General features: G+C 42.1%; 2 protein-coding genes and 1 long non-coding RNA gene across 4 annotated transcripts in view; 1 reads left to right on the top strand and 2 right to left on the bottom strand.

The window, feature by feature from the left end:
• Positions 1 to 12,604: 12,604 nt before the first annotated feature.
• On the bottom strand, positions 12,605 to 61,035 carry LOC120316815. 2 transcript variants are annotated; one of them, XR_005559063.1, is made up of 5 exons: positions 60,743 to 61,035; positions 59,370 to 59,590; positions 55,567 to 55,616; positions 54,232 to 54,326; positions 12,605 to 12,749 (listed from the first exon to the last, which is right to left on the bottom strand). It is a non-coding gene; the product is annotated as an uncharacterized LOC120316815 (long non-coding RNA). The 2 variants fall into 2 exon arrangements; XR_005559064.1 differs by having other exon boundaries at positions 59,370 to 59,511; positions 60,743 to 61,030.
• Positions 61,036 to 61,188: 153 nt separating this feature from the next.
• On the top strand, positions 61,189 to 67,638 carry RASL11B (RAS like family 11 member B). The gene is made up of 4 exons (XM_039362874.1): positions 61,189 to 61,535; positions 63,245 to 63,301; positions 65,034 to 65,110; positions 66,016 to 67,638. The coding sequence occupies exons 1-4, from the start codon at positions 61,397 to 61,399 to the stop codon at positions 66,481 to 66,483; spliced, it is 741 nt and encodes a 246-aa protein (XP_039218808.1). The 5' UTR covers positions 61,189 to 61,396; the 3' UTR covers positions 66,484 to 67,638.
• A 1,861-nt stretch (positions 67,639 to 69,499) lies between these two features.
• Positions 69,500 to 72,089, bottom strand: part of SCFD2 (sec1 family domain containing 2) — a 160,624-nt gene continuing 158,034 nt past the window's right edge. The window contains exon 9 of the mRNA XM_039362873.1: positions 69,500 to 71,102. Coding sequence (XP_039218807.1) covers positions 71,010 to 71,102 — 93 coding nt within the window. The 3' untranslated portion in view covers positions 69,500 to 71,009. The remainder of the gene's footprint in view (positions 71,103 to 72,089) is intronic.

Genomic DNA, 72,089 nt, shown 5'->3' with positions numbered 1-72,089 from the left:
CAGTGGGACTGGAGATAAGTTTGCAATTTTAACATTTTTAAGCCAGTCACAGAGACAACAGCAGAGCGGCACTCATTTTTCCTTGTGTCAGACCTTGAAATTAGTTATCTATGCTTTTATTAGTTCAAAATCAGATTTACCACTTGAACTGGTTTTTTTAAAAAAAGTTTTTTTTAAAGATATAATTAGGCATTAAAGAATGTTTTTACTTTGCATTCTTGTTTCGAAAAAGAATCTCCAGAATGCTTTGCTTCATTGCCTTGAAAGAGAGAACTGCTATACAGTCTGTCAGGCCAGCCTGATATTTAATTAAAGAATGCTTTCATAGTTTTGTGAAAACCACACTCTTCCTTCGTGCTTGCTCTCCTTTTAAGTGGCAAATATCTACTGTGACAAGGCTCTTTGGAGCTGATTCAATAAGCTGAAGCCGATTCAATGAATCCTGAAAGAAGATAAGTCATGGCTTCTGTACCACAAACTATAAATATGCTGTCTCTTTTCTTTTGTTCCAAAATGACAGCCTTTGCTAATATTATTAGGGAAGCTGAATCAGAATTAGGTATGATTTTCTTCTATGCCATGGCGAAAATGCTGCTTACAATTGTTGAAAGAAAACTCTTCATCATGGTCCAAGCTGGGAATAAACAAAAGGGAGACTGCTTTAGAAAGAAAGTCGGAGTTTATTGAAGAGCAGAGCCAGTCATAAGTGTAGCTCTGGTAATGCTGACCACATGTAGCTGGGAGTGGTGGGTTTTTATACCTTCTGGGGCTTTTGAAGTTGATTCCTGTTCCTGTTTGAGGCTTTGTATGTCCTGTGTCACTCTTCTATATCAGCAACCAACTGAATACCCTTAAATTTAACAAACATCAAGATGGGATACCACCAATCTTCTTAAGGTCTTCCTGTCTTGAACCTCCTAGATCAGTGATGGCGAACCTTTTAGAGACCGAGTGCCCAAACTGCAACCCAAAACCCACTTATGCATCCTCGGGTGCCGGGTGGGTGTGGCTCATTGGGTGGGTGTGGCTCATTGGGTGGGCGTGGCTATTGGGTGGGCGTGGCTGTGGTGGTAATAGCAGACTGGGTAGAACTAAAAAGTTCAATCAATCAATTCCAACTTTGCACGATCTTTTTTTCCCTGCGAGAAGTTGAAATTGATTGAACCTTTTTTTTTTGTACACGGCGGCGGAGGCCTAAAGTGAAAAGGTTTTATAAAACACAGCTGAAGGCCTAGGACTGGGGCGACAGCGCACGTGCCTACAGAGAGGGCTCTGAGTGCCGCCTCTGGCACCCGTGCCATAGGTTCGCCACCACTGTCCTAGATCAAAACCTGTACAATTACCAACTGGTAACATCCTTAATTTAATTTTGAATAAAATCTGCTTTAGAGTCTATGGCAGGGGTCTTCAAACTTGGCCCTTTTATGACTTGTGGACTTCAACTCCCAGAATTCCTCAGCCAGCATGTCTGGCTGAGGAATTCTGGGAGTTGAAGTCCACAAGTCATAAAAGGGCCAAGTTTGGAGACCCCTGGTCTATGGGTCTTAAATTCCAATTTAGTCTCTTAAACCGTAGCACAAATGGTTCCTGTAGTCTGCAATATTTTCTGTGCTTCAGTTTGAGATGCAGACAGCACAGACTCATCCCCAATAGCCTGCGCCTGTCTTCAGTAGTGAAGGGACCCAGGGCAGAAAATACCCTGCAGCTAAGAAGGCTCCGTACCCATTTGCACCACTCAGGTGACCCCGAGGACACTGGTAACCCTCCAAAATGGTTTCAACGACTGTCTAAAGCAGCGGTTCTCAATCTGTGGGTTGGGACCCCATTTGGGGTTGAACGACCATTTTACGAGGGTCGCCAAACAACGCAGTCCGCCATTTTCCCCTTTTCTTTAGCTGTGCTACTCCCTTTTATTCTATTGGCTTTTGAAAGCCAATAGAATAGACTCTCTTGAATAGAGTCTAATTCTATTGGCTTTCAAAAGCCAATAGGAATTGTCCAGGCTGTCTCTGCCCTGCTGAGCCCGCCAAAAGTCCCATTCTGCAAACAGTGCTGCAAGTTGTCCGCAGCGAAGGCGAGCTGTCTGGAAGTTTCCACCCCTCCCTGCTGAGCAACTACTAAAAATGTAAGTAAAAGAGGGCCAGGGGTGGGAGGTGGGAGGCCGGCGGGTGCAGGGAGGGTTGCTGGTGCGCGTGGGGCCCGGTGGGTGTCTTATCTCCCTTGGGCTGGGCCAGCTGGTAGCCCAGCCGGTGGTCGGCCTGCTCCGTCTCTGCCGCTTGCCATCTACGCCTCGGCCGGCGCAGGGGGCGGCACCACACATGCGCGGTGCTCCCAGGCAGGGAAAGTCCTCGACTTATGACCGCTTGGGTAGTCCTCAACTTACAACCGGTTGGGTAGTCCTCGACTTACGACCGGTTGGGGGTCGTGGCATTAAAAAGGTTGAGAACCACTGGTCTAAAGGAGTGCAAATGACCAGCTGTCTGCAAGCAATATAAATCCTTCCATCTTCCACCATCCAGTCAGAACTGAAGAAGCTTCTTGGATGAGAAGTGAAACATCTTCAAGGAAAAACAAAGAAAGTACAGTTGCCTCTTGAAAAAGCATCTTTGGGATAACCACGACCTGGATGGACTGAGAATCTCCATAGACCCTTTAAGAGAGTGAGAATTTCTACAAGGGCTCGTGGATGCGGTAGCTACACCTGCTGAATTTCCCTTTTCTACATCATTGTTTAAACAGGCAGAAGAAGCTGCATGGATGAGAAGCGAAATGTCTTCAAGGAAAAACAAAGTCCGGTGGCCTTTTGAAAAAGCACTTTTGGAAGACAAGGGCTGTGTAAGGACCCACCCCACTTTGCATCTTAAGAAGACAGAACTCTTGGAATAATTCTTCCAACAGGAATCCTTTATTAAGAGAAAATGGCTGCAGGCGTTCTAGACAGGACTTGGGGTCCAAGCTCTCCAATTCAAGGTTTTAAGGGGTTCCCCAGTAGCCCCACCCAATCAACCCCCTCTTTCAGCGACAGTCTCAGGCATTACACTTCCGCCCCCTTTTCATTACTGCCCGGCTGGATGGAGACTTCAAAGAAACTACATGAAAGGAAACGGCCCCATTCTTATGGTTAGTTCTTTTGCAATACACACATTCAGTTCCTTAGAGGTATACTGAAGGAAGTGAGGGCCATAAAGCCCCTTTGTTCTCCCCCTTCTCTCCCTCTTATGGCAGAATCCAGAGAAGGCAGAATTGGGGTTTTCTATATTTGATAACTAAAGATGAAATATAATTGGATTCTGACAGGCTGTGTTGGTCAATCATTCTAAGAGACCTCTAGATTAAGCAGAGAAGTGAACCTGGTCACATATAACTAAGAATATATGATGGGTATCTATGCCTGGCTGAGAAATTCTGGGAGTTGAAGTCCACAAGTCATAAAAGGGCCAAGTTTGAAGACCCCTGCCATAAACTTTAAAGCAGATTTTGCTTCTGATTTTGCAAGCACATGGAAGGGCAGGACGAAAGCATGAATCTTCATATAATACAATGTGAAAGTCTTGAGCAAATCACCATGATGTAAAAAAGATGTTGAGACTCTAGAAAGAGTACAGAGAAGAGCAACAAAGATGATTAGGGGACTGGAGGCTAAAATATATAAGGAACGGCTGCTGGAATTGGGTATGTCTATTTAATGAAGAGAAGGACGAGGGGGGACATGATAGTAGTGTTCCAATATCTCAGGGGCTGCCACAAAGAAGAGGGAGTCAAGCTGTTTTCCAAAGCTCCTGAAGGCAGGACAAGAAAACAATGGATGGAAACTAATCAAGGAGAAAAGCAACCTAGAACTAAGGAGAAACTTCCTGACAGTTAGAACAATTAACCAGTGGAACAACCTGCCTCCAGAAGCGGTGAATGCTCCAACACTAGAAGTTTTTAAGAAGAGACTGGACAGCTATTTGTCCAAAATGGTATAGGGTTTTCTCCCTGAGCAGGGGATTGGATTAGATGACCTCCAAGGTCCCTTCCAACATCATCATCATCATCGTCATCATCATCATCATCATCATTATTTTTTTTTAATTTTTATTTTTTTAAAACATACAATCATTTATAAAAATACAATAAAATTTTAAAATAGAGAACCCCCCCCTTACCCTCCCTCCCACCCCCACCCCCCCTCCCTTCACTTCCCAGAGCAGAATACAGGGTTAAGAAAAAAAAAGAAAAAGAAAATTATAATAATTAAAAAAAAAAAAAAAAAAAAGAGAAAGAAAAAAAAATATCATAATTAACCTTTAACTCCATAACTTATAAAACAATTCTCTATAATATTTGATATTCATTCATAAAATAAATAAAACTTTTTAATTCCATATTTTTTCTGAATATAATCTATCCACCTTCCCCATACAGTAATATATCTTTCTTGTGTATGATCCTTTAAATAAGCAGAAATTTTTGCCATTTCTGCAAAACTAGATACTTTAAATATCCATTCTTCTAAAGTAGGCAAAGAATCTTTCTTCCAATATAGAACCTACTAGTAACCTTGCTGCAGTTAATAAATTCAACATCAAAGTAGTTTCTTTTTCATTTAAGTCAACAAAAATACCAAGTAAAAATAGTTGAGGAGTAAACTTTATCTTCTTTCTAAAAATCTTTTGAATGTTCCACCAAATCATAATCCAAAAAGCCTTTACTTTTTTACAATTCCACCAAATATGAAAGTATGTCGCATCATTATTGCCACATCTCCAACATTTGGGCTGTATGTTGGAATACATACAAGATAATTTTTTAGGATCTAAATGCCATCTATAAAACATTTTATAAAAATTTTCTCTCAAATTTTGAGCTTGTGTAAATTTAACATTTCTTATCCAAATTATCTCCCATAAATCCAATGAGATCGGCTCCTGTATATTCTGAGCCCATTTAATCATACAATCTTTAACCAATTCTGTTTCCGAATCTAACTCTAATAAAACATTATATATTCTTTTTATATGAGCCGGACCTTGGTTTTTAATCTGAATAACCAATTGTCTATCTTCTAGTGTTATTCCCTCTTTCTTGTCTACAGTCCATCTATCCATTATTTGTAAATATTGAAACCATGACTGTAGAATATTTTGCTGCCTTAATACATCTAGGGATTTCAAATGCCAATTCGAACCAGAACAAATTAACAATTCTTTATATGAAATTTTATCAAAATTTGTCCCCTTAGAGGTTCCCTCAATTGCATGTCTGGGAATCCCCCAGATAGGTATTTTATAATTTAATCTATAATAATACTTCTTCCAAACACGAAGTAAGGCATTCCTCAAAATATGTGATTTAAAAGTCCGATCAACTTTCTTATTAAAAATTAAATATGCATGCCAACCATATATTAAATCCCAACCTTCCAAAAAAAGAATATCCATATTTGTTAAATTAAGCCAATCACTTAACCAAGTTAGGGTGGCTGCATCATAATATAATTTCAAATTGGGTGCCTTAAGTCCCCCTCTTTCTCGAGCATCCTGTAATATCTTAAATTTAACCCTTGGTTTCTTCCCGGCCCATATAAAATTATTGATACCCTTTTGCCATTCCTCCAAATTTGCCTCTTTTTTAAGAATAGGTATCATCTGAAACAAAAAAAGAAACTTTGGTAGAACATTCATTTTTACAGCTGAAATTCTCCCCAACAATGACAATTGCAATTTTTTCCAATCTATTAAATCCTTTTGGACTTTTGCCCATAGTGGTTCATAATTGTTCTTGTACAATTTTCCATTTGAAGCAGTTAGATATACTCCCAAGTATTTAACCTTTTTTACCATCTGAAAACCTGTGGCTTTAATCAAACTTTCCCTTTCTTTAACTGACATATTCTTAGATAATATCTTAGTCTTATAATTATTAACTTTAAAACCAGAAACATTCCCATACTGTGTTATAAGTTCTAATAAACCATCAATCGCCTGATTCGGCTGTTCCAAAATTAAAACCAAATCATCCGCAAATGCCCGCAATTTATACTCATTCTTCCTTATCTTTACACCCTTAACTAACTTCGATTCCCGAATCTGAATCAATAAAATTTCCAATGTTAAAACAAATAACAATGGGGATAATGGACATCCTTGTCTTGTCCCTTTTTGAATATTGAAATTCTCAGTCAATCCCCCATTTACAACAATTTGTGCAGATTGCTGCTGATATATAGCTTTAAGTGCATGTAAAAAATTATCCCCAAAATTCATTTTCTCTACCAAAGAGATTATTATTATTATAAATGTCAAGAGAAAAGCCGAATGTCTGGCCTAAATTAGAGAAAAACATTTTGCCCTTTGCTGGGTTTCAGTCCAGTCTATTGATAGCCTTATGCCAATAGGTTTTAAATATTTTAAGCCAACAGAGTCCCATTTATTTATTTCTTTAATTGTGTTTCATTGCTTAGATTTGTGAGGCAGAAAACAAATTCAAGGTTTTTTTTTTTTTATTTCTGCAAGACTTTGGGGCACTTTACTTAAACTGCAGCATAATAGCCAAGCATGTCATTTATTTCAAGATCCTTATAGCTATGGAGTCTTTTCACTCAACTTAAGAAGTTGCAAAGTTGCTGTTCCTTGGATATAAATTCTGTGAATTTGGCTATAATCCAATTCTTAAATGATGGCCTAATTTAAATGACAAGACATAGAACAGTACATTGTGTGCCGTTTCATGCAAAAAGCTACAAAATGTTACTAATTTTAAATCGGCCACTATTTTCCAACGGAACAAAACATTGCAACGGCATGCATGGTTATTTACAGAAGTATTTATTATGCTGTCTAACTTCCTTAGGAGGACAAATTGACAAATGGTCTGAAAAAAAAAATCTGGCAGTTAGTTAGTATTTGTCCATTTAAATAGCAGAAAATTGGAATTATTTTGAAACTGTGACATAGGGGAACAGTAAAAAAAAAAAAATGAAATCCTCCCCTAATCTCACTATGGAATAGATGATACAACTAGTAGATGGATTCATAATTGGCTGAATGATTGCAGCCAGAGACATATTCATAAATGCATTCATATCCTTTTTTTGAAATAATGGAGGGCCAGAGAGATCCACTCTGGGCTTTGAGCCAGTCAACGTTTTATTGGTGACTTAGATGAAGAGGTGGAGGGAAAGTTGCAGATGAATCAAAACTAGGAACAGATGCTAACGTTTTAGAAGATATAAAAAAAATTCATAAAAAATATATATACAGGCTTGAACTGCTGAAATCCATTAAATTTAGTAGAGGAGAAATGTAAAAGGGCAGAAATAAAAGCACAAGTATCTGGCTTGACAGTAGGGCATGGGGAAAGGATCAAGTAGATCCCAAGTTGAACGTGACCCAACAATGTGATGTATGCTAAATCTAGGCAGATGTTATTTTGGGATATATTATCATAAGCTCGGAATCCAGATCAAGGAACGTGATGGTCAGACTCTACTCTGCCTTGGACAGGCCCTGCTTGGAACACAATGTCCAGTTCAGGGCTCCACAGTCGTAACGGGACATCCATAAACTGGAGCAAATTCAGAAGGGGCCCACCAAGATAGTGAAAGGATTGGAAACCAGATGTATAGGATGAAGAACAGTTACAGGCAGGGCTTTTTTTGTCATAAAACGCACAGAACGGAGTTCCGGCACCTTTTTTTGATGGAACCTTGTAGGGTAGGCAAGGCGGGTTGTATGACGTATGTCAGTTCCGGCACTTTTTTTTTTTTTTTTACAAAAAAAGCACTGGTTACAGCAGGGGTGTCAAATTCAATTTCAGTGAGGGCTGCATCAGCACTGCAGTTGCCCTCGGGGGACCGGGTGGGTGTGGCCAGGGTGGGTGTGGCCTACTGGGTGGACGTAGATGGAGTGGGTGTGGCCAGCTCTACATCGTTTGCGTCTAGGGTGCCTGTGGGGGCCTGGGCAGGAGTGGGAGAGATCTGAGGGTCTCTGGCGAAGGGGGTGGGACCGGGGCAAGTGCCAAGGCATGGTCCACTGGAGGAGCTTCACTGTTCCTCTCAGGCCATGCCCGACGCCATGCGGTTTCAGCAGGCAGCGGGGCACTCTCCTCACAGCACCAAGAGGCTGAACCAGGCGGCATGAATCCAAAAAGAAGTGCGATGACGCCCAGCCCCCAGCCTGCCTGGTTTCAGCAGGCAGCGTGGCGCTCTCCTCACAGCACCGAGAAATTGAGCCGGGCGGTGCAAAGCTCACCAGCTTTGCACCTTGCTGCCTGCTGAAACTGGGCAGGCTGGGGGCTAGGTAGCATTGCATTTCTCATCAGTTTTGTGCCACCTGGCTCAGCTCTTGGTGCTGTGAGGAGAACGCCCCGCTGCCTGGTGACACCTCCCTAGCATGCACCCAGAGGGCGGGGCTAACAGGCAGGGGCTGTTTCCTCGCTGTTTCCAGACGGCCTTGTGGAGCTAAGACTGAATTCGTTTCAGCATAGATGGCCACCTCAAAATTGTACATTGGCTCCTGGCCAGCCTGGGCCAGGGCCAAAGCAGCGGGGGCCGTTCCCTCACTCTTTCCAGGATGGCTTTGCGGGACACATGAAACCACTTCGCGGGCTGCATCCGGCCCCCGGGCCTTGTGTTTGACATATCTGGGTTACAGCAGTGGTTCTCAACCTGTGGGTCGGGACCCCATTTGGGGTCGAACGACCATTTCACGGGGGTCGCCAAACAACACAGTCCGTCATTTTTTCCCCTTTTTCCTTAGCTGTGCTACTCCCTTTTATTCTATTGGCTTTTGAAAGCCAATAGAATAGACTCTCTTGAATAGAGTCTAATTCTATTGGCTTTCAAAAGCCAATAGGAATTGTCCAGGCTGTCTCTGCCCTGCTGAGCCCGCCAAAAGTCCCATTCTGCAAACGGTGCTGCACCAGTTGAGTAGTCCTCGACTTACGACCGGTTGAGTAGTCCTCGACTTATGACCGGTTGGGGGTCGCGGCATTAAAAAGATTGAGAACCACTGGGTTACAGGATCTGAGTATGCTTAACTTGCAGAAGAGAAAAGCTCCCTGCAAGGTGTAGAAGGCATAGGGAAGGGCTATAGAGACGGGAAGAAGAGCAGCTAAGAAGACAATGATTAGATAAGAGAGACTTGAGCCTAGTTCAAGAAAATAATGCAGAACATTTCTCAGACCAGCCCCCTCCCTAGTTCACACAAAGATAAAGCGAGGAAGGGGGGGCGCATTCCAACTTGCAAGATTTTGTCTCTGTAGCTGTTATAATAAAAGTAACCCTTCTCCCTCTGGCACTGGTTTCTTAGTCTGGTCTACCTTGTTGGGGTAACAGAAATAGTTATGAAGAGCTGTCATAAGGAGAAGGGGAGGGTATTGGCTTCTGTCACTATGAAAAGCAACACCGGAACCCAGGAGCTGAAACTGCTGGGAACAGATTCAGATGAGATATTAAGAGGAATTTCTTGAGATCAGAGTTGTCAATCCATCAGTGCAAAAGGACAGAGGTCCCCAACCTTTTGGGCACCCAGGGACCAGTTCCGTGGAGAGAGGTTCTTCCACGGACCGGACCGTGCGTGGTTTTGTGTGCTGCTTGCATCCTGCGGATGGGGCTTTCCTTGTTTGTGCGAACCGGTTGCTGGCATGCCGCAGCCCGGTACTGATCCACGGACCGGGGGTTGGGGACCCCTGTAATAGGAGGCCTCATGAAAAAGGTTCACTAACCAGAGATCTTTTTGTTGGGTCTTTTAAACAGAAAATATAGTAAAGAAATATGGTACTTAATTTTACATATAATAACGGCGGCAAGAATAGCATATGCACAGTGCTGGAAAAATGAGAATATACCATCAGAGGAAGAAGTGATAAGAAAAATCCTGGACTGTGCTGAGATGGATAAATTAACAAAAGAGATAAAAGAAAAAGAAGACACAGAGTACTATATAACAGGAAACAAGTGGTATGACTGGTTGGAGACTAGAAATAATAGAGGAGAATAAATATGGAAAGGTCGAAAGTGAAAATATGTGTATAAGAATGTATAATAATAATAATAATATGAATTATTCTTATTAAGAAATAGAATATGAAGGAAGGAAAATGTAAATAAGAAACAACGGGGCAATAAGGACAAATATTCTAAAGAAGAATAAGGGGAGAAATGTAAATAATAAAAGATTACTGTTACGTAATTGCTGTTAAAAGGGGAGGGGGAGAAGTATATACTGTGTGTGTGTGTGTTATGTTTTGCTTTTTTTTGTTTTGTTTTATTTGTTAAAAATAATAAAAAAAAATTAAAAAAAGAAAAAGGTTCACTAGATGTCTTCAAAGGAAGGTTGGGTAAACATCTTCCCAAACTGCTAATTCCCACACTGAGCAGAGAATTAGACTTGCTTGGCCCCCTTCCAAATCTATCTTTCTATGATTCTTTTTTTATTTATTAGTTTATAGTATATAATACAAAAATGCAAAAGAAAATAATAGGAAAATAGGGGAGAAAAAAGGGAAGGGAAAATGTAGAAAAGAGGGGAAAAAGAAAGGAAAGGTGTTGACTTCAACTCCCCTTGGTGCAGTAGAATAAGATAATAACACCAAACATCCAACTTTTATTTTTACATAATAATATAAACTAGCCATTTCTATGACAACAATCAGTAAAACCCAAAGTCAAAGTTTCATTTTTTTCTCACCTCAAGCACAAAGTCCAGAAGTGGTTTCCAAGCAGAAACAAAAGTAACTGTGTTTTTTTTCTTTGATCAAAGGAGTCAATTTAGCCCTCTCTGCTAATTCCATCACCTTTTGCAACCATTCCTCCATTGGAGGAATCAAAATGTCCTTCCATTTTTATGCATAAAGTAAACTTTCTGCCATCAGCATATAACATCAAAGTTCCAATTTTTTCCCCCAAGTCTTTTTCCATTAAACCCAGAAGAAAAGTTTCTGCTTTTATCTTTATATTCCCTTTAAGAATCTTCTGTATTAAGAATCCTACTCCAATATTTCTTTGCTTATGTTTCCAGGATTCTACACATACCCCACGCTTACAAATCACAGAATTTTAGTTGCGATTGTACAGTAAAAAAAAGTGTGGTTATTGCTAGGATACTTATATAAGAAGTTTACAAGATTAGTTTGGAGTTTTTCTAATATGGAGATGTATAACCATTGTAAAATATATAAATAACGACGTGGAAAAATTCCATGTTTTATAATAAGACGTAGTCCTTGATTTATGATCACAACTGAGCCCAAAATGTTTGTGGCTAAATGAAATATTTGTTAAGTGAATTTTGACCCATGTTATGACTTTTCATGCCACAGTTGTTAAATAAATCACTGCAGCTGATAAGCTAGTACTTAAGTGAATCTGGCTTCCCCACTGACTTTGCTTCTCAGAAAGTCACAAAAGGGGATCACATGACTCTGAGACACTGCATCTGTCATAAATGTGAGTCAGTTGCCAAGCCTCTGAATTTTGATCATGTGACCATGGGCAGGGGTAGGGAACCTTGGTTCTTTTATGACTCGTGGACTTCAACTCCCAGAATTCCTCAGCCAGCATGGCTCAGCTTGGAAACCTTTCCCTTTCCCCTCAGCATGGCTGGCTCAGGAATTCTGGGAGTTGAAGTCCACGAGTCATAAAAGAGCCAAGGTTGCCTACCCCTGGACTAGGCCTAGGCCACTTTCTGACTTGTGGACTTCAACTCCCAGAATTCCTGAGCCAGCGTGGCTCAGCATGGAAATCTCTCCCTTTCCCCTCAGCATGGCTGGCTCAGGAATTCTGGGAGTTGAAGTCCACGAGTCATAAAAGAGCCAAGAGTATAGACCACGAGTCATAAAAGAGCCAAGATTTTTAAACATTTCTTTTCTTATATTTCTTCACTGATTGATTGTTTTCCCTGGTCTATACTTTACTTAACATAAAGTATATACCCCTGGTCTATACTTTACTTAACATATACTTTACTTAACATTTCTGATCAACAGAAATGCACCTGATCAAAGTTTTGCTCAATATATGCAGGGATTATTCATCAGTTTCATGAGGTTTTACCTGTGAAATCTAAGTAGGGGTCTATACCAATGGTAGGCAACCTTGGCTCTTTTATGACTTGTGGACTTCAACTCCCAGAATTCCTGAGTGAGCATGGCTGGTTCAGGACTTCTGGGTGTTGAAGTTCACGAGTCATAAAAGAGCCAAGGTTGCCTCCCCTGGTCTATACATTAACTTTGTAAGTAAGCAAGCAAGCAAGGAAATAATTAAATAGAATCATCATCATTATTATGCAGCCAGTTTGGTGTAATGGTTAAAGCACCATGCTAGAAACAAGGAGACCATGTCTTACTTTAGGCAGAAAGTTGGCTTGATGACCATGTGCCAGTTCTTCTCTCTCTCAGCAATGGCAAACCGCTTCTGATATCTTCCACATTGTGTGTGTGTGTGTATTGACTCATTCCCAATTTCTAGACCAGGGGTCTTCAAACTTGGCCCTTTTATGACTTGTGGACTTCAACTCCCAGAATTCCTCAGCCAGCATGCCTGGCTGAGGAATTCTGGGAGTTGAAATCCACAAGTCATAAAAGGGCCAAATTTGAAGACCCCTGGTCTAGACCCATAGACTGAAGGATTGTTAAAGATTCATAAATTAAGACACCACAGTAAACAGAAGAAACAGTGATAGCTCCATGCCTGGTTTGAAGATTCTCCAAAATCCAGCAAATGGCCATCATCTTAAGAGGTGATTTCTTCAGATTCTTTCCAGCATCTGCAAGTATTTTAGAGTAGAGCAATGTAAGTGGCAATTATCCCCCAGTTTCTCAATGTATGTACAAAAGGACCGAGAAAAGTCTACCTGGATTGGGGATTTCAGCCAGGAAAAGTACCCGTGTGAGCAATTAAATATTTGCTACAGAAGCATCTAAAGGCAATTGATGTTTTAAGTCAAATCCAACAATAGTGCTCTTTGGTTTTTCCATTGCTTAACTGACAAAATATTCAGACTTGAGAAGTGCTTAAGGGGAAATAAGAGATTAAAAAACTCAGTTTTCTTCCAGGTCATTCTTGGGCCAGACACCACAACTATACTAAATATACATTTTTAAGAAATGTTGTATTCATTTAGTACTACCTAGCAGTAAGTAATATAAGCAAATCATGTACTTATAACTAGGGCAGTAGAAAAAAATGTAAATGTAAATTTTCAACACTTTTTACTGCCTTTTTAAATGAATTGTTTTAAGGGAAAAATGTAATGAGAAAAAGCTGTTGAAAACTATTTTTAATAATCTTCCCGAGGATTATAAGGCAAACTAAATTGGGGGCATGATAGCAAGGGGTAGAAAATTCCAAAATGCTTTTGTGCTTTAAGCATATGCTTCTTATGCTTAATGGTTAATCCAGGACTGGCTGCTGTGTTATGTTCATCATGCAGAGTTTCTCTCATTTTCTTGAAAACAATCAATCAGTGAAGAAATATAAGAAAAGAAATGTTTAAAAATCTAACCATATACACTACCGTGCTCACTTGAAACGCAACATTGCAGAGAATTGAGAAAGAAGAATATTCTGCTTTTGTTCAATGACAACTAGCAAAGATTGTGTCTTTCAAAACAAAAGAAGCAAAGCACTGGCTGGAGGCATGGTCATCAAATTTCCCCATCATTTTTTAAAATTCAGAATTTGCTAGAATGTGTGTGTGTGTGTGTGTGTGTGTGTGTGTGTGTGTGTGTCTGTGCAGCTTTGTCTATTTTTTAAATTAATACTCTTGAGTTATGCACAGAATGACCGTTCTTAAATTTCTGTCAAAGATAATTCACAATAGCAATAGCATTTAGACTTATATATACCGCTTCACAGTGCTTTACAGCCCTCTCTAAGCAGTTTACTGAGTCAGCATATTGCCTCCCCAACAATCTGGGTCCTCATTTTACAGACCTTGGAAGGATGGAAGGCTGAGTCAACCTTGAGTCGGTCAGAATCGAACTGCTGGCAGCCGGCAGTCAGCAGAAGTAGTCTGCATTCTAACCATTGCACCACCACAGCTCTTGTTCTGACTCAGTTGCACAACTGAAATAATTATTCAATGCATACATCGAAATTGTAGAGACAAATCCAAATAAATATTTGCACTGAGTTATAAGTTGGGCTGTTTGAATTATTGGAGGGGAAAACCCTTCTACTTTTCAAGTCTGAATTATACGTTCATTCAATTATTAATTCTGTGCAATTGAGGAAGGAATGTTCCTCAAGAACTCAAAAACTCTTATACATTTTTATAAGTTGATATTTAATACTCTTGCTTTTAAGCTACTCCATACAACTGATGGTTTCAGCTGTTGTAAGCTGACAAGTGACACTGGAGAATAAATTTAGATTTTGATAAAGTCTTAAAGAAATGAGCTTAGTTTCTATTTGCTTCACTCCCTCCCACTGTTATGTCTTGCTTTCCCCCAAGAAATCAAGACAGAATTTTTATCTTCCCAACAGCCCTGTGAGGTAGGCTAAGCTCAGAAACTGACTGCCCAACAATCATCACTGAACTGAGTATAGTTTTGAACATAGATCTTCTTTTGTGTCTTTTGCTATTTTCTGCTTGAAGGAGTGGTGGTGGAAGAAATCTCCCCACCTGTTTAAAATGTTCCGTTTTAAAGTTTGCAAGCTGCCCTCCATAGTCAGTTTTCTCTGGAGCTCCTTACTACAGATTCACTAAATAAAACCCTTTGTTTTAAAATTAAAAGAATGAAAATAACGGTAACTAAAACATAGGCTAGTAAGATGACAGAAGAACGAAAAAGGACATCCAGAATGGGTCCAAACATTGATAAGCAGCACACACCTTTAAATCAAGTGGTTTAATTACAGTACTGCCTGAATTGATTAAAATGCCTGGACAGCCATTTGTCCGAAATGGTGTAGGGTTTCCTGCCTGAGCAGGGGGTTGGACTAGATGACCTCCAAGGTCCCTTCCAACTTTACTACTATTACTAGAATAAAATGCCTTGGTCTGAGGCCAAAAAGCCACACAAATCAATGTCAAAGAGAGGCGATTTCCAAAGTACCACTGGGAAAAAAATACTGCATGCAGTGTCCATATATAGATACGCATAGTATATGTTCAGTGTAGTGGTTAAGATGCTGAACTGGCTCTGGAGAGATTCAGCATCCAGTCCAGCCTCAGCCATAGAAAATCCATGGAGGACTTTGAGACAATTAGTCTCTCTCAGGCAGGCCAATGAACCTCATAGGGCTGTTGTGGTGGAAAATGGGAGCTCTGGATGCCTAAACAAAAGATGGGCTGTAAGGAATTGAAATCTGAAGGCCTGGGAAAGGGGGAAAAATAATAGCTTAACACAGGGGTCCCCAACCTTGGCTACTTTACGACTTGTGGGCTTCAACTCCCAGAATTCCTGAGCCAGCATGGCTCAGCTTGGAAACCTCTCCCTTTCCCCTCAGCATGGCTGGCTCAGGAATTCTGGGAGTTGAAGTCCACGAGTCATAAAAGAGGCAAGGTTGCCTACCTCTGGCCTAGGCCTAGGCCGCTTTATGACTCGTGGACTTCAACTCCCAGAATTCCTGAGCCAGCATGGCTCAGCTTGGAAACTTCTCCCTTTCTCCTCAGCATGGCTGGCTCAGGAATTCTGGGAGTTGAAGTCCACAAGTCATAAAGTAGCCAAGGTTGGGGACCCCTGGCATAACAGAATAACAAAGCTGGAAGGGACCTTGGAGATCTTCTAGTCCAACCCTCTGCTCAAGCAGGAAACTCTGTACCCGTTGCAGACAAAAACCTCCAGTGTTGGACACTGACAACTTCTGGAGGCAAGTTGTTCCATTGGTTAATTGTTCTGTCAGGAAGTTTCTCCTTAGTTCTAGGTTGCTTCTCTCCTTGATCAGTTTCCACCCATTGCTTCTTGTCCTGCCTTCGGGTGCTTTGGAGAACAGGTTGACACCCGCCCCCCTCTTCTTTGTGGCAGCCCCTTAAATGAACTAAACAAGGCCCAGTAGGGAATTCCCATAACTGAGCCTGTTTTAAGCATACTGACTTTGGTTGATCTGGAAAAACTAAACAGCGTCAAACCTCTTTGAATTTGGAAGGGAGGCCAGCAAGACAATGCAAACTCTACAGATTAGACTGAAGGTTAAAAAAAAAAAAAAAAAAACACTATCCTAGATAAGACAATGGCAAATCTTGTCTTCAAGTTATTGTCACAAAAACAACAAGGGACATCTCCATGTAGTCACGCTTGACTCAAGATCCAGAGGCCACCCCTGATGTATCAAAGGGGCTTTGAAGACCTAGCTGCTTCTTCTGAGGGAGACCAAAGCCCCCTTGGGTTCTTTCTCTCCCCCATTCCAGTCTGGTTCTGCTCCCTTGATAACTTTTATTTCCTATTTTTGATTGATTATTGTGAACCACACAGAGTCCTTGGGAATCAGGCAGCCTACAAACGTGTAAATAAATAAATGGAATAAAATAGATAAATAAAATAAACAAAAGAGGATGGTGTTCTATAAAAATGACTAGTCCTATTTTCCGATTTATTTTTTTATTTTTTGCCTAAAAATGCCGTTGTCTTCTCTTCCAATCTTTGAGATTCTGGAAAAGCTATGTACTGAATTAATGGAATTCTGTTCTGACTCAGGCTGACATGTTCTACAGACTTTTCATGCATCTCTCTCCCCCCCCCCCCCAAGTTGAGGCACAATATCGGATACCAGCCAATTTCAGCTATTTTTAAAACTACTTAAGAGATATATAATCTGCTTTCTTATCACATATTATGAGTGATTTATAGCTAGGGCAGACATGTCAAACACAAGGGGGCCAGATGTGGCCCGCGAAGTGGTTTCATGTGGCCCGCGAAGCCATCCTGGAAACAGTGAGGGAACGGCCCCCTCTGCCTTGGCCCTGGCCCAGGCCAGCCAGGAGCCAATGTACAATTTTGTGGTGGCTCTCTATGCTGAAACGCATTCAGTCTTAGCTCCATAAGCCCCCCTCCCCCCGCATGGCCTGAGAGGAACAGTGAGGCTCCTCCAGTGGACCATGCCTTGGCCCTTGCCCTGGTCCCACCCCGTTCTGCCAGAGACCCTCAGATCTGTCCCACTCCTGTCCAGGCCCCCACAGGCACCCTTGACACGAACGATGTAGAGCTGGCCACATCCACCCAGTAGGCCACACTCACCCTGGCCACACCCACCCAGCCCCCCGAGGGCAACCACAATGCTGATGCAGCCCTCAATGAAATTTGAGTTTGACACCCCTGAGCTAGGGCTACAATACAGCCTCCTGAACCTCTGGAGCAGTGGTTCTCAATCTTTTTAATGCCGCGACCCCCAATCGGTCGTAAGTCGAGGACTAAACCAGTTGTAAGTCAAGGACTAAACAGGTCATAAGTCGAGGACTACCCAACCAGTCGTAAGTCGAGGACTTTCCCTGTCTGGGAGCACCGCGCATGCGTGGTGCCGCCAAGGTGTAGCTGGCAAGTGGCAGAGACGGAGCAGGCCGACCACCGGTTGGGCCACCAGCTGGCCCAGCCCAAGGGAGGTAAAGCACCTGCCGGAAAAGGGGAAAAAAATGGCATACAGCCTTGCTTGGCGACCCCCGTGAAAATGGTCGATCGACCCCAAATGGGGTCGCGGCCCATAGGTTGAGAACCGCTGCTTTGGAGGGTCTCTGGTGTTGCATGGCATCATCCGAAGAGACATGGCTAAAACTTTAATTTCATTTTCTGGAGCAAATTTAAGGGGAGGGGAGAGGAACAATCATGTGACATCGCCCCTTACAACCGTAGTCTTAGTGACAGAGTCCCAGGTCCCAATAACGGTTCGTAAGAGAGGACTACTTATAATTCTTTTGTGTATTAACCAAGATTTTGAGGTTGTAACTGTACTCAAATGTAGGGGAAGTGACAGTATTTTGAGTTTGGTCCTGTTTTATAAAAGCTGCTAAATCTAAACGCCACCAAGGGAAAAAGGGGCGCAGAACTTAGTCTCCACACCCCTGTCCCAGCTTGGAAAAACTCCTTATATAGCATAATTCATCTCTCTTTCACCAGCTACCAATCTGCTTGTTGATCTTGGCTCAAGTTGTGAAACTACAATCGCACCCCAGGGTTTAGACAAATAAAAGACCAACAAGGACTGGAGGGAACAATAATTGGCAAGGGAATTGGGCTTCTGCATCAGAAAGATACAGCTTAGTACAAACATAAATATGTAGGGAGGATAAAACATACACTTTATTAGCACAGATGTGGGAAAGCATGCTGAAGATTACCCAACAGGCTGTGTCTTACATGGCCTAAAACCTAGGCAGGACTGAGTCAGGGTGTACTGATTCAAATGAAATTCAATGGTGAAAAAAGTAAGGTTCTACATTTAGGCAAGAAAAACCAAATGTACAGGTATAGTATAGGGGGTACCTTGCTCAATAGTAGCAACTGTGAGAGGGACCTCGGAGTCCTAGTGGACAATCACTTAAATATGAGCCAGCCGTGTGCTGCTTCTGCCAAAAAAGCCAGCACAGTGCTAGGCTGCATTAACACAGGGATAGAATCAAGATCACGTGAAGTATTAATACCACTTTACAATGCCTTGGTAAGGCCCCACTTGGAATACTGCATCCAGTTTTGGTCGCTACGATGTAAAAAAGATGTTGAGACTCTAGAAAGAGTACAGAGAAGAGCAACAAAGATGACCAGGGGACTGGAGGCTAAAACATATAAGGAACGGTTGCTAGAATTGTGTATGTCTAGTTTAACGAAAAGAAGGACGAGTGAGGACACGATAGCAGTGTTCCAATATCTCAGGGGATGCCAGAAAGAAGAGGGAGTCAAGCTATTCTCCAAGACGTCTGAAGGCAGGAGAAGCAACGGATGGAAACTAACCAAGGAGAGAAGCAACCTAGAACTAAGGAGAAACTTCCTGACAGTTAGAAGAATTAACCAGTGGAACAACCTGCCTCCAGAAGCGGTGAATGCTCCAACACTGGAAGTTTTTAAGAAGAAACTGGACAGCCATTTGTCCGAAATGGTATAAGGTTTCCTGTCTGAGCAGGGGGTTGGACTAGATGACCTCCAAGATCCCTTCCAACTTTGTTGTTGTTGTTGTTATTATTATTATTATTATTATTATTATTATTAGCTTTTGTTACTCTCAGATGTGGACATTCACTAGTGCCCACAAGGTCTAGCCTGTGGCGGTGACCAAATGTGGCCAGTACTTTCCCAACCTTGAATCCTCTAGAATGGCTCTTGAGAATCCTTAGCCAGGGTGACCTTTGTTAAGGTGGGCTACAAATTCTGGGAGTTATAGTGCAAAGGGTATGGGAAGGCTGCTTTAGGCAACTATACTGAGTGTTCCCCTTGACTTATTCCCCATATTTTACACCAGAATCAGGAATTAGAATTAGAAGAGTGTGACATGTGTAATATGCAAAGCACAGTATTCCACCTCTATAATTCTTCTGTAGAGAAGGAGTAAAAGCAGCAGCTACATTGTGTTGATCTGATGGGTTTGAAATGTTATGTTGATCTGATGCAGTGTTTCTCAACCTTGACAATTTTAAGGCATGTGGACTTCAACTCCCAGAATTCCACAGCCAGCAATGCTGGCTGTGGAATTCTGGGAGTTGAAGTCCACATGCCTTAAAATTGTCAAGGTTGAGAAACACTGATCTGATGGGTTTGAAATGTGGAGGTCACATGAACGTTATGATCATCTCCAAACAACAGGAAGTGACATCCTTGGGCAGAGCCATGTGGTTGTCTCAGTTCCCAATAGGTTCTTATTAATTAATTATCCAGCATTTCCCTTGCTGTTTTAATTTCCCATGTTGCCTCAAGAATGATAGCAGGTTGGGAGCGTTACGAGTAATAGTAACAGCTGGTGATTCATCATTGTGGATTGCAGTGAAGTTGTTATGGTTTCCAGCCTGAAAAGGCACCTCGATAGGATTTTTCTCAAATAATAAATTGACTTTGCCAATCTACTAATTAAACTAGAGACTAGACTCTTCATTCTGAACCAGCTGAACATAGGACCAACTTTACCACAGCTAAAAATCTCAAGAGGTCGGGTTAAATCTGAAAGTATCATCCTGTTATTGTATCAGCCTTCGCTCAGCAGTTAAGAATAGAAGTCTACTTAACTATTGTTGGTTCATTTTATATATCAAGGTATGAAATCCATTTCCTGTTGCTGATTTTAAGGACCGCTGATTTTAAGGACAATCTATCTATCTATATATAAATAAAAAAATGTAAATGTTCATTTGTTCAAAATCTTAAATCTCTGAAAGTTCTTCACCGATTTCTTTGAAATTTTGACACAACGTTGCATTCAAATACACGCGTGTTTTTATATACCTATATTATATAGATGTCACACCTGTGACAGGTAAAAACATGCTTTTTTTAAAAACAGCGCCATCTGTTGAACGTAATCTCTATATCTGCACACACAATGGAACCACAAAAAATATTGTATACCCACAAGCATTGTGAAATTAAACATATTATACAAACGTGCGCTTTCTTTTTTCTTTCTTTTCCATTTAACCACCCTGAGCCACAGCAACGCGTGGCTGGGTACAGCTAGTTTAAAATATATATCTCAGTCCAAGGTGCTAGAAAAAGTATTGGTCCATAACTTAGGCAATATTGCAATAACTCATTAACTTTTATAGTTTATGGATTATTTCACCAATTTTGACATTTGCAATAAGGGAAGGGCTGCATATTTGGTTGGTTTTGCCAATGGCGTCTACTGAATTCATCTACTGAACGATGAAAACACGCGCTCCACCCCCTTACACAGATGCATGTACAAAAGGGGCAGAATTGGTACTGTGACATCCATTTTGCCATTGGTCTTTCCCCCTGGGGTCGCCCATAGATTGCTGTATGCGGTTTGAGTGATTGAAAATTGTTTGGTTTTATCAGGCTATTATGTTACGTAATTTAATCTGTAAAAATATGTATGTTAACAGTGGATATTCTGAGATTTTAATTCTTTCTGGTGGGTAGATATCTTGGGGAAGGGTTATTATCAGTTATTATTACTTAAGGTAGTACTCCCATATGCTGCATGCTGCATTTCCAGCCATGCAGCGTCTTTCAACTTTTTTTTTAATGCCACTGTGTACAGATAGGCCTCAAATTATAACAATTTGGGACTAGAATTTTTGTTGCTAAGCAAGGGAGTGTTAAGTGGATTGCACAGAATTTTATAGTGTTTTTTGCCACAGTGAATCTGTCAATGCTGCTAACATTGAATGTTCTTGCTTTGACAACATAAAGAGATGCAGCCTTTTCCTTTCTTATGCTTAACTCTTAGAATTAGATGATATTGGGGGAGGAGGAGGAATGTGATGGGAGTTAGTTAGGCTTAACAATATTGTAATAGTGTGTGAATTCAGGGCTTTTGAAATAAGAGATGATAAGAAATGGCCCGGGATGGAGTAATGGAGGGAAAGTCTGCATTTCAAACTAATTGGAGAATGTGATTTATGACTGTAAATTAGAGGAGGGAATTGTGCTTTGATACTATGTGTTCAGGGGAGGGGATTTCAGATTTTGGCTTCAACTAGGTTAGTGCAGAAACTATGCTACTTGAATAAAGATTCTTTAAGGTAAACAATGCCTCAAAGTTCTTTGAAGAGTTTCATCTGTCGGTACCATGACAAAATCACTGTAGTTCAGGGGTGTCAAACTCATAATGTCACATGACGCAACTTTTTTTTCCATTGCCGGCAATGGGTTGGGCGTGGTTTCGCCCTGATGCATCTGGCCCGCGGGCTGGCAGTTTGACACTCCTGCTCTAAGTGAATCAATGGTCGTTAAGTGAATTCAGCTTCCTCCATGGACTTTACTTCTGAGAGGCCATCTGGGCAGGTTCCAAGTGGTGATCACATGACCCCAGGATGCTGCAACTGTCAAAAATGCATGCCAAGCACCCACATTCTGATGTCGTGAGCATGGGGATGCTGCAGTGGGTGTAAGGGCAACTTACAACTTTTTGACTTACAGAGTATGGTTGTTAACTTTGAATGGTTGGTAAATGAATGGCTGTTAAGTCGAGGACTATTTGCAGAGCCTTTTAGCATGCATCTCTGTAAGGCCAAAGTGATCAACTGTGTCACTTATGAAGGCAATAGGAAGCATAGATGCAGTTATAGCTATGCATGGAAAGTAAATCTCTAGCATGCATAGAGTTTACTCTCACTTGCATGACCATCGGGATGCAGACACAACTGCCTACAAATTTATCCTGGTACACTCACTAGAGAAGAGCCTAATGCTGGGAAAGATTGAGGGCAATAGAAGAAGGGGACGACAGAGAATGAGGGGGGTGGATGGAGTCACTGAAGCAGTAGGCCTGAGCTTAAATGGTCTCCAGAAGATGGTAGAGAACAGGAAGGCCTGGAGGAATGTTGTCCATGGGGTCGCGATGGGTCGGACACGACTTCGCAACTAACAACAACAGTCCTTCTGCTCTGGTGTTAATATTGCAGAATACATTGAACATGCATAGTTCAAAGCTCACAACATCACGGCATCAAAATGTGGGTGCTCCCAGATCTACAGAAAAGCAATTGTGCAAAGTTCAGCTTGTCCTTACCTGACGCTACCCTGATTCCACCATAATCATCTGGCCTAGGTACATTTAATGTTTCAAGGAATATAGGTAAGTATTAAAGATGTGCACAAACATTGATGCCAGGAAGAGAGCTTTAATTCTATTCTATTCTATTCTATTCTATTCTATTCTATTCTATTCTATTCTATTCTATTCTATTCTATTCTATTCTATTCTATTCCATTCCATTCCATTCCATTCCATTCCATTCCTATTCTATTCTATTCTATTCTATTCTATTCTATTCTATTCTATTCTATTCTATTCTATTCTATTCTATTCTATTCTATTCCTATTCTATTCTATTCTCCATTCTATTCTATTCTATTCTATTCTATTCTATTCTATTCTATTCTATTCTATTTCATTCTATTCTATTCTATTCTATTTCATTCTATTTCTTTCTATTTCTATTCTATTTCTATTCTATTCTATTCTATTCTATTCTATTCTATTCTATTCTATTCTATTCTATTCTATTCTATTCTATTCTATTCTATTCCATTCCATTCCATTCCATTCCATTCCATTCCAGGTATTCTATTCTATTCTATTCTATTCTATTCTATTCTATTCTATTCTATTCTATTCTATTCTATTCTATTCTATTCTATTCTATTCTATTCTATTCTATTCTATTCTATTCTATTCTATTCTATTCTATTCTATTCTATTCTATTCTATTCTATTCTATTCTATTCTATTCTATTCTATTCTATTCCATTCCATTCCATTCCAGGTATTCTATTCTATTCTATTCTATTCTATTCTATTCTATTCTATTCTATTCTATTCTATTCCATTCCATTTTTGTCTCTCCCTGTTTCTATCATAACATTCTGTTTGCTAAACAATGGTGTCTTTGTAAGATTTTTTTTAAAAATGCCAAAAGGCAAGGGACACAAAGCATCAGAAATAGTTCCACTTTATATCAGCAAAGGCTGTTATTTATAGAGATGAATAGATCAGAAAGGCGTTGGTTTTGTATGTCTCTCTGGTGCTATCACACAAACCCAGCCATTTTATCTGAAAAGAAGCACATTCTTTCCTGCACCTGCATGCATATTTGTAAGAAAAAAAATGTGTCTTGTTGTCTTGCATCTGAAAGTGCATATCAGCATGGGAACCTCAACTTAGGACAAAGTTTCTATTACCCCACAAGTTTATGAAGGAGGAGCCCAAAGGATGTTTATCTGGCTTCTGTTCTTTTAAACAAGAAAGGATTTTGCTGCACTTTGTTAATCGAGCCCGCACAGAGGCTGCTGAATCACTCATCTCCTTGGCAAGATGGAAGCACATTTAGAAAGGTGAATGTGTTCTTTGGGCTGGAAGAGGAGATGATGACGACGGTGGGAGTAAAGTAGTGGTGGCAGAACCAACAGAGCTGTTTTTTTTTTTTTTAAAGAGCCAGGAAAGCTATTCTCATGAGATGATTAAATTGATTTTCCTGCACATAACAGAAATTTGGACAAGGTGATCCTTGTGGCCCCCTTCCAACTTAAGTTCACGATTCTAATAATGAGAACAACTGCAATTCAGATAACAGTCCTTTTTTTGCAAAACCACATTTTGCCCAGAAAGAAGCCGGATTTATTACTGAATGAAACCACAAATACTTCTCATCTAGATATGTACAAAGATGAGTGGCGTGGTAGCCTAGCGGTGAAGATGCTCGCCTCCCATCTGGAAGGTCGAGAGTTCGATCCTAGATAGTGGCAGGTGTTTTTCTCCTAGGGAGCAAGTGTGTGTGTGTGTGTGTGTGTGTGTGTGTGTGTGTGTGTGTGTTTGTGTGTGAATTCCATGTGGTGTCAGGAAGGGCATCTGGCCAGTAAACGCTCAGCTCCATCCAGTTTCCCTGACTCTACCCCGAATTAAGGGATTACAGGGTCATAAAAAAGGAAGTTAAAGGGAGAATGTACAAAGACAACAAAGGGTAGCATCACATTCTGTGTGCATAAAATTATCCAGCTATTAATTGTACAGCAGATCCATTAAATCAGAGCTGGATCAGCCATAACATCAGCAAAGGCACCCATTTTTAATTTATTTTTTAAACTGGACAGACTTGAACACTGGGCGCTATCCAACAAAATGAAATTCAATGGTGAAAAAAATAAGGTTCTACATTTAGGCAAGCAAAACCAAATGTACAGGTATAGTATAGGGGGTACCTTGCTCAATAGTAGTAACTGTGAGAGGGACCTCAGAGTCTTAGTGGACAATCACTTAAATATGAGCCAGCAGTGTGCTGCAGCTGCCAAAAAAGCCAACAGAGTGCTAGGCTGCATTAACAGAGGGATTGAATCAAGGTCACATGAAGTGTTAATACCGCTTTACAATGCCTTGGTAAGGCCACACTTGGAATATTGCATCCAGTTTTGGTCGCCACAATGTAAAAAAGATGTTGAGATTCTAGAAAGAGTACAGAGAAGAGCAACAAAGATAATTAGAGGACTGGAGGCTAAAACATATAAGGAACGGTTGCTGGAATTGGGTGTGTCTAGTTTAACGAAGAGAAGGATGAGGGGGGACATGATAGCAGCGTTCCAATATCTCAGGGGCTGCCCCAAAGAAGAGGGAGTCAAGCTATTCTCCAAAGCACCTGAAGGCAGGATAAGAAGCACCGGATGGAAACTTATCAAGGAGAGAAGCAACTAAGGAGAAACTTCTTGACAAAACAATTAACCAGTGGAATAACCTGCCTCCAGAAGCGGTGAATGCTCCAACACTGGAAGTTTTTAAGAAGAGACTGGACAGCCATTTGTTCGAAATGGTATAGGGTTTCCTGCCTGAGCAGGGGGTTGGACTAGATGACCTCCAAGGTCCCTTCCAATATCATCATCAAGAAGAAGAAGAAGAAGAAGAAGAAGAAGAAGAAGAAGAAGAAGAAGAAGAAGAAGAAGAAGAAGAAGAAGAAGAAGAAGAAGAAGAAGAAGAAGAAGAAGATTTTCCTCTCAGAGGTCAGTCTGAGGCACTCCTTTCAGTTCTGCTGAGCTAATGAATAGGGCTTTTTTTTCTCTCATAGTTGGCACCAAACCCCAGGATTGGTTTTTAGCTTGGTTTGCTGCTACTGTTAGGCTATAATTCATAACTATTATATATAAACCATCTGCTCTTCTGAATGACTACATGAGATGAGGCAACTACAGCTTTTTATATGTTGTGCATATAAAGAGATCTAAATAAAGACCCAAGCTTATCTGTATTCTTGAATAAATCAATGTATTTAAGCTCTTGCTAATAAAAGGAACAGGGAATTTTTATCTTGAGAGCTTTTCCTTTGCAAATTCCTACTATAATTTATTGGTTTTAGAGAACTCTGAGCAGAGTGCTTTTTTTGCTAGATTTTAGAAGATGATCTGCTGAAATTGCAAAGATACAATGCCAAGGTACCTCATGACCACAGCTGAAGGTTCCATGTGCCACTGCTCTGTGAGTCATGCAACGTCCCATAATGCATGCAGAAAATTGTTTTTTTTTTTCCATGATGAAGTGGGTAAATTGGCAAGCAATTGGCATGAACAAAAACATCTTGTTAGAAATATGCAGTGTCTGCATAGAATATTCACCTGCTGAGCAGGGAGAAGCTGAAATCAATGTGCAAATCAGTATCAATATGAAATCAATATGCATACCCTTTGCTTTTACTGTTTGCAATTATTACCATTGGAATTTGAACATGAAGCTCCAGCATCCATTGAGGTGGGGAGTCAGAATCAGCAAGACTCTGGAGATGGATGACCTGGCCCTTGTGTTATGTGCATCATACACAAAGGAGTAAGACCTGCAATGTGACACTCCATCCACCATCTTGCAAATTTTGACACTCCCCTTCCCCCACACACAGAGGCCTTGTGCTAGACCCACATCCTCACCAAGACCCTGGCTCTTCCACCTTCCAGTTTTCTGGATAATAGCAAATTAGGGTGTTTCAGGAACTGGAAAGGAAAATGCTTATTTCTCCAACGTAATTTTATTTCACTGATCACGGCACAGCAAGCTAGTTGCTTTTGCCTGTCCTGAAAACCTCCAAGTGCTGTAAGCTTTTCTCATAGAAAAGGACAGTCTACTGCAGGGGTCTTCAAACTTGGCCCTTTTCTGACCTGTGGACTTCAACTCGCAGAATTCCTCAGCCAGGCATGCTGGCTGAGGAATTCTGGGAGTTGAAGTCCACAAGTCAGAGAAGGGCCAAGTTTGAAGACCCCTGCTCTAGTGCCTTTCTCATTTTGGTACCCCAATTTTGCATCCTTTCCAGCTCTATCTTTGTGAGATGTACTGATCAGAATTATATTATATTATATTATATTATATTATATTATATTATATTATACTATACTATATTAATATTATATTATACTATATTATATTTTAATTATATTATATTATATTATATTATTATATATGTCACCTATACATGCATTGTAAATTTGTGTAACAGCAAATATATGATATTGAGAATCACGTCTGTCTGTCTATTCATGAAGAACAATTAATCAGTGGAACAGTTTACCCTCAGAAGTTATGGATGCTCTATCATTGGAGATTTTCAAGAAAAGATTGGACAGCCATTTGTCCAGAATGGTATAAGGCAGAGGTCCCCAACCTTTTGGGCACCAGGGATCGGTTCCATGGAGAAAGTTTTTTTCCAGGGACCGGAGAGTGTGTAGTTTTGTGTGCTGCCTGCGTCCCACGGATGGGGCTTTCCTTGTTTGTACAGACCAGTTGCTGGCATGCCGCGGCCCGGTACCGGTTCACGGATTGGGGGGTTGGGGACCCCTGGTATAAGGTCTCCTGCTTGAGCAAGGAGTTGGACCAGAAGACCTCCAACATCCTTCCCAACCCTAATATACTAGGTTCTATGTTCTGACTATCATCACTTTTCAATCCCGTTGCAACGAAAATAATTTTCAGTGGCTTACACCAAATATAAATAGAGTAAATGAAAATGTTCACAGCCGCATAACGTTCGTTTCCTTTCCTAAAGATCTCCTATATGCAATTTGTCTTTTTTCATGACAGCTAGACACCAAGCTGACACTTTCAATCAAGTTAGACAGAAGGGACCAGAAGACTCATTTTATCTTTCTTGCTGGCTCGGAATGCTAACTAGGACATAAATGAGGACTCATTTGGGAGGCAAGAGCTATGCTCATCATAGCCACAGGCAATCTATGTCTAGAAAGAAGAATGAGGGTATTTGGAATCAGGAGAGGCAGAATTAGCAGGAGAGGAACTCCGAGCCTCCATTCGAGGAATCTGCAGGTTTCAATAGCTTGCGTTGTCCAAACTTTGTTGTTGTTGTTGTTGTTAGTTGCGAAGTCATGTCCGACACATCGCGACCCCATGGACGTTCCTCCAGGCCTTCCTGTCCTCTTGGGTGGTTGCCTACATCCACCCTACAGATCGATCAATCAGAATAGAGCTGGAAGGGACCTTGGAGGTCTTCTAGTCCAACCCCCTGCTCAAGCAAGAGACTTTACCATTTCAGAAAGTGGCCGTCCAGTCTCTTCTTAAAAGCCTCCAGCGATGAAGCTCCCACAACTTCTGAAGGCAACCTGTTCCACTGGTTAATTGTCCTCGCTGTTAGGAAGTTTCTCCTGAATTCCAGGTTGCTTCTTTCCTTGATTAGTTTCCATCCATTACTTCTTGTCTTGCCTTCAGGTGTTTTGGAGAATAGGTTGACTCCCTCTTCTTTGTGGCAGCCCCTCAAATACTGAAACATTGCTAACGTGACACCCCTAGTCCTTCTTTTCCCCAGACTAGTCATATGCAATTCCTGCAACCGTTCTTCCTATGTTTTCGTCTCCAGGCCTTTAATCGTCTTAGTTGCTCTTCTCTACACTTTTTCCAAAGCCTCATCCTCTTTTTTGTAATGTGGTGATCAAAACTGGATCCAGTATTCCAGGTGTGTGGCCTTACTAAGGTTTTTCAAAGCGGTACTAATTTATAAGCTGGTACTATCTCTAGTCATGTCTCTCTAGTACAGTGGTTCTCAACCTTTTTAATGCCGCGACCCCCCAACCGGTCGTAAGTCGAGGACTACTCAACCGGTCGTAAGTTGAGGACTACTCAACTGGTGCAGCACCGTTTGCAGAATGGGACTTTTGGCGGGCTCAGCAGGGCAGAGACAGCCTGGACAATTCCTATTGGCTTTTGAAAGCTAATAGAATAAAAGGGAGTAGCACAGCTAAGGAAAAGGGGGGAAAAATGGCGGACTGCGTTGTTTGGCGACCCCCGTGAAATGGTCGTTCGACCCCAAATGGGGTCCCGACGCATAGGTTGAGAACCACTGCTCTAGTGGGAAAAGATGCATTGCTATTTAAAATGAATTTAAATAGCATCCATACACACCCATGGTCATATGCACATTTTTGTGGCATTGTTGTCCTCCTTTGGCTTACGGGGGTCATCAGCCCACCACCACTCTTCAACCAGACAACTATGCATCTGGTTCCTGCAAGCATTTGAGACTGCTGCCTTCCTTCCTTCCTTCCTTCCTTCCTTCCTTCCTTCCTTCCTTCCTTCCTTCCTTCCTTCCTTCCTTCCTTCCTTCCTTTCCTTCCTTCCTTTCCTTCCTTCTTCCCTCCCTCCCTCCCTCTCTCCCTCCCTCCCTCCCTCCCTTCCTTCGAGAGTCATGACTTTGCATTTCTCTTGGAATGCTCGTTGGCTTATGACTTTGTCCAGTCATTTTGTCCAGTCAGGAATTTTCTAGTCACTACAGTTTTGGCCTGAGGTTAACCAATAAAGAAGATTTATTAATGTGCATCAAAATACTGGCAATGTGAGAGGAAAGCGATTGCAACTCATGCCCTTCATGGTCTTATATAAAATCCAAGGTAAGCATAATCAAGTACTAGGTTTGGGGGAAACAAATGCAGTCAGCTCAGAGGAATGTTCAGTAGAAATGTAGTTAGATATATTGCAGTGGTGGCAAACCTATGGCACGGGTGCCAGAGGCGGCACTCAGAGCCCTCTCTATGGGCACGCGTGCCGTCGCCCCAGTCCTAGGCCTTCAGCTGGGTTTTATAAAACCTTTTTGCTTTAGGCCTCTGCCGCCATGTGCAAAAAAAAAAAAGGTTCAATCAATCAGTCAATTTCAACATCTCACGGGAAAAAAAAATCTTGCAAAGTTGGAATGGACCGATTGGACTTTTTAGTCCCACCCAGTCTGCCATTACCACCGCAGCCATGCCTACCCAATGGGCCACACCCCTCCAATTGGCCACACCCAGCCAGTGGGCCACGCCCACCCAGCACCCGACAATGCCTAAGTGGGTTTTGGGTTGCAGTTTGGGCACTCGGTCTCTTGGGCACTTTCCTGTTTCTCTGAGGCCTCTCTCTCTCTTGATTTACTGTTTCTAGTCCCTTTTGATTTTTAAAGCATCAACCAATTTCAACCAATGAAGCATCTTTTTTTCCATGTCATTCTTGTAGCCTGTCATTTGTAGACTCAGTTCTGTCTCTGGTCAGATTAAAACAAGTTCCTCTTCTCTTAGAAGTAAACATTGCTATTGACATTGTTATTAAATTCTGATTCCATTTTTTCAAATGTATTCTTCAATATTTCCAATGTTATACATTTTTTATCATCCTGCAGCTATTAATCAGGTATATGTATTCTTCTCCTTGAATTAAAACGTTTAGTTCCCACTACTGTACTATTTTAAAATATTATCTCTTTTTTGTCTTAGAAAAAAAAAATCAGAACACATTGACCTTTTCATCGGAAAGTTTTCTTATTTCAAATGTATTTGGTCTCTTAATCAGATTATAACTTTCTAAAATCAAAATCTTAATTAGCATTTTTTGCTGCATATTTCATTACTTTTAAAATTTCTTGAACTTGCAGTGAAAATTTTCTTTCATTAAGGATTGAAGATAGACCCACCCAGTGTTTTCAGAACTGTTGTTCCAAAGATTTACCGTAACTGAATAGTACTTAATAAGCAGTTTCCAAATGTGATAAGAAAGCAAGTGTGTGAACTTAGTGTCCTAGTAAAGCTTCCAAATGCAGTTTGAGCAAGGTGGCTATTAACTCATCTTCCACTGCTGAAAACTGCTGGAGACTGGTGTCTTATGGTGTCCTCGTAAGAAGCAACTGTCTGGAGCACTTGGGAGTGATCTCAAGTGCTCTCCTTGTCCAGAAAAGTTTTGAAAAGCTAGTCCAGTGATGGCAAACCTTTTAGAGACCGAGTGCCCAAACTGAAACCCAAAACCCACTTATGTATCGTCGGGTGCCAGGGTGTGTGTGGCCAATTGGCTGGGTGTGGCCAATTGAGTGGGCATGGCTGCAGTGGTAACGGCAGACTGGGTGGGACTAAAAAGTTCAATCAATCATTTCCAACTTTGCAAGATCTTTTTTTCCCCGTGAGAAGTTGAAATTGATTGATTGAGTGAACCTTTTTTTTCCCCACATGGCGGTGGAGGCCTAAAGCGAAAAGGTTTTATAAAAGCCAGCTGAAGGCCTAGGATTGGGGTAACGGCACATGTGCCCACAGAGAGGGCTCTGAGTGCCGCCTCTGGAACCCATGCCATAGGTTCGCCACCACTGAGCTAGTCTATTCATTGGTTCTTTGTGCTGTGGTTGTCGGCTCTGTTTTTCATGCAGCTGTCTTCAGTCCAGCATTTCTTTCTCTGGAAGTCGCTCAAATATGGATTTGAACTGAAACTTTCATTCTTTTCTTTTCTGTGGATAATACCCAAGGAGAAAATGCCATGGTTGCTGAAAATTAGTCACCCTGTGAATGTCTGTTAGATTTAAACTGTTGCAAAAATTACTTTGTAGAATATAGTACAGGTGAATGAGCTAAAGCAGCTTTGAAATGTCCTTTATTTCACAATATAGCTAAGTTACAAAACCCTTACTGGCTGACATTTTTTTTTCCTTTTGCTGAAAGAATTATTGCCTTTTGGGAAAAATAATATGACTTCTTATTAAATCCTGTTTTTTCCTGCCAAAGGCTCAGCTGGTGGATTTTTCCCCATGTGGAGGTTTTTGTTTTTTGTTTTATATTGCAATGTACAGGTTATTAAAGTCATGGCGCTCCTGCAGAGGAAAATATTGACAATTCAACATAGCTTCTTAGAGTGTAAAACAATTAGATCCATGTTCAACCCAAGTTTAAGTCCAAATGAAGAAAATGTACACAACATGGCAGCTCTGAGATAACATACAAAGGCAGAAGACTCTCCGCTCCTGAGTTTTTAAGAAATATTTCCAAGCGCATTAAGGTAATATTTAATAATTGAGAGGTGAAGTCAGCATTGGCTTCAAGACATGTATCTCCCAAGCAAGATAACTCAAAAGTTTTCTATTCTGAGCCAATGATCCTATTTGCAAAAAAAAAAATCTCCTATCCAAAAATAACAGAGGTCTTGCTGTGAAATAACCTGCTGGCTACAATCTTTAAACAAGTTAACGCTGAATTGGATCAGCATGATCCTCACAAACGTTTGAGGACTTCGCATTACAGGAGTTGTAACATTTCAAAGGGGATACAGGTGCCTGGAAATTACGGCACAGTTGGAACTCCCAAGGGCCAGCATGTTCTAATGAAGGCACATTCTGCCCATCTATTTATTTTTCTATCAGGACACGCTTAACTCTGAGGACAGAATTACACATGGTGGGAGAAGATAATGGCAGGTCTTTGCTAGTGAGTAGAAAAACAGGATGTATTTTCCATCAGGGAAGAAAGGGGAGTTGGGAGAAAAATGGAGGTGGGGGGGGGGATTTCCTCATCATTACAGACTTCCTAAATATTGAGCTTATTTCCTCTTTTCTTCATAGATTTGCATCTAATCCTCTACAGCAGAAGTCCCCAACCTTTTGGATGCCAGGGACCGGTTCCGTGGAGAGAGGTTTTTCCACGGACTGAAGAGTGCGTGGTTTTGCCTGCATCCCACGGATGGGGCTTTGCTTGTTTGTGCGGACCGGTTGTTGGCATGCCGTGGCCCAGTACCGGTCCACAGACCGGGGGTTGGGGACCCCTGCTCTACAGTCTTACTGCATGTTAGGGACCTTTGCTGGATGATTTAAGTCTGCTTCCTGTCCTTCCCCCCTACATGTTCTCAGAAGGTAACTCAAAATTAGTGCTGTACAGGTAATCCTCGAGTTACTGTAGGCCAGGGGTAGGCAACCTTGGCTCTTTTATGACTTGTGGACTTCAACTCCCAGAATTCCTGAGCCAGCCTGGCTCAGCTTGGAAACCTCTCCCTTTCCCCCCAGCATGGCTGGCTGAGGAATTCTGGGAGTTGAAGTCCACGAGTCATAAAAGAGCCAAGGTTGCCTACCACTGGACTAGGCCTACGCTGCTTTATGACTCGTGGACTTCAACTCCCAGAATCCTGAGCGAGCATGGCTCAGCTTGGAAACCTCTCCCTTTCCCCTCAGCATGGCTGGCTCAGGAATTCTGGGAGTTGAAGTCCACAAGTCATAAAAGAGCCAAGGTTGCCTGCCCCTGCTGTAGGACCACAATTGGGCCCAACACTAAGTGGAGGAATGGTTGCTAGAATTGGGTATGTCTAGTTTAACGAAGAGAAGGACAAGGGGGGACATGATAGCAGTATTTCAATATCTCAGGGGCTGCCATAAAGAAGAGGGAATTAAGCTATTTTCCAAAGCACCTGAAGGCAGGACAAGAAGCAACGGGTGGAAACTAATCAAGGAGAGAAGCAACCTAGAACTAAGGAGAAACTTCCTGACAGTGAGAACAATTAATCAGTGGAACAGCTTGCCTCCAGAAGCAGTAAATGCTCCAACACTGGAAGTTTTTAAGAAGAGACTGGACAGCCATTTGTCCGAAATGGTGTAGGGTTTCCTGCCCGAGCAGGGGGTTGGACTAGATGACCTCCAAGGTCCCTTCCAACTTTACTACTATTATTATTATTATTATTATTAAGTGAGACTTTTCTCAGGTGAGTTTTGCCCCATTGTACGACTTTTCTTGCCACAGTTGTTAAGTGAACCACTGCAGTTGTTAAGTCAGGAACACGGTTGTTAAGTGAAACTGGCTCCCCCGTTGCCTTTGCTGGTGAAAAGGTTTCAAAAGCGGATCACATGAGCCCAGGACCCTGCGACCATCATAAATACAAACCAGTTGCCAAGCATCTGAATTTTGTTCACATGACCATGGGGAGGCTGAAATGGTCGTAAGTGTGAAAAACGGTCATAAGTGCCGTTGTAACTTTGAACAGTCACTAAATGAACTGTTTGTAAGTTGAGGGCGGAGCAGGGGGCAGAGCGGGGCGGTGGAGCAGGGGCAGGCCGGGGGGGGGGGGCGGGCCAGTTTTTGGGCACTTGGTCTCTGAAAGGTTCGCCATCACTGGCCTAGATCTTGCTGGCCAAAAGGCCTACCAGGAAATATGGGTAGTCCTCAAGTTGCAACAGTTTCCTTTAGTGAATTGTTTGAACGGCATAGAAAGAAGGGAGTTATGACCCTTTTTTCACACTTACAACTTTTGCAGCATCCCCATGATCACATGATTACAATACAAAGGCTTGGCAACTGACTCATACGGTTGCAGTGTCCTGGGGTCACGTGATCCCCTTTTGTATACTACTGATAAGCAAAGTCAATGGGGAAACAACACAGTTGTTAAGTGACAACTGCAGTGGTTCACTTACCAAGTATGGCAAGAAAAGTCATAAACATGAGGAAAAAACTCACTTGACAAAATGTCTCACTTAGCGACAGAAATTTTGGGCTCAATTGCGGTCGTAGGTTGAGGACTACTGTAGGGACGCGTTCCCATTTCCTGAAGTAGTATAAATGTTAACCGTCTCCCCGAATAGTCTGCTTCTCTTTGCCCACCCATTCTGAAGTACCAACCTGACTTTTATAAAAGTACAATGGAACCCTTTCACACACCCCTCCTATTACAATATTTACACTGTAATAAGTCACAGGGTCGCCTTTTCTAGCCGAAAAGCTTATAAGTAGGTAAAAGAATTTCAGACGAGAGTGAGACTGAAGTGACACGACAGGTTATTGATCTGTGACCCTCTCAGAGTGAGACCTGGGTCACCACCAATTCTAGGAATGTGGATGGGACCCTCCCCATAACAGGCATGGAAAGCTGGTGGAGTCTGATAGCTTCCATCTGTAAGTAATAATCTCTTGAAATGTCACGACAGATGATAGGGACTAGAAGACATCTATCTAACTTCCTAAGTTCCCACATTTTATCAGAAAGCTTGCAGATGATTGGCGGCTGCAGAACTTGGCCCGGAACTTGGGGATCTGAAAACAAAAGCCCAATTCTCGCACACAGTCATAAAGGAAAAGAAAACAGGTTAGAAGAGAAAGTTCTTTTTCTCATAACTTGCCCTCTGAAGCCTACGTGAAGTAGGCCTTTGTGTAAACTGGACGGAACGGCGAACGTAACTGGACTGAGCTTCTTCACGTGCTGAATTTCTTAACTGTTCATTTATGTATTCATCCATCCTTTCCACGTATATCCCGACACAATAGAACAGGACTCTCTTAGTGGATATATCCGAAAGCGCAAACGGTTATGGTGAAGGGAAATGTATCTCGTATCAAGACGCTTTTGTCATGAATCATACAAATTCCCACATCAAAACGTTGGCTTTAAGCTCTGTGTTTCCTGGTTGAATAAGAGGCTAAGCCGTTGTGAAATGCAGGAAACAATTTTGAGATTAAAGTACAATTTAAGGCAATGTTGTCCCAGGTACCAGACCTTGGGAAATTTCAATACCAAAACTGTTGCTTTCACAATAAGGGATTTTTTTTAAGGGAAAAGATCGGAATAACCATGCATCTAGAGTTGTGTGCAGCCAGCAAGGCAGGGAGACATGCATATGGAAAGCTGGAGGCTTTCATATTCAGTAATGACAGTGTGGGAAGTCAGCCTCCCTCCCAGAGAAAGAAATATTCTTGGAAATATTTAAAAGGCAGAATATATTTCCCTAAAGGATTTTAAAGGCAGAACACGCCTCCCAAGTCTCTCTGTCCCAAACAGAAACCAAGTATGCAGAATTGCAAATGTGATAATCTTGTCAGAAAGACTGGAATCAGGAAACTGGGATTAGGAAGAAAGATCCCTAGAATCAACACACCAAAAATCTAAGAGTCATCAGTCACAGCCACAGGGAAGCAGGATTGACCTTTGGGACATAATAGGATTAACCCACCACCATTAGAATACCAGAAAGGCACACTCAGACTCAGGTCAAAGTTCATGCCACAGGAACAACTCCCAAGAAAAGGCTCCAGAGGGTATAAAAACCCACTCCCTACATGTGCTCACTCCCTTTTTTTTTCTTCCAGAGCCATCTTTCTGTCTGGCTCTCCTCTTCAATAAACTGCAACCTTCTTTCTAAAGCATTCGCCGTGTTGTTTATTCCCGGCTTAGACTGAACCATGATGAAGACTTTTCCATGAACAACAGTAAATGACCATATTAAGTTTCTTTTAAACTGGTAACAGCTGAGACGTTACTTACACAAAGTGCATGCTTTAGGTCAAATATTATTTGTTTTAGAAATGAAACACAGCAGTGGTAAATTAAGCCTTATTGATGCTGAGGTGCAATTGGTTCTCATTTAGAGACTAATCTGGAACTGGCAACTCAGTTGTTAAGCAAAGTGATTGATAAGTGAAACTACATGTATGTTTACAATCTTTAGCTTTGCTTTACTGACCTTTGAAGGTCGGAAACGTGGGGATTAATCACGAGTGACTTTTTCATTGCCTTCGTAATTGCAACTATCATTAAATGAGGCAGTTGCTAAATGAGGACTTCATGCAATCGAATACTGGTATTGTGCAATCTAGAGCGAACACTTCACAGCCTGAAAACTCGGCTACAATGTTCAGAGAACCTCAAAGATGGATAAAAATGAACAAGGAATGAATAATAATGAATAATGAATATTCATTTTCATTGTGATCAAAAAAGAGCACCTTTTAAAAATGCAATAGACAAAGGCTGGTGCTACATTGGAGTTGTCTAATAGGAACATTTTAAAGTCTACAGAAAGGGCTTAATCCTTTCTCACTTAGTAACATCAACTGTTTCTTGATAAGGAGGGCCCAGGATTCCTTGGCAATAAACATGTTGCAGTACTTAGCAACTCTAGTAGTTATTGGGTTTTACTTAGCAAAGTATCAAGGAACTAAAGGTTTAAATTCAAAAAGGTACATTCTTGACATGATTTGGAATACAGACACAGACACACAAACTCACAAACATATCCACATAAAAACACATGCATATATATATAATACACATACACACTGTGTATCTGATTAGCCTATATTGCCATGACAATCTTCTCTAAGTAATGTTAATTTAAGTACTTGGAACATCAGTGCATGTAGCTTTCCAAGAAATGTAAGCACTGCCTTTAATCTTCATAATAGGCTAAGATGGGAGTTTCCAAATTTCCAAATTTCAGAATAGAGTTCAGGGAAGAAGAAAAAAAATCTGTGCCCAATATTACATTATGTACTTCCTGAATCAATTTTGAAATCACCAGGTCTTTTCATTTCTAGCTAGCAAAAAGCCTTATTACGATGCTTGCTTGCCCATCTTCCCTTTCTTGATAACTATTTTGTAGTACTTATCAGCCACAAATTACCAACAGCCTGTCAATCTATATCAGTGGTTCTCAACCTGTGGGTCAGGACCCCATTTGGGGTCGAACGACCATTTCACGGGGGTCGCCAAACAACGCAGTCCGCCATTTTTTCCCCTTTTCCTTAGCTGTGCTACTCCCTTTTATTCTATTGGCTTTTGAAAGCCAATAGAAGAGACTCTCTTGAATAGAGTCTAATTCTATTGGCTTTCAAAAGCCAATAGGAATTGTCCAAGCTGTCTGCCCTGCTGAGCCCGCCAAAAGTCCCATTCTGCAAACGGTGCTGCACCAGTTGAGTAGTCCTCGACTTACCACCAGTTGAGTAGTCCTCAACTTACGACCGGTTGGTGGTCGTGGCATTAAAAAGGTTGAGAACCACTGATCTATATTAACAACTAAATAGAATTTAGCATTCTTTTTCTCTTGTAATATTCCCTGACAATATCATACTTCTAATAATGATGTTAAAACACTTTGCATGCTGAGACTTATTAGAGAACCAGTTGCAAACACCTGTGGATGCAACCTTGCTTGGAATTAATCCCTTGTTTGTATTTATTATATTTAGAATTTATCCAATACTGTAAGTTCCTCAGGTGTGCATCTCTGTGTGTGCAATATTGACATGGCTGAGTGAAGAGCTGTGACTCTCGGCACCTCTGTGGGGCCATAGTGCCCCCACTGATTGTATGTCATGGCTGCTGCTACAGATATTGATGCAATTGGTGCTGTAATAGTAGAATAGAATCATGAAAGAAAAGATGTCAAAGGAGGGACAAAATGAAATGTGAATGGCAAAAATTAAAATTATTTTTTAATTGTTTTAAATAATTAAACTGAATTATTGAATTGTCCCACAGCAAGTCGTCCCGCGGCACGGTGGCCACGTCGAGTTGTTCCGCAGTGAATTGGCCATGGACAGTTGGCCATAGCAAGTTGACCGTAATGAGCTGGCTGCCATGAGTTGTCCCATTCACTATAATAGTGATATCCTAGAAGAGGGGTCTTCAAACCTGACCCTTTTATGACTTGTGGACTTCAACTCCCAGAATTCCTCAGCCAGCGCATGCTGGCTGAGGAATTCTGGGAGTTGAAGTCCACAAGTCATAAAAGGGCCAAGTTTGAAGACACCTGTCCTAGAAGTTAACCAATACTGGGAATTCCAGAACAGAAGTGGGTGGAATGCCTTTGTTTCTCCAGGGTTTCTTATAGAAACGTGGTGTGGTGTGCAGGGGGTGTGTGTTTATTAATCACTTAATTTTGGGTCCAATCCAGGTCACCCTAAGTTCAAGACTGCCTTTCTTCCCGGTATATGTGCCGTCTAGCTGGTTTAGACTCCACACATTTGCTAGGAAAATCAGCATCACTTCCCCAAAAACATTCAACGTGCAATTCCAAGATAGCTCCCCCCACCTCCCCGTTCCTTTTGTCTGCCGAACTAATTTGAAATGTTTGATGATTAAGCTACCTTGATTTTTTTTTCCCCCCAGTGCTCTGAATTTTTCCTAGGCCTCAAATCTGTCCATTAGTTCTGCTCCACCACAAGGCTCCTGGTATGTCTGCTCTTTCTTTGCAAAAGCAGGCGAACTTGGCAGGCAAACAAAGGCCGTTCGGAAATTATAAGGCCTTTTTGGAACGTTAACTCTAATTCAGATGGTGACCCTTAAAATATTCCAGCAGCTCTCCTGCTGAGAACAGCATACTACTACTGAGTCTTTGCTGTGTAACTTTACTACAGTTTACTACAGACTACAGTTCCTGCTAGGCCCAGCCACGGGGGATGATGGAAACTTTAGCCCCCCAAAAAACCCCAAGGCATAGATGTTTGCTACACCAAACTGCCTCTCCAAGAGTGTAGCATTAGGCAGCTTCAAAACAACAACCAATGCTATAGCTGACTTCTGATTCATCCATCTAAAATTCTGGTCTAGCAACAACAAATAAACAGTGGTATAAATTGTATTCCAGGAAAGCAAGGCTCCGAGAAAGTATAATTTAGCTTTCCCAACTGGTGTCTTTCAGGTGCTTAATAAGTAAATAAAAGAAGAAACAAGGTTTCATTGACCTATTATCTTAAATAGCAGCTATATTAATTTCTTTTGAAAACCAGGCCAGTCTCAGATTAGAAAACATGTTTTTTTCCATATTCTGATGTAGACAATTGTTTTCTCTCCCTCGCAAAAAAACAAAGCATGATGTTGTACACAGTGCAGGTCCTCATTTGCAAACTTAATGTGAACAGAGAACAGTTTGTTCTAGCAATAACTGCTGCTAAGAATATTAGGAGCCACTTCATTGTTTCCTGTTCCTTTCCATTTTTCTGAACTTTGTTCTTTCCTTGCACGTTTTGCCTTTTCTTTAATTTCTTTTTCTTTCCTTCTCAGTTTATATTAATTTAGGTTAGGTTGTAATCCTCTTGTTTAAAAGTTTTTTATAAACATTATATTAGAGGAAAAGAACAGATTGTTCCAAAGGAAAGTTCACAGGACAAGAGACTGGAGATGATCTGCACGGAGAATTTCCAAGATGTAAAAATAATGTTTTATTGCTTAATCTAACTGCAAATAGCACTTTCTGTTTTGACTGCAGCTATGTAGCATCGAACAGGCAATGGTTTCCTATGAAAATCTTTATAATTTCTTTCTTAAATCGCGAAGAATAATTCAGTAGTATTTTCTGTAACTACTGGCAGGATATTATGCCATTATATTCATATAATTATTTTGTGTGTGTTTGTTGGCAGACCCTTTAAAGTTTAGGCCAGATTTTCTTGTATCAGTTCTAAGCTGGACCGTGTGTGCTTTGAGAGCTTCAAAGACACAAAAAGAACATACTGTAACTTGGATCATTTCTTTGGGCTTATCAATGCAAAGAATAACAAATGTTTATCCTTTTCCCCCTAAAAGTGCAGAAACTATGCATGCTAAAAAATGTTAAAAGAGTAGCTACCTAATGAAAACAAGAAAGTTTTCAAAATTAGAAAGACAGTTTGCTGTAGGCAGAAACACCAGAAAATTGAGAGTTCTAGTCCCACCTTAGGCACAAATCCAGCTAGATGACCCTGGGCCAGTCACTCTCTCTCAGCCCTAGGAAGGAGACAATGGCAAACCACTTCTAAAGCACCTTGCCAAGAAAACTGCAGGAACCAGTCCAGGTAGTCGCCAATAATCAAGAACTGACATAAAGGCATAACAATAATAATAAATCCAAACTTTCCTGTTTGATGCATAATCTCTTGAGATTGTAATGCAAACTGTTTGAACTCAGTCAATCTGAAAGCAAAGGAAGAATTTGATGAGGTCTTGACCATTTAATCCTTCTTTCAGGAAAAAGCTAATTGCAACAGTTTCTGATAAAGTTTGAAGTGAGTAGTGGGACCAAGCTGTATTTTTTTTTAAAATGCCACTGCACATAATACTTTGGGAAGGGTTACACATTTTCGGATAATCACTGTATACCGATTAGAAGTCTTGCAGCGTTTGTTAAACTCTGCAACTTTAAGACATGTGAATTTCAGTTCCCAGAATCCCCCAGCCAACCTTCATGAAACTGAGAGTCTCCAGTGTCAGCTTCTTGGAAATGTAATATATAATATCACAGGGTTTTATCAACAAGCTTGAAGATCTGCATGAATGACTTGTCTGCTGATTATATGCCTTTCTTGTATTGTTCTGTGTTGTTATAAGCCAATGATGGCGAACCTTTTAGAAACTGAGTGCCCACAAACTGGCCCCGCCCCAGCTCCATCCCCTGCCCCGCCCCCATCCCATCTGCCCGCGGGGCCACTCACCACCTCCAGAACCCGCCGATCACCCAGGCAGCCCAGCAGCGCCATGGCGGCCACGCCCTTTACCCGCGCCCCGTAGCATCAACTGTGCGCAATGGGGCGTGAGGGCAGAGTCTTGTCTACGCTGCCTGGCTGCCATGTCCTTGGCTGTGCTGCTCCGCATGGGACACGCTTGGGGGCGACTCTCCTCCAGGGGGGCTGCTGGTGAGGAGGGGGTCGTGAGGGGAGGCAAGGCTGAGGCAACGGCACGTGTGCCCACAGAGAGGGCTCCGAGTGCCGCCTCTGGCACCCATGCCATAGGTTCGCCACCACTATTGTAGGGGGTTTTAACTGATGTCAGCCACCTAGAGTCATGAATCTGGGATGAGTGGCCATGTATATGGAAAAAGAAATAAACAAAATATTTTTTGACATATTAAACATCAGCTTCCATATTTTTTCAAAGATAAGGTCTCTTTCAGAATGCGCACATATAAAGTGTGGGAAATCAGCCCCCCCCCCAGAGAAGGAAATATTAAAGAGGCAGAAAAGCATGCCCAGTTTTCTTAATAGCCTCAAGTCTCCCTCCCCCAAGCAGAAACCAGCTCTGTAGAAATGCAGATGTAAATAGTCCAGGAAGGTTGGAGGCCCCCAGCTAGAAGATTAAGAGGACAAAGACACCTAAAATCTACATACCCCACCCAAACTCTAAGACAGGACATAATAGGATTAACCCACAGATGCCAAAGGGACACAGGTCAGAATACATGACACAGGAAATACAAAGCCTCAAACGGGAACAGGAAAAAAACTCCAAACAAAAGACTCCAGAAGGTATAAAAACCCACTCCCTACATGTGCTCGCTCTCTTTTCTTCCAGAGCCATCTTCCTGTCTGGCTCTCCTCTTCAATAAACTGCAACCTTCTTCCTAAAGCAGTCGCCATGTTGTTTATTCCCGGCTTGGACTGAACCATGATGAAGACTTTTCCTTCAACAAAAGGTAGTCCTCAACTTATGATCACAATAGCAATTTCCATTGCTAAGCAATATTAAGTGAGTTGCGCCCCGTTTTACAACCTTTTTTGCCACGGTTGTTAAGAGAATCATGTGGTCGTAAAATGAATCTGACTTCCCCCATTGACTTTGCTCCTCAGAAGTTGGTTGGGAAGTTACAAATGGTGACTCACCTGACTCCGGGAACAGTACAACAAATACATGCCAGTTGCCAAATGCTCGAATTTTGATCTTGTGCTCACCATGGGGCTGCATCAGTCTTGAGTTGAGGGTGAAGGTCCGTTCTCCGAGCTTGTGGGTTGTTTTCCAAACATTTTGTTATCAGGCTAGGTAACATCTTCAGCAACGTTTAGGGCAGAGGTCTCCAACCTTTCTTAGTTGGTGGACCGGAGGGAAAGGGAGGGGGAGCATTTTATGCATGCGAGCGTGCATACACACAAATGGGGCTGTAAGTATGTGCAATGCAAATGGGGCGGTGCTAGCACCTGCGTGACACTTGCTAGCACTGCCGTTTTTGCCACAGGGCGCTAGGGCCCTCCCAGTTTTGCTGCGTGCTGCCGTATTTTTGCCGCACACTGGCAGCGGCAGCGGTATTAATGTGAGTGGGGATGAGTATGCGTACACATGTGTGTGCACTGGTCAACCTGTCCCGCCACCCTGTGGCCAGGAGGCCACAGCCCAGTAGTTGGCCATGGCCCACAAGTTGGGGACCCCTGGTTTAGGGGATGTATGTGTCAGGCTCTTCTATTTTAAGGGCTTCAGGTGTAGGTGTGTCAGAGTCTTGTAATGAGTCATCAGAGAGAGGTGTCAACACTGCTAACATCAAATGTCCTTGCTTTGACAATATATGAAATTGCAGCCATTTCCCCCTTTACTTGTGTGTTACTTTTAGAGTTAGAATTAGACGATGCTGGGGGGGGGGATAAGAAAGAATGTGTATGGGAATTAGTTAGACATAACAACCTCACAGTAGAGAGTTTTTTCAAGGCTGATTGAAATAAGAGGTGATAAGGAATGGGGGTTGGAGAACTGGAGGGAAGGTCGGCATTTCAAACTAATTGGAGAATGTGATTTATGACTGTTAATTAGAGGAGGGAATTGTGCTTTGATATTATGTGTTTAGGGGAGGAGAATTCAGATTTTGGCTCCGACCATGTACGTGCCGATGCCATGCAACTTGAGTAAAGATTCTTTAAGGTACACAATGCCTCAAAGTTCTTTGAAGAGTTTCATCTATTGGAACCATGACAAGACGCTTGTGATGGGTCTTGTGATGGGGAGATTACTTAAGGTCAGGGTCGTTGGAGGGTGTGAATTATCAGTGGGCCAGGGGTGACTCATCAGACACCTACACCTGAAGCCCTTATAAGCAGAAGAACATCGACACTGACGTCCCCCAAACTCCGTTGAAGATGTTACCTAGTCTGGTAACAAAACATTCAGGAACCAACCCACAAGCTCGGAGAAGGAACCTTCACCATACCTGAGCTACAGATATTTGCCACTATTTTAAACAGTCTTAAGTGTGAACAACACTTATAAGTTACCTTTAACATTGCCATTCTTACTTCTTAACGGTCATCAAACTCATGCTTGTAAGTCGAAGAGTGCCTGTAAAACCATAGAGTTACTTCCTTTTTACAAATCTAACGATCCAGCCTCTCATCTCTCTTTACAGCAGGGGTATCAAACTCAATTTCATTGAGGACCGCATCAGCATTGCGGTTGCCCTCAGGGGCTGGGTGGGTGTGGCCAGAGTGGGTGCAGCCTACTGGGTGGGCGTGGATGGAGTGGGTGTGGCCTACTGGGTGGGCATGGCCAGCTCTACATCATTCGCATCAAGGGTGCCTGTGGGGGCCTGGGCAGGAGTGGGACAGATCTGAGGGTCTCTGGCAGAAGGGGGTGGGACCAGGACAAGTGCCAAGGCACGGTCCACTGGAGGAGCCTCACTGTTCCTCTCAGGCCATGCGGAGGGGGGGGCTGGATGGTGGTGCGGGCTGCCCGGAGCCCTGGGCAGCAGAGGTCAAATGCCCAGCCTGGCCCTTGAGCACTCATGGCACCAAGCCCAGCCCCACTTCCTCAAGTCTGCTGCTCAAGGTTCTCCTGGTTCCTCGCTGTTTGTGGAGTTAAGACTGAATGCGTTTCAGCATAGAGGGCCATCACAAAATTGTACATTGGCTCCCGGACGGCCTGGGGCAGGGCCAAGGCAGAGGGGGCCGTTCCCTCACTGTTTCCAGGATGGCTTCGCGGGCCACATGAAACCACTTCACGGCCGCATCCGGCCCCCGGGCCTTGTGTTTGACATGTCTGTTTTACAGCATTTAGGAAGGAGCCACATTCTTTCGGATGGGCCATTTGTTTTATATGATCACCCATGTACCATTTGTTTTTCCAATGACAACTTTGTAAAGCCATTTGCGTTATCTAGGTAGTTCATACAGTCTTTTGTTCACGTCTTTCCATTAATTTCCAATTGGACGCTTCAAGCTAGTCCCCATACAAGGGGTGTTGCTAGGACAAGTAGCCCTTGATTTACAAGCCTAATTGAACCTGCAATTACAGTCAAAAGTCACGCCGGTTATTAAGTGGGCCATCATGTGACCGATCCCATTTTGCAGTAGCTCTTAAGCGAATCACCACGTTTGTTAAGCAAACCTATTGTCCACAAGGGTCTTAAATTCTGGTTTTTGGCAAAAAAAGTCATAAATTGTAGTCATATCAAATGCCATAAATGTGAGCCAGTTGCCAAGCACCCAAAATGTGTAATGTGATCATTGGGATGTGTGCGGCCATTAGAACTTCAAATCCAGGTCATAAGTCCTTGACTTACAACAGTTTAGTAGCTTTCTTTAGTTTGTGCTTCTAACTAAGTATAGTATAAGTAAATCAATATAAACTGACAGCATCATAAAACAATATAATAGTCTATATAAGGTAATACTGTATCATAATTAAGATAGACAATTCCCAATACAGGTACTTTAATATAAATCTATGCAAGGGGGCGAGGTCCTGTGAAAAATGCATTTTAAGGGTTTTTTTTTTTAAAACCCAGAAACTGGATTACAAATGTAATTCATGGAAGAATTGACTCCAGATAGGTTAGGAGCTACATGCAATGAAAAGCTAATTGACTTTGTGAGCTGAATGCACAGGAATGTTTCTTAAGCCCATGTCAAGAATTCAAAAAACTTGATATTCCTATGTGCAGGGCCTGAAAGGTAAGAACCAGCAATTTAAAATGATACCATTCCTGAACAGTCACCCTGGATCCAGGCTTAAGAGAGAAGCCATAGAAAAACCAAAATGGAGTAGCATTAAATAATCAGCAATGATTAAAATCACTCACAAAATTCCTTGTTTGATCGATTTCATGCAATTATGTATATGTTATTTTTTTTCCCCTGGAAGAATCTGGCTCCATTTGGTCCTGAACATGAACTCCTATTGGCTAATTGAAGCAATGAATGAACTGGCTGAGGTTTGGAAGCAAAGATTTATAAAGCTAGGTATGGTTCTTTCCATCAAGCAGCTCATGCTGTCTCTTAATTTTTAAAATCCTCTTTAAAAATGGTGAAGCATTTAGGAAATACTCCATGGGATTAAATGTGTGAGTTTTAATGTTTATTCTTATTTTGAGAGAGGATAAAATATGGGCTGGTGCATTTGTGAGCAACCCAATTAAAAATTCTTTCTTGTTATACAAAGTCTGGCTTCATACTGTCATTATTTTCAATTTGCTGAATATTTAATCTCCACGATTTTCAGTAGCTTAATAATGCAATCTCAGTTGAAATTGTACCAGACCCGTAACAGATTTCTCAGGTCAACCCAGATTAAAATATCCTTCAGTAAGGAAAGCTTGTATTAATCCATTTAAAATGTATTAATGTCAAACACCATCCAGGTCTTGGATCCTTAGATGTCTCCTTCCTATTGATTAGTACCAAGCCAATGTATTTTATTTCTAACTGTATTTGTTTTTAAAATCTATTGAGTAATACTGATGGTATTATTCTTACGATTTATCATTAAAAAGCCATTTTGCAAACCTAAAGTGAGGTGAGTGATTTATTAGGACCTTAAAAAGTCCAGGACTATTATTCCAGGACCAATACATTATATATTCTGAAGTAAGTATGGGTGATTCTATCAAAGATTTTTGGCTTGTATCAGTTTTTAGTTTTGCAAATCTGTCAAGTTTGGTTTCTTGAACTTGATGAGTAAGTTAAAACAATATTAAGACACTAATTAAAATGTGGGTGGGAAAAGGAAAACAAAGCAAGGCCAAGCCAGGTACTGTACTCTTAACTTTCACACAGAGAAGGCCTGGCTGGAGCGACAGGTCTTCCAAAGATTCTCAGAAGATGCTTTTGTAGACCACATTTCAGAGTGGTTCACCACAGAAAGTATCTGCTTGCAGATTAAATGCCACTCCTTCAGATGGTTGTAGGGATTGTCCAAGTTCAAAATAAAGGATGTTCCCTACCACATATCCTGGTATTAAGTATCGGATTGAACCTGGTTCAGTAGGCAATTGGCAACCAGCTTAGTTCCTTCAGCAGAAGGGTGACCAGCAGAAGGATTTTTGTTTTTTTGTTGTTCGTCCATCGATTTCGATGAAGACCTTGACATCTTGTGGGTTATGGGCCATCAACGATGTGTCCGTAGGTGGCTAATAAGACCGATGTTAGCACGGAATTAGCAGAAGGATTAAACCGGCATCAAATGCAGTTTCTGGATCAAGTGCAAAAGGTGGGAATATTACTAAAATGGTGTGAATACAACAGTAGCTTGACCTAACTTGCACAGGAAAGGGAATCATTAATATAGCTTGCAAAAGCTAATAATAGCCCTCCTAGTGACGTGGATCACTTAGAACCTCCTTTGACCGGGATGATTCTAGTTGTACCCCCACTTTATTTATATGTTATTTCTAGATAAAGTAATCTCATTTAGAACTCTCCAATTCCCAGATCCAGGAGCTGTATCTTGTCAAAAAAAGCTCATACGGTATAGTCAGAGGTGGCTCATTCACTATGGAGAAGCCTGAAGAACATCATTGGTTACAGCAGACTTCTCTCCTTTACCAAAGAGAACCATCAACTGGCAGATAACTTGAATGTGTTCTACTGTAAGTTCGAGGGGAAATCACCATCATCTACTGCAGGGGTTCTCAACCTTGGCAACTTTAAGACTTGTGGACTTCAACTCCCAGAATTCCTCAGCCAGCTGGCTGAGGAATTCTGGGAGTTGAAGTCCACAAGTCTTAAAATTGCCAAGGTTGAGAACTCCTGATCTACTGCTACCTAATCCACCTTAGATAGAAAAAGATCTTCTATTTTATAGGCAAAAGATTGGAAAAGCACCGGGTGTCAATGGAGTCCTCCTTCTTGCTTGAAAGCCTGTGCTGAACAACTGGCACCCATCTTCACTCAGATTTTTAATAAATCACTGGAGATGCTTATGTCCCTTCTTGCTTTAAATGTTACCATCATCATCCCGGTTCCTAAGAAATCCTCCATCAGGAAGCTGAACGACGACAAACCAGTTGCTCGGACATCCGTAGTCATGAAGACCTTTGAGAGGTTAGTGTTGGTCCACCTGAACGTCATCACAGATCGGCTGTTAGACCCCTTACAGTTTGCCTGCCAAGCAAATTGTTTGGCAGATGCTGCTGCAAATATGTCATTACGCTACATTCTGCAACATCTTGAGATCTCACGGGGCCCATGTATGGATCCTTTTTGTGGACTTCAGCTCAGCCTTCAATACCACCATTCCAGAAATTCGGTATGTTTGTACAGCTCACTGTACCTACCCATACTCGTAGACGGATAATCAGTTTTTTGACAGATAGGAACAACAGGTGAGCCTAGGGAAAATTGCCACCAGTACCCGGGCAATGAGCACATGTCAAGTACAGACTCCAATGTGAACACTGCAGAAAGAACAATGGCAACCAAACTGCCTCCCATAGAAAACTTGTATTTTGCATGGGTCAAAAGGAGGGCTGAGAAGGTATCTGTAGACCCTTCACATCCTGGATATAATTTGTTTCAACTCCTCCCCTCAGGATGGTGCTACAGAGCATTACATGCCGAAACAACTAGACACAGAGACAGTTTTTTCCCTTGGGCCATCACTCTGCTGAACACCTAATTCACACAGAGTTGTCTAATGTCAATGTTTATTTATCATGTAGTATGGCAGTCCTTTGGGGAATGGGACAACTTGCCATAGCCAACTTGCCGTAGCCAACTTGCCATGGCCAACTCACCATGGCCAGCTCGCCACAGCCAACTCACTGCAGCCAACTCATCACAGCCAACTCATTACAGCCAACTCACCATGGCCAACTCGCCATGGCCAACTCACCATGGCTAATTCACCACGGCCAACTCATTACAGCCAACTCACCATGGCCAGTTCGCCACAGCCAACTCACCATAGCCAACTCACCACGGCCAACTCATTACGGCCAATTCACCATGGCCAACTCACCATGGCCAGCTTGCCAAAACCAACTCACCACAGCCAACTCATTATGGCCAACTCACCACAGCCAACTCATTATAGCCAACTCGCCATGGCCAACTCACCACAGCCAACTTACCATGGTCAACTCGCCACGGTCAACTCACCACGGCCAATTCACCACGGCCAACTCACCATGGCTAACTCGCTGCAGCCAACTCATTATGACAACTCGCCACCGGACAACTTGCTGAGGGACAATTTCACAATTCTATTTAATTATTTAAAATAAATAAAAATTATTTCAATTTTTGTCATTCGCATTTCATTCTGTCCCTCCTTTGGCATCCTTTCTTTAATGATTCTATTCCACCATTTCTTCAAAATTGGTGTAACTCTTGTTCCAGAGCGAGTTGGCCTGCAGTGAGTTGGCCGTGGCAAGTTGGCTGTGGCAAATTGTCATAGACCCAGTGTGTGAACCCCACTGTTGGCAGGCATTTTAGGAGAACTTCAACTGCAGACTTTCAACAGGGCTTGGTCTAGTGGCCATCCAATAAAGATTAGTGACCTCTATTCTACAAAATGACCTCTGCAAGCATAAACCTGGGTTACGCATTCAGATTTCCCCTTTGAGACCAATGGTTTATGATATCACTTTGCTAATTGGATTTTCCTATGCACAAAACACCTCTAATTAATTATATGTTGCTCTTCTTTTGACAGCGTCTTGATATTTGTAAAAGCTTCCAGTGCTTTTACGTTCATGTAAATAATTCAGGCTGCAAGACCATGTGACGGAAAGTGCCTGTTCACCTATTTAATTTATAATTACATTCAAATGCGAGGCCTGTTTTTTTTTTTAAAAAACTCTTTTTAACACGCTGAATTAACACACTCTTGCATATTCATTACTGAAGTTTATGGAGCTTGTGCCAAGGCAGCACAAATTCTCAGATCTTTAGTGAGAAAAAAATCATGAACTTAACTAAGAAGAGAGCAGGCCATAAAACTAGCCAACCTAAGAATGTCTTAAAATGTGGTTAAGATTGCCTAAGTTTACATTCCAGATGCCATGCGTGTTCACACTATACTCTCTGCAGAAATGACCCTGCATTCCAACCTTTGTTGTTTGGAATTTGCAGGTCCTCCAGAAAGAGAATTCTTTTAAGTGTTACTTCTATTTTTGGACGTGGTCTGTTCTTTATATAGTAAATTAGTGCTTCCCCCCCCCCCCAAGTTGTAGGCGACTATATGACTCATGTTGTTATCTAAAACAATTATATTGCTCTCTATGTAATCAGGGCAAGATAAAGCTAAGGACGAATATGTGGAGCAGAAGTATTTTGATGTAATGCCTTCTCCTTAAGTACACATTGTTAAATGGATGCTTAGGTGTGGATTGCAGTTTCTTAGGCTTGACCATGAAAGAGAGGGCCATGGATTTGCATTGCATAAAAAATAGTTACCTGAACACAGATTCAGTGAGAATAAAGGCCATGACTGGGTGTATTTTTTTCCCCTGGTGGCTTCTTTTAATTGCTATAGATTTGGTTCCTTTCAGAGCGTTGTTGGTTCAGGCCTGCCAGCTCTTATAGGCAGGAAGTCAGTGTGAATAGATTGCACCATGTTTACATTTATGCCTTTATGTTTTTAATAGTTGGCAATTTTCTTAAGGCAGCTTGCATCCTTTTCGAATCCTGTCATTACAAAAAAATTAAATCACGACTAGCATAAGACGTTTAATAATCACTGGCTCCCATCTCAATGTTAAGCTTTTGTGAGACGTCAATGAGAATAATGTGAGATTTCAGTCGTTTAAAAATCACATTTAAAAAGTATATTTAGAGTTTAGCACCACAGAAGCATAAATAGTCAACATTAAAATGCCACGTAAATGTAAATTTGCCTCAAGGTGAAGACACACTTATGTAGGCACCAAGTGAACTATTTTGAGATGTGCAAGAATTAGAGAAGCACTGAAAAAAAAACCCACTAATTGCACTTGTGCATAAGCCAGGCATCTGGAGCAAAGTTTTCAAACAGATGAAGTTCAAGGTATCCCAAAGATGCAATTGGACTTTCTTGTTTTTTCTTTGAAGATTTTTCACTTCTCATCCATGAAGTTTCTTCAGCTCTGATTGGATGGTGGGCAATGGAAAGATTTATACTCCTTGCAGACAGCTAGTCATTTGCATTCTTTTAGCGAGTCATTAATGCTACCTAGAGCAGTGGTTCTCAACCTGTGGGTCGGGACCCCATTTGGGGTCGAACAACCATTTCACCGGGGTCGCCAAACAAGGCTGTCCGCCATTTTTTCCCCTTTTCTTTGGCCACGCCCCTGGCACCCGGTGATGTATAAGTGGTTGGGGGTCACCACAACATGGGGAAGTGTATTATGGGTTCGCGGCATTAGAAAGGTTGAGAACCACTGACCTAGAGGCTTATCTGTGTCTTCAGGGTCACCCAAGTAGTGCAAATGTATGTGGAGACTTCTTGGAACTATTGAAAGGACTGTGTTGTAGACTGCAGATAGGTGATATTGTATCCCTCCCCCTCTGTTGAGAGAGGGCTGTACAATTTTGAGATAGATTATCTCTTTGATGGCCTCTTTCAAACTGCTGAAGCGAAACGCCTTCAAAGAAAGAAACAAAAAAAGTCCAGTTGCCTCATAAAAAAGCATCTTTGGGATAACTATCACCTTTTGTTGTTAATTGCGAAGTCGTGTCCCACCCATCGCGACCCCATGGACCACGTTCCTCCAGGCCTTCCTGTCCTCTACCATCTTCTGGAGTCCATTTAAGCTCACGCCTACTGCTTCAGTAACTCCATCCAGCCACTTCATTCTCTGTCGCCCCCTTCTTCTATTGCCTCAATCTTTCCCAGCATCAGGCTCTTCTCCAGTGAGTCCTTCCTTCTCATTAGGTGGCCAAAGTACTTGAATTTCAACTTCAGGATCTGACCTTCTAAAGAGCAGTCAGGGTTGATCTCCTCTAGGACTGACCGGTTTGATTGCCTTGCAGTCCAGGGGACTCGCAGGAGTCTTTTCCAGCACCATAGTTCAAAGGCCTCAATTCTTTGTCGCTCAGCCTTTCTTATGGTCCAACTTTCACAGCCATACATTGCAACTGGGAAAACCATGGCCTGGACTATACGCACTTTTGTTGGCAGGGTGATGTCTCTGCTTTTTAGAATGCTGTCTAGATTTGCCATAGCTTTCCTCCCCAGGAGCAAGCGTCTTTTAATTTCTTGGCTGCAGTCCCCATCTGAGGTGATCTTGGAGCCCAGAAAAATAAAATCTGTCACTACCCCCATTTCTTCCCCATCTCTTTGCCAGGAATTGAGTGGGCTGGATGCCATGATTTTGGTTTTCTTAATGTTGAGTTTCAAGCCAACTTTTGCACTCTCCTTCTTCACCCACATCTATGACCTAGATGACTGAGAATCTCCATAGACACGAAATTCATGGGTTTCTTCAGATACTGTGGTGGATCAGCACTTGTTTGATTAAAATGGCTGAGTTGTCTCAGCGTTCTCTAAGAGAGGAGCTTTAGGTCTAGTGCTCTATTCAATGAGGACACAATTCATGAAGTCTCCAATGCCCTTATTAAGGTTGTAAAGTCTGGTCAAGTGCACAAAGAAAACACTTGGCCGGGTTTTCTTGGCCAAGTCCCCGAGCACATGGTTAAACAATCTTGCAGTTACAGTTCAAACAGAAGGAAATACAGAAAAAAAACTGCATTGAGTCTCACAAGCATCTAATTAGTTATGTTCTTTCCTGTGCTACTGAGAAATCAAGAACTTTCCTATTTACTTGGCCACTAATTGAAGTTATTGTATAAAGATCAAGGATAAACCCGTATAAAAGATTGTAGTAATCTATACAAGAAGTTATAGTAGGAGTGGTACTAGAGTAGAACGTCACTTGATAAAAATTTGCTGGCTATATTGGGGCCTCTAATGGTCAATTCAATCTAAAAGAGCTCCCAAGATTTAAACATATCATTAATGAGAACACAACTCTTCCGTTATGGGTTGAGCACCCAACTCAATCAGATACACAATAGACTGGCTACCTTAAACTTCACATAAGGACTGAATCAACAAATATGACTCCCACACCCATATATTCTACCACACCCTCCCATTCTTCAACCTTGTAAGTACAGAGTACCAGGGATAACTACAAGGTATAGTAAAAAAAAAAACAAGTAAGATGGCAGCCACCCTGCCATCTAAAAAGATAGTGCACCCTATCTTTTTAGGTGCACTACAATCTTTATTTTTAATCCATGGATACCCCTGAATGTAAATTTAAGCATTTTAAACCTCATTTTATGGTATCTCTACATTTGCTAGATTTATCATTACTGGACATAAACATAAGAAAGTGCACCAATGAATGTGCAACTGTGTTAAGTAAACAAGTTAGAAAAAAACCAAAACAGAATAGGGCATTACATTTGGATGTAATGCCCCACTGAATGGCTAAATAAGATGCCTAAGAGTATGCTAATTATTTTCTGTGATGGAAGCACAGAAACAAAAACAAAACAGGGCATTACATTTGGACGTAATGTAAATTACTGAGGATGCTCTTAGTACTGTATTATGTATTTATTTATCAAATTTCTACACTGCCCATCTCATCTAAGTGAGTTTGGGCAGTTTACAATAAAACTGTCCAGAATAATGTCTTCAGGCCTTGAATCTGAATGGTGGGTTGCAGGAACCAGACGAGAGCAATACTGGAGGGAAAGTGTGAGAGGCATGTTCAGAAAGAACTGGGGCAGGAGTTGGGGAATGGAATTTAGACCCCATGGAAATCCATACGAATATTTTATTTTACAGAATATGATCTGTAACCCTTCCTTTACCACTAGAACAAAGAAAAACTCTTTTGCTTTGGAACCAACCCTTTTTTAATGATCAGATAGCCTGGAGCTTCCATTCACAAGAGCCAAGTGCAAATACTGCATATGTGCAAATCCTTCTCTTGTAAACAGTGTGTTTTGAAGAGCACAGCAACAGATGGCTTCTGCACATATTCATAGAGAAAAATAGCAGGGCAACTGACATTATACTTCTCCAGCCTCAAAGAGAAGTATAATGTATAAAGAGATGATTAATTGTTTAGTCTCTTTCTCTCTCTCTCCCCTCCCTCTCCAATGTTCTTAAATTTGGTGAAACTCAGCCTAAATTCTCATACACTTTTCAACTTTCTATCTGATGGCCTTCTTGAACCAGGGACATCTATGGGGTGTGTCAAAAAAAGTCCACAATAAAAACTCTGTCCCTTTTTACATGGGTTTTGACCACCATCTTGATTTTTTTTTTTTAAAGCTCTGTGGACACTCCTGACCAGAAGACTCACAGGATGGGAGGTGGATGAGGTAAAAGGCACAAATGATGAAAGCAGCATTCATCTGTCAGCTGAATCCTTACAGACAAAAGGAGTTGAATTTGTGTCATAGCAGCCCAAAGGTGCTTTCCTTATGTTTGATGGAAACCTTTGTAGCTATCTTTGATCTAAACCAGGGTTTCCCAATCTTGACAATTTTAAGTACAACTCCCAGAATTCTTGAAGTTGAAGTCCACGCATGTTAAAGTTGCCAAAAGCAAACAAAAGTTTAAGCAAACAAAAAAACTGGGGGTGCTTTACTGATTTTGAATTGATCTGGTTTTTCCAAATCAAGTCAATTTCCAGGATCGTGACAGAATTTCAACACTTCGATTCCTGGTGTGATTTCACTGACCTTGTATGACCATGTCTTGCTGTGCTTTCTCCTTCTGCTCCGAAACCACGTTGATGGATGCTTTCTGCGTGTGACAGTGCTGAAAATTCCAGCAACTTGTAGTATGGAAGGAAAAAAAACTGCCATTTAAAGTGATTTCCAGAGTGGAATAGCAGGAACTATCCTAAGTAAATATTGTACTTCAGAGCAATTAAACAAGGATGGATGCTCACTGTCCTGGTTCCTCTTAGCCCTGTTCTGGCCTGGCAATTAATTCGGGCCAATGAGGAGGGCTGTTTTCCGGAATACAGTATCAGTTATTACTTTATGATTTATTAGACTGACATCCACATTTTTCTTCAGGAATTCCAGATGGCATCCATGATGGTCCTTCCTCATCCCCCCCCCCCCAAAAAAAAACAACAGTCCTCTCAGGAGGGCTTAGCTGAGAGACCCAACATAATCAAATGACCTTCCATGGCTGAGGATGGACTTGAACTGAATCCCCACAATTTTAGTCCAACCCTTTAAAAACATGAAAGGGTGGCAAAATGATTGTTATTTAGTTTATTACTAGTATACTTTTAAGCCTGAGAGGAGTAGGAGTAGGAGTAGGAGTAGGAGGAGGAGGAGGAGGAGGAGGAGGAGGAGGAGAAGAAGAAGAAGAAGAAGAAGAAGAAGAAGAAGAAGAAGAAGAAGAAGAAGAAGAAGAAGAAGAAGAAGTAGCAGTAGTAGTAGTTGGAAGGGACCTTGGAGGTCATCTAGTCCAACACCCTGCTCGGGCAGGAAACCCTACACCATTTTGGACAAATGGCTGTCCAGTCTCTTCTTAAAAACTTCCAGAGTTGGAGCATTCACAGCTTCTGGAGGCAGGTTGTTCCACTGGTTAATTGTTCTCACTGTCAGAAAGATATTGTGGCATGTTCTGCTTCAGGTGTTAAAATAATAACATAACTTTGACTCTGTGATTTGTGTCCATCTCTCCATATATATATATATATATATATATATATATATATATATATATATATATATATATATATATATATAGTTATATTAAGCATAAATAAAATGGTTATGGAGAGATATACATACATACATACATACATACATACATACATACATACATACATGGTTATCTTGAGTGTTTTTTGATGCACCCTGTTGGCCCAAATATGGGAGGAAGAAATTTGGTTATATAAGCATACATAAAATGGTTTGGAGGGATTGGAGTCTGATGAGCATAATGATGAAAAATCTTATATTTAAAAGGATTTTGGCATTTTTTCCTCTCAGAAAAAAAGATTATAATGAACAGATGTAATTATGTAAAGAAAAAACATGTTTAATACTTACTTGGCACGTGCTAGCAGCTAGCAGAAAGCAATGTCTTCTTTAAATATTTCCTGAGAGAGAGAAAAAAAAAAACAAGCCTTAATATGTTAATGCTTGAAGGAGTTTTTTGTTTTCTATTTTAAAGCCATTTTTTAACCTGTTGCCTTGGATTCTTTCCCTCAAATATCCTTAAATTCTTATATAGAAAATGAAAGCTCTAAACAATCCTGCTAGTAAAATAAGCACAGGAATAACATATATATCAGGAAATTCACCTCACAGGATTGTTGTGGAGAAAATGAAAAGAGGAAGGAATATTAAGTACGTTCGCCACCTCGAATTATTTATAAAAATATGAAAGGTGGGATAAAAAAAAAATCTAAATCTAAAATTAGTCCTTATGGGTAGTTTACACTTTACCAGGGAGAAGACTTTAGGTAGGGAAACAACAAAACCAGAATAAAACTAGGTATCTGTCAGAAACAGTCAATACCACAAAGGCAGCATTAGATGTGGTGAAACTAAATGAATGAAGCTGAGATGATCAACCAGACTACTTTCCTGCTCCAGTGGATGACTGAAAATCAACTGAAATAAAAACATAAGGCATGCATCAAGAGCCCAGTCTGGTGTAGTGGTTAAGTACAAACTAGGAGACTTTGAGTTCTAGGCCTTCTTCAGTCATGGCAGCCGGCTGGCTGACTTTGGGCCAATCACTTTCTCTTAGCTCAGTGGTTCTCAACCTTTTTAACGCCACGACCCCCCAACCGGTCGTAAGTCGAGGACTACTCAACCGGTCCTAAGTCGAGGACTACTCAACTGGTGCAGCACTATTTGCAGAATGGGACTTTTGGCGGGCTCAGCAGGGCAGAGACAGCCTGGACAATTCCTATTGGCTTTTGAAAGCCAATAGAACTAGACTCTATTCAAGAGAGTCTATTCTATTGGCTTTCAAAAACCAATAGAATAAAAGGGAGTAGCACAGCTAAGGAAAAGGGGAAAAAAATGGCGGACTGCGTTGTTTGGTGACCCCTGTGAAATGGTCGTTCGACCCCAAATGGGGTCCCTACCCATAGGTTGAGAACCACTGTCTTAGCTCAATCCACCTCACAGGATTGTTGTTTTGGGGGAAACAGAGATGGAAGCACTACGTATGTACAGTGCCTTGAATTGATCAAAATAAAAGTGGGTTAAATCAAATAAATAGGAACTAGCCCTTTTTACAGTGTATACGTGAATAGAATAGAATAGAATAGAATAGAACAGAATAGAAGCTGGAAGGGACCTTGGAGGTCTTCTAGTCCAGCCCCCTGCTCAAGCAGGAGAACATTGCCACATTCTATGCTAGGGGTGTTAAACTGCCGGCCCGCAGGCCGGATGCATCATAGTGAAACTGTGTCCACTGCCGGCCCGCGGGCCGGATTCATCATAGTGAAATTGCGCCCACCCCATTGCCGGCAATGGTAAAAAAGTTGCGATACGTCACGACATATCACGTGACGTTGGAAGTTTGACACCCCTGCTCTACGCCGATTTCCAGCAGCAATCTAACCTGGTACTCAGAGCCATAAAAAAAGATTTGAGATTTGTGGGTACAGTATTGAACTGAGCCCATGAAAATAGCTATAATAATTTTATAGCACATTGGATTATTTGGTCCACCCTAAAATCCAATCCTTTCCTCTCCTCTCCTCCATTCATATAGATCAGCGGTTCTCAACCTATGGGTCGTGACCCCATTTGGGGTCGATCGACCATTTCATGGGGGTCGCCAAGCAAGGCTGTCCACCATTTTTTCCCCTTTCCCAGCGGGTGCCTTACCTCCCTTGGGCTGGGCCAGCTGGTGGCCCAGCCGGTGGTCGGCCTGCTCCGTCTCTGCCGCTTGCCAGCTACACCTCAGCGGCGCAGGGGGCGGCACCATGCATGCGTGGTGCTCCTGGGCAGGGAAAGTCCTCGACTTACGACCGGTTGGGTAGTCGTCGACTTACGACCAGTTTAGTCCTTGACTTATGGCCGGTTGGGGGTCGCGGCATTAAAAAGGTTGAGAACCAGTGATATAGATTCTTTCCTTCTTTCCTTCCTTTTATTCAAATAGACCCTCCCCTTCTCTTTTTCCTTTCTTCCTATCCTTCCCTTCTCCTTTCCTTTCCTCTTTCCTTTTCACTACCCTCCCCTCCCTCCCTCTCTCTCTCCCCTCCTCCTCCTCTGCTCCCCTTCCCTTCTTTCTAAAATCAAATTTGAATATCTGCTTGTTGTTCTACCTTCAAAAGCCATAGTAAAGTAAGGCCAGTATCCCATTCTGTGTTTCTGTGACCGAGAAAGGTGGCCGGACAGATTGCAGCTTCGCCCTTCTCTGGCCCAACAGGACATGTATTACATTAAAAAAAGAAATCGGGAATCGGGAAAGCTAGCAAGCCACAAAAGCGTTCAAAAGTGATAAAAATCTTAATGTAGCTGCAGAACCTTAGTCAGCCTTCTTCTAGGGGAAGGAGAAGAAAATTAGACTGCTTCCAGATTGCCTTAAAAGCCAACCCGCTTTTATGTGTGCCTGTTTCGCTGAGTTCCCTCCTTCCTCCTCCATTTCGTAATGAAGATCCTATCTCACACACAATAAGCTTCAGCCCTGCCAACCAGCCAAGCTAACCCTTAGTACAAAGCAAAGTTGTACTTTGCATTTAATTTCTTTGCATTTAATTTCTTTTCATTTAATTTCTTTGCATTTAATTTCTTTTCAGTTCTGGCTCTCATCCTTTTTTGTCCTACGGTGGTTTGAATGAAGCAGCTTTCTGCTACAGCAGCAACTACAGAGTGGATTTTCCCTGTGGTTTCTGATCTGGCTCTGTTTGGAGAAAGATGCCAGAAAATCCCCATGCTGGGGGTTGCTACTACAGCGGTGGATTATTATTATTATTGTTATTTGCAAAGAATTTACAGGTTGTAAAGGAGCCTCCCTGGGGAGGAAAGCTATGGCAAATCTAGACAGCATACTAAAAAGCAGAGACATCACCCTGCCAACAAAAGTGCGTATAGTCCAGGCCATGTTTTTCCCAGTTGCAATGTATGGCTGTGAAAGTTGGACCATAAGAAAGGCTGAGCGACAAAGAATTGAGGCCTTTGAACTATTGTGCTGGAGAAGACTCCTGCGAGTCCCTTGGACTGCAAGGCGTTCAAACCGGTCAGTCCTAGAAGAGATCAACCCCGACTGCTCTTTAGAAGGCCAGATCCTGAAGTTGAAACTCAAATACTTTGGCCACCTAATGAGAAGGAAGGACTCACTGGAGAAGGGCCTAATGCTGGGAAAGATTGAGGGCAATAGAAGAAGGGGACGACAGAGAATGAGATGGCTGGATGGAGTCACTGAAGCAGTAGGTGTGAACTTAAATGGACTCCAGAAGATGGTAGAAGATAGGAAGGCCTGGAGGAACGTTGTCCATGGGGTCGCGATGGGTCGGACACGACTTCGCAATTAACAACAACAAAAAGGAGCCTCTCCCCACATCCCTCCAGCAACGACACAGGAGGAACTGGCCCATGTGTGTCGGTTCATATGGCTTCTCCATTAAAACAGAGGTTCAGCATTTCAACAACAAGTTGCTTCCAAGAGACTTTGAAGAACAACAGTTACTTTTAACTTTTGCTTATTCTTTCAGAAGGTAAGCTCCACATAGAAATCCTCGTTGGATAACCTCAGAGAGCTTAGGAAAGACTTCAAGCTTTGGAAAAAAATTGTGAAAGGTTAGAATAACCTTTAGAGTTAGAATTAGAATAACATTATTAGAATAACATTATGACTAAGTTGGAACCAGGCTTGGCCTGGTACTTACCACCAAAAGGAATTCTCTGTTGTTCCTCATTAAAAGTGTACAGAGTTCACCAGGTGATGGGCTTCCAACACAGCTGGTTACACACATCTGAGCCTCTGCTTTGCCACAATGAGAAAAACAGCATCCACGGCAGACATGTAGCCTGTCAAACAGACAGTTGGGGTTTCACGATCCAGCAGGCCCTCTGTCACCCCAACTCACATAAAGGCAATCTGCACATTCTGAAAATTCAGAAAGAGGAGGCGAATGTGTATACGTATCTAGCTCCCAATTCATGCCATCAGAGCCGGTGCAGAAAAACCACTGCTTATGTTAGGAGCATATTAACTGAATTTAGCTTCTTTTCTAACATGCAAAAATGCCCAGGACACAGCCCTGTGAACCTTTAGGATTGATCCTCCTTCCGTTATGTATTCAAGATGAACAGTGAATAATATTTACATGTTACTTATACGTAAGGGCATAGGTCTATACATATGTTGCATATAGCATGTTTTAAATGTGTTATGTATGTGTGCACCTTGAGAGGAAGCAACTAAATTTCATTTTTAAGGTGCCATTGTGCCCACAGGAAAAAAAAACGACAATAAAGGTTATCTATCTATCTATCTATCTATCTATCTATCTATCTATCTATCTATCTATCTATCTATCTATCCATCCTAGCACATCTATCTATCTATCCATCCTAGCACATCTATCTATCTATCTATCTATCTATCTATCTATCTATCTAATCTATCTATCTATCCATCCTAGCACATCTATCCATGCATCCATCCTAGCACATCTATCTATCTATCTATCTATCTATCTATCTATCTATCTATCTATCTATCTATCTATCTATCTATCTATCTATCTATCTATCTATCTATCCTAGCACATCTATCTATCTATCTATCCTAGCACATTCATCTATCTATCTATCTATCTATCTATCTATCTATCTATCTATCTATCCATCCATCCATGCATCCTAGCACATCTATCTATCTATCTATCTATCTATCTATCTATCTATCTATCTATCTATCTATCTATCTATCTATCTATCTACCTACCTACCTACCTACCTACCTACCTACCTATCTAAATTTCTACTCCAGGTGTGGAAGCGATGCAGTCTTTCTGTGAGGGTGGTAACTTTCTGTTTCAACAGGGTGTCCTCTGACTTTCAATGTCTCTTTAAGGCAAGAATTCGAGAACCAGGGCCCATCGAAAGCCGCGCTGCAAAACCTTCCACCTTCGCGGCCCCTAGCAGTTATCTGGAGAGGGAAGGGGACATTTGATTCAAACCGACAGGCGGTACAACGCGAACCGACAGCCAAGACCGGGTTAAAAAAAACAAAAACCAAACGTTTCCTGCCCACCTAGTAGGAACTGTGATTCACGTTGCCCACGGCAGAGACAGACCGCGGCGTTCTTCCTGACTTCACCCTGCGCCCGGGGACCTGCCTCCCCCGCCAACCTGTCCATCCTCCAGGGCTGGGGAATCAGGTGCAATCTCGGTCGCCAAGTCCCATTCCAGGGGCGTGGATCCGGGGGCGGCTCAAGAGGGGCAGCGGGAAGAGCCCCCCCCCAAAAGAATGAAAAAAGGGGGGGAGCCGCGCATTGGACCCCCCCCCATTGAACGGAGGCGACCCCCTCACTTGCAGCAAAACTTGCCCAGGAACGCGAGCCCGGGAGAGGCGGGGCCAGGAGTGGGGCGGGGCGGCCGCAGCGTTGCGGCTTAGATTCTATTGGTTGCACGGAGCAGGAAAGAGGCGGGGCGGATCTTTTCCCGGGAAACCGGTGGGGTGGGGGGAAGAGGAGGAGGAGGAGCCAAAGGAAAGAGGAGAAAAAGGTGTTGCAGAGGCGAGGCTCGCGCGTCGTTGCTGCTGGCCGTAGTCGGCGACTCGTGGCGCTGCTTGGGCTTCTCCTGCTTGAGCAGGGGGCTGGACTAGAAGACCTCCAAGGTCCCCCTTTAGCCTTTCATTCCCGGCGGCGTCCCTGCAGCTCTGGTCGCCTTTCCTGCAGCAGCTGCGATGCGCCTGATCCAGAACATGGGGACCATCGCCGAGTATCCCCAGGCGGAGAACGCCAGCCGCGGAGACGGCTGCGCCTCCGGGCGCCCTCGGCTCATCAAGATCGCTGTGGTGGGCGCCAGCGGGGTGGGCAAGACCGGTGAGTATTGTTGGGCGGCTGGTGGGGGACGGGAGAGGAGGAGCCCCCCCTGTTTTTTCATTTATTTTATTTTGGCAGGAAGAGGAGCCCCCCCCCACACCATTTTTCATTTATTTTATTTTGGCTGGAAGAGGAGCCCCCCCCCCGTTTTTCATTTATTTTATTTTGACTGGAAGAGGAGCCCCCCCACACCATTTTTCATTTATTTTATTTGGGCTGGAAGAGGAGCCCCCCCCAGTTTTTCATTTATTTTATTTTGGCTGGAAGAGGAGCCCCCCCATTTTTTCATTTATTTTATTTTGGCTGGAAGAGGAGCCCCCCCCCAGTTTTTCATTTATTTTATTTGGGCTGGAAGAGGAGCCCCCCCATTTTTTTCATTTTGGCTGGAAGAGGAGCCCCCCCAGTTTTTCATTTATTTTATTTTGGCTGGAAGAGGAGCCCCATTTTTTCATTTATTTTATTTTGCCTGGAAGAGGAGCCCCCCCACCATTTTTTCATTTATTTTATTTTGCCTGGAAGAGCCCCCCCATTTTTTCATTTTGGCTGGAAGAGGAGCCTCCCCCCATTTTTTTCATTTATTTTATTTTGGCTGGAAGAGGAGCCCCCCCACCATTTTTTCATTTATTTTATTTTGCTTTGCGAGATGAAAGCCTCATCCTGCCGGTTTCACTCGAAGGAAATGCTTCCTCGTGCAGAAAACGCCTTTTCAAAGTTCAAAGGGAGCAAACCGACACTCCCGCTTTGAATTTGATTTCCCCAAAAAAACCAAAAACCAAAACAAAAACGGGGAGCGGTGGAATGTAGTAATTTGAATTGATATTAAACTGAGGAGGAGAGCTCTCGCATCCTACCTGTGTTCCCACACGTGCACGGATTTGAGATGGAGATGCGGGAAGAAAAAAATGGACATTTATCCCCCTCTTGGCATAATATTGAGCCACACACCCACACCCAGCACAAAAGGATGATAAGTTCGTATCTATTGAGAGTTGTTATTAAGGCTGATTCCCACTGGATTTTTAAGAGTAGGCACCCCAGTCATCTAAGCCTAAAGGTTTAAGGAGACAGAAAGCTAGAAAAAAAGAACTAGGAATTTAGATTTACCTGAACTTTCACACCTCTTTAATTATTGTACAGCCAGTTGCCCTGGCTCCCTTGAAAGACTAAATTCCTTTGGATTGCTCTATCCCAGTGGTTCTCAACCTGTGGGTCGGGACCCCATTTGGGGTCGAACGACCATTTCACAGGGGTCACCAAACAACGCAGTCCGCCATTTTTTCCCCCTTTTCCTTAGCTGTGCTACTCCCTTTTATTCTATTGGCTTTTGAAAGCCAATAGAAGAGACTCTCTTGAATAGAGTCTAAAAGCCAATAGGAATTGTCCAGGCTGTCTCTGCCCTGCTGAGCCCGCCAAAAGTCCCATTCTGCAAACGGTGCTGCACCAGTTGAATAGTCCTCGACTTACAACCGGTTGAGTAGTCCTCGACTTACGACCGGTTGGGGGTCGCGGCATTAAAAAGGTTGAGAACCACTGCTCTATCCACCGCTGATCTGAAATCTGTGTGTGTGTGTGTGTATGTGCGTGCGTGCAGAGGGGGGCACCAGACCATGCACACACCAGACTAGTGGTTTTAATAAGCCTTAAAATAGTGATAGCTTTTTTCTCTCCTCTTGATAAATGACATTTTTTTTTTTTTTGGTTAATTACAGCCCTGGTAGTGAGGTTTCTCACCAAGAGATTCATTGGAGATTATGAACGTAATGCAGGTAAGAAAGGCTCTGAAATATTAGCTTTTCCCCAACGGTCTTGTCAAACCGTGGATGTTCATCCTTGGGGTGAGGTGGGGGGCATTCATCATTATAGCAAGGGGACAAAGATTTTGCTCCTTACTTTGCACTAGGCATTGATCATCTGCTTTTGGGGGGGGAGAGAATAAGCATTCTGGGGCTTGCTTCACTCAAGCTGGGATGCCAGATCCCGCTCAGTCTTTTGACTTCTGACATCTTTTCCTTGGCTTCTGCCACCCACATACATCAGCCTAATGAAATGCATTCCAAGTTAAAAGATGTGGCTTTAAGCACCATCACTTAGTTCCGCTCCTCTCTTTATGTGTAATCAAGGTATTTATGCAAATAGGCTTTGGACTGAACTTTAAAGGGCTTTTGTTATTCTCCTGAAAAGGCAGACAAGCAAGGGCAGCCTTTCCCAGGAATTGCAGCAAAGTAAACGAGGGCAGGTGTGTGTGTGTGTGGGGGGGAGGAAGCCTCTCTAAGGCAGATTAAAATGAATGGGGGGGGGGAAGCAGTTTTTTCAATAGATGGCAGAGGCGGGAACAATATTTCCGATGCAATCTCCAATTCAGCTTCAGCTACCATTACGTATAGCTAGCTTCATCCCTAAAAATACAGATTAATTAGCATACATGGGTATCCAGAAGATGTGGTCAGGGATATCAAGGTATTGGCCTCAACTGGGTGATTGAAACTCTGCTGGCAAAACAGGTAGAGCTTCTATTATACTCCTGCGGCCTCCACCTTGACTTTTGATCACGCCCTGTGGATGCCGCTGGTAGCTTTCATTCATTGATGCACACTGGTTTATCCCATAAATATTAGATCCAGTAGTGCCAGCAAGCTAAAAATAACTAAAAACCAGAGCAACAGAGCAATTTGCAGCAAAATGAGTTTTGTGTTGGAGCAAATCTGGGTTTCCACTGCAGAGTACTAAAAAGCAGATGTGATTTTTCCATACTTTCTGGCAAATAACACAACAATGTTAAGTGAAACATCTAAAAATCTGACCCAGTCCAAAGTTTTGCCAAAATGCTGAAAAAAACTGAGATGTGTCCACGTGTAGGATACATGGCAACCTCATCTTGAGCAGCAATTATTTATTCTTGTGGAAGAATATGTAAACACATTTAATTTTCCTACTACAGTGTAATTGTTCTGTACATTTCCTGTTAACTACAAAGTGTGCTGTTGTCCTATACCAGTGTTTTTTCAACCTTGGCAACCCAGAAGTTGGAGATTTCTGGGAGTTGAAGTCTACATGTCTTAAAGCTGTCAAGACTGAGAAACACTGCCCTGTACAAAAGGGCCAGACAGCTAATAAATTCTTGTGCACCTGGCTTTAGTAGTAACTTTATACATAAAGTTAGTTTTATAAGCAAGCATGTATAAGTCATCCGACGTCAGCTAATTTTATGAGTGCTTCTGTTGCTTGTTTACCTCTCCATAGCTATTTATTCATTTAGGCTGCCATCTTATACATACTCAATTTAGTCCCATTGAATGGCTAAATAGGATGCCTAGGATTATGCTAATTATTTTCTGTGATGGAAGCATATGTCTAATAAAGTTAGGATGGTTCTCCCACCCCAATTTCAAAGCATGACATGTCAATTCTATTCAGTGTCAATTTTTTTTTAAAAGAAGTGTTTTTCATTTTGTAAATCCTTTCTTAAAATTCCATCTTTCCTTCTGCTTCTATTGCCAGGTAATCTGTACAGCAGACAGATTGAAATTGATGGAGAGCTGTTTGCAATTCAAGTACAAGATACACCTGGAGTACAGGTGAGTGGTTGCCTTGGCATTCCATAATTTAAAAGGGAGCCTCATTGCTGCTCAGCTTCAAGAATAGAGTGGAAGATGTTTGCTGAGAAGTAGGCCGACTTTAGGCAGGGGAGTCACGAAAATTCCTTTTGTTGCTAAGAAAGACTGTAAACAGTCAACGCCTGATAAATGGGCTGTATATAGTCTCCTGACAGTAAAGAGAAAACAACCCATTTGAGTTCAACTTTTGCCCACTTGAAAACACAGCAGTCGTTTAAGGAGGCAATCTTTCTAAATAAAGCCAGAAATGCTGCTAATGGGTAAAGAGCTGTTTCTTGGAAAACTAAGAAACATTTTTTTTCTCTTTTTGCTTCCCTAGAAATATTTTCATATTTTACGGCTGCGGCCCAATCAAGTGCCATTTAATAAACACGTAATTGAAGCAACTCACGGCACCAGCAGCTGTACTCATTAAAATGACTTTGGAGTGGATTTTGTAATATGGAAAGTGTAAATGGATAGACATGTGTAAGGTCAAAATTTGCCTTTTTGAACTGGGCAAGCCTCCAGCTTTAAATGTTTGCAGCTCATACCTTATTTCGCCTCCCCCTCCATTCCCCACTGGCTGTCTAGCCAGTTAATTTCCCATTCTTTGGCACCACAAATGATTTTACTTTACGGAAAGGGACGTGGGTCAGTTTTCTACTTGAATGCAGCAAACTTCAGAATAACCCAGTTTAGCCTGGGTTTTTGCTTGTTTAAGCAACAGGAAGGAGAGAGGGGAATAAACTTTGGGGAGGGGAGAATAAGGAACCGGGACAGCGTTAATGGAAGAGAGAGACTGTATCTGAAAGATCTGTAACTTTCATTTCGACCTTTGCAGCCAAATAATTTCTTATCCCCCCCCCCTTTTTTTTTTTAAACAGATGCACAGACACAGCCTGGATTGTAATGAACAGCTGAACAAGTGCCTTCGCTGGGCGGATGCAGTTGTAATTGTCTTTTCGATTACCGATCACAAAAGTTATGAACTCCTTGGCCACGTCCACCAGCATATACGGCAGGTGCATCCCGGAAATCGCGTGCCCGTCATTATTGTAGCCAACAAAGCAGATCTGCTCCATGTTAAAGAAGTAGAACCTCAGCACGGACTTCAGCTGGCCGGCTTGCTGGGCTGTAATTTCTACGAAGTATCTGTCAGTGAGAACTACAAAGAGGTATTCTGTGCCTTCCACAGCTTGTGCAAAGAAGTCAGCAAGCGGCAAGCCACGGGCACCCCAGAGAAACGGAGGAGTTCTCTCATCCCAAGGCCTAAGTCACCCAACATGCAAGACCTGAAGAGAAGGTTTAAGCAAGCTCTGTCGGCCAAAGTGAGGACCGTTACGTCTGTCTGAAAGGTTGAACTGGGTGGATGAAGGGTCTTCATGCCTCCTCAGAGTCCATTAGGTCCAATTCTGGTACATTTTGCTGGCAGCCGGGCAACCGAGCAAGATCAAAGAGAGGGAAAGTGTATGTGTGCAGGCAATTATTGGACTAGTGAATATCAAGCATTGCGCAAAGGAGAAACTTCACCAAAACTTGAATAAGTTCCTAAAGAAGAGATACACTGCATACTTTCACGCTGAAAGCAGGATATTTGAATGCATTCAGAACATTGCCTATTCTGTGACGGAGTTAGGATAGCTTAGTATTTGCTATCCTGTTACTTTAATTGTAGAAGAAGATGGGGGGAAATACTCAGAATGCCATCTTCTTTAATTGGAAACAGAGATCCTTATACTATTGAATTAGGGCTGGCTTCTTTTATAAATCTCCCTAGAGGTTTTACTTTTTTTTTACTCCAGTTCATGAGGTACAAGTATCTCTGTTCCAACAAAGCAGTAACAATCTTTGGTATAAAATGTCTGGGCATTATTAAGGGATTGTATTTGATTGTGATAAGATATACCGTGCTAAGAATGCTTACAATTTTTACAACTCTGTTATATTCTCAACATTTTAAGATATTCTGAAGATTGTCGGTCATCTGGTGCAACGTTGAATTTATTTTCAGATAAATCCAAATTAACAGATCTAAATATGGGTTGAAATTCATACAGTTTCGGTCCATGCTATTTCTTTGCTAGGTGTGGAGCAGATGTTTCATAGCTGAGCCATATCTCTGGTTGAGGCAGAAAGGACATTCCACAGTTATATCAAGCTGCCTTTTGTGATTATCTAGCCCAGGAGTAGGCAACCTTGGCTCTTTTATGATTCGTGGACTTCAATGCTGGCTCAGGAATTCTGGGAGTTGAAGTCCACGAATCATAAAAGAGCCAAGGTTGCCTACCCCTGATCTAGCCAAATGCTGGACCATGAGGCTTGTCCCGTAAAGCAGAACACGTCTAAAATAAGATATGCAAACATGACATTGATGCAGTTTAACAAAAAGCAACACTGTGCTTTCCCATTAAGCGGTAACTTATTTATTTTATGCTTCAGAAGCATTACCAGGATACAACTTCTTTATTTTTGTGTCATCATTAAATTAAACAATGTTTTCTCAAGAATTTGTTGTATTTTTCTAACCAGTTGCTAGGCAGTGTACACAGAAAAAACAAGATTCTGTTAGTGAGATTTCTATTGCCTGTGAAGCAAGGGAAAAAAAATGTATTACTGGAGGCGTGAAACAAATCATACAGGAACACAGGTCCATTGACTTTGTGAATGCTACACACCCATCAACTCTCTTGCCAGTATAGATTTCTATGCTACAACGAATTGTGCAGCTGCTATACAACTGCTACTGGCTTCTCAAATGCTTTTGTAACTACACGATGGCCAGTCTCCTTATTCAAGAGCTTCTGCTAAAAACCCCATGGGCATTACCCCTTTGCCACAACTTCCCCCAAAAGTCTACTTAGCACCAACATATCAAAAACACCAAAGCATCCTCAGCAGCTGTGGTATTAAAGACCAGGGAGGCCTTCCTTTGCTGTGAGGCTCTGCTTCCATTGTGCTGCAAGAGCTACAACTGAAGCATTCATGTTTGTGTGTCAAATAAGGCAAGATTAGCGGGTATGGCTACCTGAGCAAAGTCTCTCATTTTTAAGCATGCATTGCATGTGTAATGGAAAAAGGCCTCCATTTTGGCTTTTCCGGCACCTTCCCCTACTATGGACCATTCTGAACTAGAGGCTAAATCTATTCTCTACTGATAAAGGCAATAAAAGATGATAAGAAGCATCTCTGGAATTTTGCATGAACCATAATCTTACACAAAAGTCCCACCTAATTCAGCTTGTGTTCCAAATTAAGTTGTGTATATGACAGAGTCAGCCCATACCGGAATCCTTCGTTTAATGCAGGATTTAGTCTATTAGTTCAATACGACAGATCTGGCCTGGTAACCATGGGGACTGGGTTTACCTTTTCTCTAAGCACTTCAATTAAGTCGTTTTATAGCTGACTCTGGCTTGCCAGCTCATCCACTGATTATGATCCTAAGTAAATGCTCAGAAGTTTGCCCTTTTCCTGTCAGGCATGTTTCACAAAGTGGCCGTCTCCTGTTTGCTGAAATCTCAGGCTGCAGCCCAATTAAAATGGTCTTCAATAGGAGCTGTGAAAATTCTTTTAAAAAGGGCTGTTTTGCATCTGCTAGACTGGAGCATCGGTATCCTTGAAACGTGATCAGACAAAACTGCTGGATTTGGTTACATTGAAGAAGGCGGCATCTAGCTATATACTACTACTCCTATAAAACAAAGAATCAAAAGCTGCTGAAGCAAAGTCAACTACGCAATAACAATATGAAAGGTAAAACCCTGTCACAAACTGGCTTGGCGTATTAGGCACTGCTCCCCAATCTTAAATCATACCACCTTTATTATTCAGAAAATAAACGGCAAGAAAAACATTAGCCATGCTCTTTGCTTTGAACATGTAAACACAAACACTCTCTATACACTCTCACTCTCTGTGTGGGTGATGTTTAAAGAAATGGACAGCAACTTTTTCCCCTGGGGATATTTCTCTGAACATCCCACATGGGACAGGGTCCGTCCAATAAATACCATCAGACTCTTTTCATACTGAAAAAAAGCACGTGAGAAACATCAGGCAAACATTTTGTCCCAGACACCCAGAGATTTAAGTGAAACATTGCAGCTGAAGATGGAAGAGCTAGGACAGGGGTAGGCAACCTTGGCTCTTTTATGACTCGTGGACTTCAACTCCCAGAATTCCTGAGCCAGCCATGCTGAGGGGACAGGGAGAGGTTTCCAAGCTGAGCCAGGCTGACTCAGGAATTCTGGGAGTTGAAGTCCACGAGTCATAAAAGCCAAGGTTGAGGACCCCTGATATAGGGCAGGGGTAGGCAACCTTGGCTCTTTTATGACTCGTGGACTTCAACTCCCAGAATTCCTGAGCCAGCCATGCTGAGGGGAAAGGGAAAGGTTTCCAAGCTGAGCCATGCTGGCTCAGGAATTCTGGGAGTTGAAGTCCACGAGTCATAAAAGAGCCAAGGTTGCCTACCCCTGAGCTAGGAGATGCACTACTAAGAATAAGGATATTCCTGCCCCCTGGAAGGTTAGCATCAAGGGCTTACATGACAATGAGATGTTCTCTTTGGATTATTTCTGAAGGAACTTCACACACTTTTTTGACGTTCTGGCCAGGGATAATTTTGGATTGCATGAACACATCAGTTACCCATGGTAGAGTCTGGGTTTGCTTTTTTTGGAGTACCGAGTTCTAAATAAGGGAATCTGTAGTGCTTCAGATAAATTTGGAGTGTTGTCTTTGATGACAGAGGCTGATGGAAGCCGGAATCCAATAGTAGCACGAGCTACATCTTTCTGTTTAAAGAGGGAAAAGTTTTTACCTCAGAAGAATGGAAACTGGAGCTCTTGAGGAAAACCAATTAGCTTCAAATTCTGGCCTCTTAACTCTTCCCACAGAGGTGTCTACTGCCTTGTAACTTGGCTACTAATACGCAATCTAGATCAGCGGTTCTCAACCTGTGGGTCGCGACCCCATTTCATGGGGGTCGCCAAACAATGTGATCCGCCATTTTTTCTCCTCAGCCGGCGCAGGGGGTGGCACCGCGCATGTGCGCCGCGCATGGGGGCGCTGGCGTGTGCTTATGACCGGGGTCGCCGGTATAAAAAGGTTGAGAACCACTGATCTAGACAATGGTGACGTGAAGGGAATTAAAAAAAAAAAAGGCAAGATGGCAGTAACAACAACACAACTGAAACGCCAACCCTTTCAGATGTGTGCGCTTACAAAAGGGCAATGCTTGGATTGCAATTTCACAACCACCATTTTGCTTATTTTTGACCCACCTTCTTGGGTACTGTTGGATCTTGGCCAATCTTGGCATTGCTTCCTCCCCCCCCCCCACCACAACTATTTGTCAAGAAGCGTACCTTGTCTCAGAGACAATACGATATTTCAGATCAAATTTGCCACTCACAAATTTCCCGTTGTCTTTTTGTAGTGGTATCTTTTATTCGCCTCGCTAAAGAGAAGTTGTGAACAACGGGGCTCAAAAGAACGTGGCAAAAGCTTTGTCTAAAAATGGAAGGTCTGCGTTGCTCTCTTCTATGGTTTTACAATCTTTACAGGCTCTGATACAATAATGCCAGCAATAATCATTGCCGCTAATAAGCTGGAGATAAAGGATTTTCAGCTAAGCACAACATTTCTGCAGAGAGAGGAAAGTCAGCATGACTTCCCTGAAAATGGCTTTGAAGCAATCTCTTAAGGCAGATACTTTTCTTCACAGACGTTGAGCTCATCGCTTTTTCCCCATTTGAAAATTTCTCACCTTACAGGCAATGTCACAGAATCTCTGTTTTAAAGGAATGTTCTTGAAAGACAGAAGGCAAGAGTTTGGTGCATTTTCCACACGTTGGGCCAGATGCCTGCTTTGGCAACTTCAGATACCAATATCTGGCTTGAGACGGTCTGTGGCAAAAAGCAGCTCCAGAACGTTAAGTGGTGTCAGGAGTGTGGTAGAGAGAACAATTACCTGGAAGCAAAAGATATATGCATATATGGTTAGGATGACCAGCTTTTGCTACCTCCATCAGTGATTGAAATCCTCAGTGATGAAGAATTGTGGGTCTATGAGCAAATAAACTAAAATGGTTTTCCCTTCAGCATACAATTCATAGGCAAACTTTCTACCAATGGAAGAATTTCAATCATAAGAATTGCTATAATTCACTAAGTTAGTAGTAGAAGAGTTGAGTATTATTATTATTGTTGCTGTTGTTGTTATTCACACATTCAGCCAGATGTTCAGACTGGGTTTGGCATTTTTGTCTACCTATCGAGTCCTTACCAAGGACCTGGGATAGGCAGATCTGGATGTTTGACGGTGTTACAGATACAGATATCGTCGCAAGCTGTTCTCAATAAAGGTGCCTTTTGCAATTGACTGATGGCGGATTTGTCAATGCCGATGGTGTTCAAGTGATGCTCCAGTTGTTTTGGGATTGCACTCAGGGCGCCTATAACGTTATTATTGTTGATGTTGTTGTTGTAGTGGATTGCCCTTACAGTTTTCCTCCAACATGTGCTCAATGGATTTGCTACGTCACATTTTCCTATTTGAATGGAAGCTAATGTTGCCTATTGAATGTGCGTTCGCTGTTGTAGAATCGAAATTAAAAAATGTACTACTACTGCATTCATATCTGGAGCACTAAAGCGCTTCTGGATTGAAAGGATTGAACAGTGACATCACCACTGCCTTGGGGATGCCCAGTTGAAGGCTCCTTACCTGTCCCCATTAAGTTGCCCACCAAAGTGGTACCCATTTATTTACTCGCAGCTGCCCATTTTCAAACTGCTGACTCGGCAGTAGCTGGAGTACGTGATGAGAGTTCATCCCATCTCGTGGCAGCAACCAAATGCAAGCCCGCCGATTGTCAGCCCAGCATCCTAACCTTGGGAGTCCCCGCTTGCCTTGAAAATGTTAATTTGTGATTTTCTATGCCATCCTTCCTACTGG

The sequence above is a fragment of the Crotalus tigris genome, unplaced genomic scaffold (assembly GCF_016545835.1).
Source record: "Crotalus tigris isolate CLP2741 ecotype Arizona unplaced genomic scaffold, ASM1654583v1 scf7180000019483.1746242, whole genome shotgun sequence".
Taxonomy (NCBI): domain Eukaryota; kingdom Metazoa; phylum Chordata; class Lepidosauria; order Squamata; family Viperidae; genus Crotalus; species Crotalus tigris.
The sequence above is the reverse complement of the archived record's forward strand: the minus strand, read 5'-3'. Positions and strand labels throughout refer to the sequence as shown.

What these genes read in the sequence shown, in the direction of transcription:
- RASL11B (XM_039362874.1), top strand. Translation starts at nt 61,397, where the DNA reads ATGCGCCTGATCCAGAACATGGGGACCATCGCCGAGTATCCCCAGGCG. An exon ending in CAGCGGGGTGGGCAAGACCG is followed by an intron (nt 61,536 to 63,244) that starts GTGAGTATTGTT and finishes GGTTAATTACAG; the next exon opens with CCCTGGTAGTGAGGTTTCTC. An exon ending in AGATTATGAACGTAATGCAG is followed by an intron (nt 63,302 to 65,033) that starts GTAAGAAAGGCT and finishes TTCTATTGCCAG; the next exon opens with GTAATCTGTACAGCAGACAG.